This window comes from Rhinopithecus roxellana, chromosome 5, assembly GCF_007565055.1.
Source record: "Rhinopithecus roxellana isolate Shanxi Qingling chromosome 5, ASM756505v1, whole genome shotgun sequence".
Classification (NCBI taxonomy): domain Eukaryota; kingdom Metazoa; phylum Chordata; class Mammalia; order Primates; family Cercopithecidae; genus Rhinopithecus; species Rhinopithecus roxellana.
This window is the reverse complement of record NC_044553.1, coordinates 58,384,311-58,456,399: the sequence shown is the minus strand read 5'-3', so window position 1 is coordinate 58,456,399 and position 72,089 is coordinate 58,384,311. Positions and strand designations below refer to the sequence as shown.

At 38.8% G+C, this 72,089-nt stretch overlaps 1 pseudogene; it reads right to left on the bottom strand.

Moving 5' to 3' along the window:
• Positions 1-23,258: 23,258 nt before the first annotated feature.
• LOC104662711 lies at positions 23,259-70,225 on the bottom strand (annotated as a pseudogene).
• Positions 70,226-72,089: the final 1,864 nt, after the last annotated feature.

Below are 72,089 nucleotides of genomic sequence, written 5' to 3'. Positions count from 1 at the left end.
TATATCTATTGAAACCAAGCAAATGAAAATAAGTGAGCTAAAAGAGCAGTCAAAAGAGAGTATTAATACATGATAACACTAGTAACAAGCATTTTAGTGCTTACTGGCAGGTAGTGCTCTAAGCACTTTACTTTCTCCAGTGAATCTACGGGGTAAGTACTGTCCTATCCCCATTTATAGATGTGACACTGAGATATTGGAAGGTTAGGTTATGCAGCTAGTAAGTAATACAGCTGACATTTAGAACAGCAAGAAAGCTCTGATGGTTTTGAATTTTGGACACTGGAAGAAAAGCCTGGAATAGACGTTTATAGCTTCTTTGGACTAGGCCAGACTTGCTGCATCAGAATCACCCAGAAGTCTTTTTAGAAATACCAGTTCTCAAGCCTTATCCCTGGAGGCTGTAACCTAGAAGGTTTTGGTGGTTTCAGAAGTCAGCTTTTAGAAGGCTGCCAAGGTGATTCTGAAAAGCAGCTGCATTCAGGAGCCCCTGAGCTACATGGCTTTCTAAGCTAGTGTCCAGGTCCCTGATTCAACAACCTCCTTTATTCCCAGTTTGTAATTTAGAAAAGCAGGCTATGAGCTTGAGATTGGCTGAGATTGAAATAATAATTTATTTTAGCGCTGGTTAGTTTCCAGATTTAGAGCCTGCAGACTGCATTCTAGTGCTTTCAGTGGAGGCAGTGCAGTAGTGCCTGAGGATCTCACAGGCAGCAGGGCCACTGGCTGACCACTGGATGGCATCCCTGGCCTTCCTTTTCCTACGAGTTTCCTGCTTAGAATTCACAGCTCTTGTTAGAGTGCTCCTGTGGCCTCTTGCCAGTGTCTGTTCTTACAACAATGAAATACAATCAGTGGAGCCCACCAAGCCCCTTGACCAGGAGGGATGTGATTTCAGACCCAGGTAGGCCCTATGTGAATGTACAGAACAGGAACTTTTTAAGGTGAAGGAAGGTTTTTCGTTTACAAAAATAGCCTCCCCCTGTCTCATTCTGGGATATGTTTATAGGTTATGCTTTTAGTGATGGAGAATGACAATGCAAAAGGGAAGTCCAGGAGAGGTGATCAAATAAAGATTTTCAGCAATGAAAATCTCTGAACTTAAAATGTTCAAATCCTGTCTCCTATAGGAAAATAAAATTTGTTTATATCTGATTTTAGAAGCAATTGTGTTCAGTGAATAATGTTATTTATTTGTTTTTTATTTACTGCCCTCTAGTGGAAACACATTAGAAATTTAATTTACTTAAGATTTTGAAGATAGAGTAGGGCAGAATCCAGTAGGGGTATCTCTAAGAGTTCTGGCAAGTTAAATGAGTTTCTCATTAAAAAGATATTTTGAGACCAGGTCAATTGCTTTTTTCAGACAAACATTAAGCAGAATCTATCATTTAGTTTAAATTTTTTGCACCATTTGTATGATCATAGGTCATAAAAAAGCTTGACCATAGAAAGATTGGACATTGAAATGTGCTTTTTGGAAGCATGTATTCATGCTGTCCAGGCTTTTTCATTTTGTTTAAATAGGTACTTAGTGAATATGCAGGGGCTTTTTAAATTATGTTGTATTTCTGACCTTTGCTTTCCCCCCTTACTCTTCTCATATTTTATTAAATGTTTAGCTTTCTTACAAAGTCCAAAATACTCTTTCCCGGGCAGCTTTGCTTTACTGGAAGATACTATGCTCCTGCTGGTCTTTCTTTGAGTTTGTCATGCTGACAGGCTGTAATTCTTATTAGAGTCTTGTTAATGCACTAGAAGGAAGGCCAAACCTGATTCCTGGAATTGAACCTCAGTCTCACCATGGAGATACTTGGCTACATTCTGGATTCAGAGGAAATCTCAGCTCTCGGGACTGCTCCATATATTGGTGGGAACAGAGAGCTGGACAGCTCCCAGGTCTGCTGTCCATGCAACATTTTATAGTCTGCAGTTTCTTTAGTTGATGTTTTCAATTCCAGAATAGCAACAGAGAGAGCTCCTAGCAACTAAGGGGAAATATTTAATCACTCACCTTTTCTCTTCCTTCACAAATATTACATTTTCTTGCTTTACCTTTTCTCTCTCTTTCTCTTGCTGGGAAGTTTAGTTACTGCATTAGACTGCACACACATGCATACTATAAAAACTAATCTTATTTACTATCCCCTTAAAAATGTAATCAGCAACCCCTTTGCAATACCCAACACAATCAAATCACAATACAAACTATCCTATAGAGATCCTAGAGGATATAGTGTCATTGGTTGTGTGTCTATTTCCTGCCGTGTATTATTTTAAGCTCCTTGAAGCTGAACATAGTCTCATTTCCACCTTTGTGAAGGTACTAGCTTACCTCGTGTAACATCTAGATGTGGTCACTGTAGACATTTCTAGATTAGTGAATATGCAGGGGCTTTTAAATTATGTTGTATTTCTGACCTTTGCTTTTCCCCCTTACTCTTCTCATATTTTATTAAATTTTTAGCTTTCTCACAAAGTCCAAAATACTCTTTCCTAGGCATATTTGCTTTACTGGAAGGTAATATGCTCGTGCTGGTCTTTCTTTGAGTTTGCCATGCTGACAGGCCATAGCTCTTACTAGAGTTTTGTTAATGCACTAGAAGGAAGACCAAACCTGATTCTGTCAGATAGCTTTAGAAAAGCCACAACATTTTTTTTATTGTAATGGGTATCGTTCAAACATATTTGAAGTCTCAGAAACTTTGATACCAATTGAATAGAATGCTTGTTGAGGTTCTTGTGCCATGTAAGGTGTAACAGAGGAGAACTGTATAAGATAATTAACAAGAATTATTGAGTATTTGCTGTGAGCCAGACATTGTTCTTATTTAGTTCTCACCATCATCCTTTGAGGCAAGGATATTGAAAGAAGTTTTACCTCTATTGTGGTTCACGGAAGACATGTAATACAGAAAAGCAAGACTATCTTGCACAAGGAAGGACAATGAACCTCTTGGTTAGATGCCCGTGGGGTGCCAGACTGGCCCTCCAATCTGCAGGTCTCGACATTTTGAACAAGGAATATCTGAGAGTAGATCTGAAGGTGACTCACATTAGCCATATTTGGGTACAGTTTTATGTACATCTACACACAATGAATGTCAAGTAATGATTATCTGTTTCACTTCGGCTCGCCTGTCACCTTCCTTAAAACAAACTATGGGAAGCAGTGGTGCAGTGAGTCTGAAATCAGATCCGGAGGGAGTTTGATGATGCAGAAATGTTAGGGACACTTTGAGTTCCTTCATTCAGCAGGAAGTGAGTCTTACCAACTCTGTCTCTCTCAGACAGTGCTCGAATGAGAACTACAAATGTTTGTTCCTGCTACTCTTCTTTTAATTTCTGTCATACTTACAAGCCTCCTGCTGTTCGCATGATCTTTCTTCAATTGTGGTTTAATGGAATTGCTTAGTTTTGTGCTTAACTAAATTAGAATCTCATTTTAACTCACCTCACCTCCTTCTGATTCTCTCCAATCACTTAAGTTGAATTTTTGAATGTTCCCTGATTCATTGTCAGACATTTAGGCAATCTTTATATCTGTTCCCTGGATGACTGATCATAATCCTGATATGGGGATTTTACCATTATTTTTAAACTATCATTGGAAAACTATATTTTTATATTCTTAGGACGCAACTTGTGGTATATGCCACGTACAAACAAAAGGACTGTTATGCTATGCTATCTACTTTCTCATGTTCTTATTAAAAGATAATGACTCCTTTAAAAAAGAACAGGCTGTATTCAGAGCAGGTTAATACTGCTATGTTCCAGAAACCTGGCAGAATCATTAATAAGGAAACCAGTTGTGTGTAGCTTTAAATTAATCAGCAAGCATCTAGCAGCTAGTAACCTAAGGGGAGGGAAATCTTTTTCCTTGGAAAGAGAAAATATACTCCCTTCTCATTGAGAAAGCACACACAAGCACACGTGTGTGTGTGCACACACACATTTATGGAGAAACAGACATATGGTGTGACCATAATCTTTTCTCCTTCATGGTTTCTGTCTCACTATATGAAAGAAAAAATTTAATTCCTTAAAAGATGCACTGCACCCCCAGGAGAATGATTTCCTGAGGGATGGAGCAATCATGCTGGCTTATATTCACCATTGTGAAGAGAGTTATTTGGATGTCAACTCCAGTAGCAGAGGGAGCCACATTCAAGGTTCCACATCAATTTAGGTAAGAACAGAGGTGCAGAAATAGGAAAGAGAAAGCATGGAATAGGCTGCAGGAAAATTAGGGCTCTCCTATCACCAACACCATTGGCAAGGCCCTTTCTTGGAGTCTGGACCGATGATAGCTGAGATGAATTCTAACCCAGGAATTTTGTCTGTCTCTTTAATAGAGGCATATAAAAACCAAGGGCAATGAACAAATGGGAGTTTGACACTTGACAAAGTTGTTTAAGGCTGTAAATTTTGAGTAAATTTCATAAGAGCTAAAAGAGATTTAAAGTAAATTGGAAAGCTGTTTATTTTGAACTAAGCTATCACTGCTTGAGAATTGAGGCACCCAGTTTACCTCTTTACATTGTGATATATTATTTAACCATAGTACTGCTTGATATTAATGCTCAATTGTTAATATGCTCCTGTTTTTGTTTTGAAGGCATAATTTAGTTGAAAAACATGTGGATATCACTTTGGCATTAGCAATTTGATACTTATGGGAAAATTTTTTACATGAATCAGAAGGCCATCACACAGCGGATAAAACATTGAACCATGAACCAAGAGCCTGCATTCCAAAACCACCTCTACCCCTTACAAGAAAGTTTACTTTGGACAAATCTTCTTCCTCCTTGAGCCTCAGTTTATCATGAGTAAACCTAGTATAAGGAAAAAATCCTGTCCTATCTGAGTCATAAGGTGATTTTAATTATCAAATACAGTTAAATCAATTTAGAAGTGCTAGGGAAGTTAGAAATTACCATAAAAATTTAGCTTTGTATTTCAAAAAAAACTTTTTTTAAAGTGAATTCATAGCTCTGTTATCACCTCCGTGGTCTTGGAGAAGCTACTTCCATTCTAAGGACCTTAGTTCTTCCATCCATTAAATAAAAAGACAGGACATGGCAGCCATTTGGTGAGCTCTGGCCATGAAGCAAGAGCCTTGCTAGTTGTGATATTTACACTGTGCTCCATTGCACCCTAGTTCAGCGCTACCTGGAGAAAGATGTTGGTACCCAGTGTTCACTAGAATAGTTCCACCTTCATCTGATTTAATTGGTCTTCCAAATAAGCTTTTCTTTACTGAAATTCTTCTCCAGCTAGGCAGAAAAATAATGTTTAGAAACCATTGAATTAGATAATCTATTATTTTATTTCAGAAGTCCACAATTGTATTTCTATTATCATTTTTGCCATTGTTGTTGTTACAGCACAGTCATCATCCCCACTGGTGTTAGCACATCTGAAGAGTAGTCATAGAACTTGAAAGAAAATGTCAGATCTTGGAAAACTGGCTTGTTTTGCAAACCTAAATGAGCAGAATGGTAGAAAACATCCCAAGCCTTGATTTAGGTCTGTTGTACTAATCGTGGGCCACTACTTGAGTGAGAAGGTGTATAGATTAGCATGCCCTGACTACCCTGGGTCTGCTGGTGACATGATCACATTAAAGGAAATAATACTTTCATTAAGGTACAAGCTCCTTCCTTCCTCAGGTGTCAATGACACATTCTCTAACACTTGCTCCTTTCACTGACTCTGTATGATGCCAATGTCCTGATGCTCCCCCTTTTTAAACTAGCAAGACATCTGATCTCTTTTGAAGATATTGACTTACTGGCCAGGCACGGTGGCTCACACCTGTAATCTCAGCACTCTAGGAGGCCAAAGCGGGTGGATCACTTGAGGTCAGGAGTTTGAGACCAGCCTGACCAACATGGTGAAACCCCATCTCTACTAGAAGTACAAAAATTAGCCAGACGTGGTGGTGGGCACCTGTAATCCCACCTGAAGTATGAGAAGCTCTTGAGCCTGGGAGGTGGAGGTTGCAGTGAGCCAAGTTCGCACCACTGCACTCCAGCCTGGGCAACAGAGCCAGAGCCAGACTCAGGTTCTCTCTCAAAAAAAAAAAAAAAAGAAAAGAAAAGAAAAGAAAAGGAAAAAAAAAAAAGATACTGACTTATGTTTGTACAATTATAAAACAGAAAAGCTAATTTTTTTTTTTTTTTTTTTTTTTTTTTTTTTTTTTTGGAGACAGAGTCTCGCTCTGTCACCCAGGCTGGAGTGCAGTGGCCGGATCTCAGCTCACTGCAAGCTCCGCCTCCTGGGTTCATGCCATTCTCCTGCCTCAGCCTCCCGAGTAGCTGGGACTACAGGCGCCCACCACTTCGTCCAGCTAGTTTTTTATTTTTTGGTATTTTTTAGTAGAGACGGGGTTTCACCGTGTTAGCCAGGATGGTCTCGATCTCCTGACCTCGTGATCCACCCGTCTTGGCCTCCCAAAGTGCTGGGATTACAGGCTTGAGCCACCGTGCCCGGCCAGAAAAGCTAATTGTGAATAAAACATTCCACAAATAAATGACAAGTTGTTGGATAGAGCCTGGTGGTAAAAGTAGGTAGAAATGTGACAAAAGGAATATTTACATCAAGTCTTATGTGATATGTGGTTAATCTCATACCAATTTTCTTAACTAAAAAACGTGTGAGATAAGATCCTCAGGTTTTTAGGACCATACATAAACAAAACCTCACTTTATGTCTCTCTCTCTGTCTCTGTACCTATATACATATATATATATAGATAGAAAGGTAGATAGATATTGCTTGAGTTTAAATAATGCAAGGTTGTTGGGAATTGAATATATCTACCTATATAAATAAAAGGTAAAACAGTATAAGCTTAAAGAATAAAACTGAACATATTACTACTCATTTTGGCCATGTATCCTCAAACCATCAGCACCATTTCAGGTAGCATTAACTTTTTCAGGTTAATTTCAGATTAATTAAAAGATTCTTCAGATTCTTACAGAATCCTCCAAGAGATGTTCACCTTTCAGACAGAGTTCTCTTTTTCCCCTTTAAGGGGGAATTTACCTACATGTGATGTTCTTTGTGGCTTTTTTTCTACAGATTATTCTCCATCATGTTTACTGCTTCTGGTTCTCTAATTTCACAGTTTTCCTCAGGCTCTTGTAGACAAAAATGACAAGCCTGACACTAATCTTATCAGTAATGGTTTAGATATTGTGTTAATCTGAACCACAAAGAACATAAATCCTCTAAACATTTAAACTACATTCGATTTTTTAAAATATTACTATTCCATATAGTATAGCCCTGCCATACTATATTGAAGGTCTTTAATACAGTTTTAATGCAAAAAGACATTAAACACAAGTTAAAATAATGGCAAAACAGGTATTGCAATTTTCTAGTTTATTACGTCCTAATCACTCTTCTTCAGTCCAGTATAGCCTATGAGGTTGACATGGTAGTTATTTAAAATTACTTCTTAGTGGCTCTTGTCCTAGACTTGCAATATCTATTAAAAAATCTTAATGAGGGGATTAAAAACCTTTTTGGCAAAGATAAATAATACAGACTCTTTTATTAAAATGGATAAACTGAAATGAAATTTGAGGCTGGGATAACAACAGTGAGTAGGCTAGTGATTTAGTTCCTCTAAGAGATAAGCTTCCACTATTCCATCACGGAGTCTAGAAATTTGGCCCTAGACTATTTTTTAAAAAATGGGCCAATTTCATTGCATGGAGGGTTATTGACATATGTATCCCTTTAAAAAAATAACATCTCCTGTGTGCTTTATGATGAGATTTCACATTAAAATCTTGTTTCTTATATTGCTAAGGTTTTGAGACTTAATGTACTTGAAGTGCATATTTAAAAAGGTAATTAATGCTCAATAATTTTTATTTTCTTGTTGATTTTATATTTAAAAAAGATCTTAAACTGCATAGCATGAAAAACAAAGCAGATGCAAGAAAAGCTCTGAATGGAACCAGTTTGAATCAATATGTGTGTGTGAATACATATACAGTATACCCATATAAATAGTTTAATAAAAATAGAATATTTTATGTGTTGTTTTTAACTTTATTTTTATCAGAATTTTATAGATTCTTCACATGCCAATAAAAAGAATACCACATCATTTTTGCATTTTATGTATTAGATATCCAATACATATTTTAAAAATAAATTTATAGTGGTAGGATATATATTCAGTGGCCTGCATGATTTGACATTGTTATATTTTAAAAGAAAAATGGGAGTGTGTGTAGAATATGTGACCTCCAATATTCTAGAATACAGGTGTTAAAAATGGACATATGTATGTTATATATATATATGTGTGTATATATGTAATCACTGATATAAATAAAAACTGATATCTATCTACCTACTACCTACCTTCCAAAATAGTCATTAGTATGGAAGAATGCTGAAGGATGCTTCAAATATTTAGAAGGATCGTGTGCAATTATATAAAATATATATATATAAAGTTTTTATTAATCTTAATGATACATTTAGATTTTTTAAAATCTGATGTATAATATGATATAATATATATCAGGTATATATCTTATGATTTTTATGACATATGATTCATATAAAATGATAATATATTTATAACTCACATACAATGATTTATATGATGCATATAAAATGACAATAAATTTATAAATCACATAAAATGATTTACATAATTCATATAAAATCCTTCCAAATCTTTGTAGCATCCTTCAGCATTCTTCCATACTAGTGACTATTTTAGAATATATTCTTTTCTACACATCTGGTGGTTAGGTACTTTGGGGACTATCCGAAGATCCAAAATAGATTTCTTATGGTCTTTGTGGCAATTAGGTAATCAGCAAAGCAGGTTGCATGTGCATACCATCTTATTCTCAGCACTGATTAAGTATGGAAGAGGATATAGAAGATAAAAGACATGATGAGGACCCTTTTGGGTGATCTGTTTATGATAATCAATGTTACCCATTCTTCAGGGCTTAGCTCAGTCATATGTATTGATACCACTAATCCTACTTTTTCTTTGAAGACTTCAAACCAGCAGTTCTTCCCTCCTCTCCATGACTCCGTGATTTGACTTCTGCCTTATCATCCTCACACAACTTGTGTTTCAACTACATGAATCTATGTACAGTTTTCTAAAACACAATGTTTTCTGTAAGAATTTTTTTCCCTGGTTTTAATGACTTTCTAACTCTCCTCTCTTTCTGGTAAGCTCTTAATTATGCTTCAAAGGTCAGCTCAAATATCATCTCCTTTGGAAAGCCTTCTCAGGACCTCTCTTAGTAAAATTAATCATTTCTTCCTCTTTCCATATAACATAGTATAAGCCTCCTTTTTTTTTAATTAACACTTATCGCAGTGCTGTGATTATTATTTGTTAGTGTTTGTCTCCTCACGTAGAATTCATCTTTCCATTTGTAGCAGTGAGTATAGTTTCTGAAAAATAGGAAATACTAATACAACCAACATATGACCAGGCCTCCATGGAAAATCTTTGCTTTTGAAGTCAAGCTCTGCATTCATGAAATCTTCAGAAAACATATTTAACTTCAGAAAGCATTAGCAGTAATATAAATTTTATAAACGATTTTGGGGAGAAAAGAGGATTAAGACTTTATATCAAATGCCAAATCACTAACAACTTGATTAAAAACCTTTAGCTTTTTTCTCCCTATTTCTCTGTCAAGTTTCTCTTCTGCATCCTCCAAGGCGAGGGGCACATCAGAATCTGTGTGGGTATAATGGTGTTAGTGTTGGGGGCTGGTGCATGCAAGTTGTATGTCAAATGGATGCAGATTTAAAAAGAGTAAATGGTAAGTATCAAATCTGGTAATTATGCACAAGAATATGAGACCCTCTATGACCTAATTTCTCCAACTCTCCAGCCCCATCTTTTGCAATTCCCTTCTTCGCCTATTCTGTTTGTAGTCTGTGGTTCATAACAGGATACTTCGTGACAGAATGTCCTCCTCACTCATGCACTTTCCTTTTTTTTTTTTTTTTTTTTCTGAGATGGAGTCTCGCTCTCACCCAGGCTGGAGTGCAGTGGCGCGATATCGGCTCACTGCAAACTCACCTCCCAGTTTCATGCCATTCTCCTGCCTCAGCCTCCCGAGTAGCTGGGACTACAAGCGCCCTCCACCATGCCCGGCTAATTTTTTTTTTTTTTTTTTTTTTTTTTTTTTTTTTTTTTTTTTTTTTTTTGTATTTTTAGTAGAGTCGGTTTCACCGTGTTAGCCAGGATGGTCTTGATCTGCTGACCTCGTGATCTGCCTGCCTCGGCCTCCCAAAGTGCTGGGATTACAGGCGTGAGCCACCGTCCCTGCCGCACTTTCCTTTTTCAGTAGTGCAGTGTTTCACATCTTTGCCTGGATAATCTCAATTCACTCCTCAAATTCTCTAAGAATCCTTACCTGAAAATGTTGCAAGTCCTCCTTCTCTGTACACTAGCGGGAGAAACTGTTCTACAGAAAATGAGTAGCACATGAACAAGATATCAGCACGACAAAGAGTATGTTGTGTGCCACAAATCAGAAAGAAGATTTGCTGAAAAAGGAGGTGTAAATATGGATGTACTCTGTTTCATACTCCTGGTAGTCTACGAACTTCTCAAAGGTAGACAGTAAATTATGGGGTTTTGCCTGACATATAATAACCAATTAATAAGTGTGTTGAAATAAGCTATATTCTATCCCAAGTAGAATGTAAGCTTTTTCAGAGAGCATGGTTTCCATGTCTTTTAGCACATGCTGTACTGACCACAGGTTCATTATTTGACAAATTCATTTTACAATTTCTCATTGTTTTGCTACCAAAAATTACAAACCATACTTCTAGAGATAAATCTGTAAATTGAATTTCCGTAATGCAAAACTTATTGGAATAGTTCACAAGAAAGTTAATTGTGATGGGTCAATTCAAAATGTGTAGCTTGTTAATGACAATCTTTGCCCTTAGTCTGACCAACTCAAAATTGTTAGTCAGACTAAATTAACTTTGTCTTGATCTATTTTGGGATGATTATGTGGAGATCTGGCAGAGATTGGGATATTCAATTTGATGCAATTAGAAAGAAATTTTTATTTATTCTTATTTTTATTTTATTATTTTTTTCAGACAGTGTCTCGCTCTGTCACTCAGGCTGGAGTGCAGTGGCATGATCATAGCTCACTGCAGCCTCAACCTCCTGGGCTCAAATGACCCTCTGGCCTCGGCCTCTGAAGTAGCTGGGACTACAAGCATGTTCCACCATGCCTGGCTAAATTGTTCATTTTTAAACAATAGGAAAGCTGTTTATTCTGTTTGGCTGCAGTGAAATCCTTTAGTCACTTTGGCACTCTGTTGTATTATGTATGAAAATGGAGAATGTACAACTCTACCTATATGAACCATATGACTCACTTAGGCTCCATTTAATTTGATACAACCACCATGATTATCTACACTATGGGTTGGTAAATTACATCCAGTGAGATATTTTGGGCTACCACCTGTTTTTTCAAATAGAGTTTTATGAACACTGCCAACCTCATTCTTTACATATTATCTGTGGCTTCTTTATTTTTTCCAACTTATTTTAAGCTCAGGGTTACATGTGCAGGATGTACAGAGATTTGTTATATAGGTAAATGTGCCATGGTGGTTTACTGCACAGATCATCCTATGACATAAGTATTAAGCCAAGCATACATAAGCTATTCTTCCTGATACTCTCCTTCCTCCCACCCATCACTTTCCAACAGGCCCCAGTGTGTGTTGTTCCCCATCATGTGTCCGTGTGTTTTCATCATTCGGCTCCCGTTTATAAGCGAGAACACATGATATTTGGTTTTCTGTTCCTGCTGAGAACAGTGGCTTCCAACTCCATCCATGTCCCTGCAAAGGACATGATCTTGTTCCTTTTAATGGCTGCAAAGTATTCCATCCATGTTATCTATTTACCACATTTTCTTTGTCCAGTCTATCATTGACAGACATTTAGGTTGATTCCATGTCTTTGCTATCGTGCATAGTACTACAGTGAACATACATGTGCCTGTGTCTTTATAATAGAGTGATTTATATTCCTTTGGGTATATATCTAGTAATGGGATTGCTAGGTCAAACGGTATTCCTGCCTCTAGGTCTTTGAGGAATCACTACACTGTTTTCCATAATGGTTGAACTGATTTACACTTCTACAAACAGTATAAAATCATTTTTCTTCTCTGCAACCTCACCAGCATCTTTTTTTTTTCTTTTTAATAAAAACCATTATGAACGGGCGTGAGATGGTATCTCATTGTAGTTTCAATTTGCATTTATTTATTTATTTATTTATTTATTTATTTATTTATTTATTTATTTTGAGATGGAGTCTCGCTCTGTTACCTAGGCTGGAGTGCAGTGGTGTGATCTTGGCTCACTGCAGGCTCCACCTCCCGGGTTCATGTCATTCTCCTACCTCAAACTCCCAAGTAGCTGGGACTAGAGGCACCCACCACCATGCCTGGCTAATTTTTTTGTATTTTTAGTAGAGACAGGGTTTCACCATGTTAGCCAGGATGGTCTTGATCTCCTGACCTCGTGATCTGCCCACCTCGGCCTCCCAAAGTGCTGGGATTACAGGCTTGAGCCACCGTGCCCGGCCTGCATTTTTCTAATGATCAGTGATGTTGAGCTTTTATTCATACTTTTGTTGGCCACATGTGTGTCTTCTTATGAGAAGTGTCTGTTCATGTCCTTTGCCCACGTTGTAATGGGGCTGTTTTTATTTTCTTGTATATTTGTTTACGTTTCTTGTAGATGCTGAATCTTAGATCTTTGTTAAATAAATAGTTTGCAAAAATTTTCTTTCATTCTGTAGGTTGCCTGCTCACTCTGATGATAGTTTCTTTTGCTGTACAGAAAATCTTTAGTTTATTTAGATCCCATTTGTTAATTTTTGCTTTTGCTGCAATTGCTTTTGCAATTATATTATTATACTTTAAGTTCTGGGATACATGTGCAGAATGTGCAAGTTTGTTACACAGGTAAACATGTGCCATGGTGGTTTGCAGCACCTATCAACCCATCATCTACATTAGGTATTTCTCCTAATGCTATCCCTACCCTAGCCCCCCATACCCCAACAGACCCCAGTGTGTGATGTTCTCCTCCCTGTGTCCATGTGTTCTCATTATTCAACTCCCACTTATGAGTGAGAACATGCAGTCTTTGGTTTTCTGTTCCTGTGTTAGTTTGCTGAGAATTGTGGTTTCCAACTTCATCCATGTCCCTGCAAGGGACATGAACTCATCCTTTTTTATGGCTGCATAGTATTCCACGGTGTATATGTGCCACATTTTCTTTATTCAGTCTATCATTGATGGACATTTAGGTTGGTTCCAAGTCTTTGCTATTGTGAATACTGTTGCAATAAACATATGTGCACATGCATCTTTATAGTAGAATGATTTATAATCCTTTGGGTGTATACCCAGTAATGGAATTGCTGGGTCAAATTGTATTTCTGGTTCTAGATCCTTGATGAATCACCACACTGTTTTCCACAATGGGTTGAACTAGTTTACATTCCCACCAACAGTGTAAAAGCGTTCCTATTTTTCCACATCCTCTCCAGCACCTGTTGTTTCCTGACTTTTTAATGATCTCCATTCTAACTGGCATGAGATGGTATCTCATTGCGGTTTTGGTTTCCATTTCTCTAGTGGCCAAATAGACATCTACAGAATCTTCACCCCAAATCAACAAAATATACATTCTTCTCAGCACCAGATTGCACTTACTCTAAAATCAATCACATGATTTTAAGTAAAACATTCCTCAGCAAATGCAAAAGAACAGATATCATAACAGTCTCTCAGACCACATTGCAATCAAATTAGAACCCAGGATTAGAACTCAGGATTAAGAAACTTACTCAAAACCACACAGCTACATGGAAATTGAACAACTTCCTCCTGAATGACTACTGGGTAGAAAATGAAATTAAGGCAGAAATAAATAAGTTCATTGAAACCAATGAGAACAAAGACACAACGTACCAGAATCTCTGGGACACAGCTAAAGCAGTGTGTAGAGGAAAATTTATAGCACTAAATGTCCACAGAAGAAAGCAGGAAAGATCTAAATTTGACACCCTAACATCACAATTAAAAGAACTAGAGAAGCAAGAGCAAACACATTCAAAAGCTAGCAGAAGACAAGAAATAACTAAGATCAGGGCAGAACGGAAGGAGTTAGAGACACGGAAAACCCTTAAAAAAAAAAATCAGTGAATCCAGGAGCTGCTTAGTTGTTGTTGTTTTGTTTTTTTCTTGGTTTTTCATTTACCAGCCAGTTTTATTTACTCACAAAAAGAAATCCAAAGCCCAGTGCAGCAGCTCTGAGCTCAGACCTGCCCTGCCCTGTTTTGTGGGCCTGTACTTGGCATGTCCTTCATTCACCACAGCACTTTAATCCCCACAACAGCCCTGTGAAGTAGGAATTACCACCTTCCCCTGACTCATGTTACAGATGGGGAAACCGAGGCACACATTAAACAGAGTGCACATCACATGGGGAGTTCAGGGTTAACCTGGAGTATGGACACATGTGACTCTTGGTTCTCACCACGGCCCAGTCAGTGGCCCACTTGGCCTCTTCCCCTCCCTTTGGTGGCCCCATCAGCAGCAGCAGAAGAATCTAAAGAGAATTTTAGACCAATATCCCTGATGACCATTGAAGCAAAAATCCTCAATAAAATACTGGCAAACTGAATCTAGCAGCACATCAAAAACCTTATCCACCACGATCAAGTTGACTTCATCCCTGGGATGCAAAGCTGGTCCAACATACACAAATCAATGAATGTAATCCAGCATTTAAACAGAACCAAAGACAAAAACCCACAAAGATACAGAAAAGGCCTTTGACAAAATTCAACAGCCCTTCATGCTAAACACTCTCAATAAATTAGGTATTATGGGATGTATCTCAAAATAATAAGAGCTATTTATGACAAACCCACAGCCAATATCATACGGAATGGGCAAAAACTGGAAGCATTCCCTTTGAAAACTGGCACAAGACAGGGATGTCCTATCTCACCACTCCTATTCAACATAGTGTTGGAAGTTCTGGCCAGGGCAATCAGGCAGGAGAAAGAAATAAAGGGTATTCAATTAGTAGAACAGGAAGTCAAATTGTCCCTGTTTACAGATGACATGATTGTATACTTAGAAAACCCCATCATCTCATTCCAAAATCTCCTTAAGCTGATAAGCAACTTCAGCAAAGACTCAGGATACAAAATCAATGTGCAAAAATCACAAGCATTCTTATACACCAGTAACAGACAAACAGAGAGTTAAATCATGAGTGAACTCCCAGTCACAATTGCTTCAAAGAGAATAAAATACCTAGGAATCTAACTTACAAAGGATGTGAAGGACCTCTTCAAGGAGAACTACATACCACTGCTCAATGAAATAAAAGAGAACACAAACAAATGGAAGAACATTCCATGATCATGGATAGGAAGAATCAATATTGTGAAAATGACCATACCGCCCAAGGTAATTTATAGATTTCATGCCATCCCCATCAAGCTACCAATGACTTTCTTCACAGAAATTGGAAAAAACTACTTGAAAGTTCATATGGAACCAAAAAAGACCCTGCATTCCCAAGACAATCCTAAGCCAAAAGAACAAAGTTGGAGGTATCACGCTACCTGACTTCAAACAATACTACAAGGTTACAGTAACCAAAACATCATGGTACTGGTATCAAAACAGAGCTATAGACCAATGGAACAGAGCAAAGCCCTCAAAAATAATACCACACATCCACAACCACCTGATCTTTGACAAACCTGACAAAAACAAGAAATGGGGAAAGGATTCCCTATTTAATAAATGGTGCTGGGAAAACTAGCTAGCCATACATAGAAAGCTGAAACTGGATCTCTTCCTTACATCTTATACAAAAGTTAATTCAAGATAGATTAAAGACTTAAATGTTAGATCTAAAACCATAAAAACCATAGGACAAAACCTAGGCAATCCCATTCAGGACATAGGCATGAGCAAGGACTTCATGTCTAAAACAGCAAAAGCAATGGCAACAAAAGCCAAAACTGACAAATGGGATCTAATTAAACTAAAGAGCTTCTGCACAGCAAAAGAAACTACCATCAGAGTGAACAGGCAACCTACAGAATGGGAGAAAAATTTTGCAATCTATCCATCTGACAAAGGCTAATATCCAGAACCTACAAAGAACTCAAACAAATTTATAAGAAAAAAAAAAAAACCCTTCAAAAAGTGGGCAAAGGATATGAACAGACACTTCTCAAAAGAAGACATTTATGCAGCTAACAGACATGTGAAAAAATGCTCATCATCACTGGCCATCAGAGAAATGCAAATCAAAACCACAACCGTGAGATACCATCTCATGCCAGTTAGAAAGGGTGATCATTAAAAAGTCAGGAAACAACAGGTGCTGGAGAGGATGTGGAGAAATAGAAACACTTTTACACTGTTGGTGAGACTGTAAACTAGTTCAACCATTGTGGAAGACAGTGTGGTGATTCCTCAAGGATCTAGAACTAGAAATACCATTTGACCCAGCAATCCCATTACTGAGTATATACCCAATGGATTATAAATCATGCTGCTATAAAGACACATGCACACGTATGTTTATTGCAGCACTATTTACAATAGCAAAGACTTGGAATCAACCCACATGTCCATCAATAATAGACTGGATAAAGAAAATGTGGCACATATACACCATGGAATACTATGCAGCCATAAAAAAGGATGAGTTTGTGTCCTTTGTAGGGACATGGATGCAGTTGAAAACCATCATTTTCGGCAAACTATCACAAGAACAGAAAACCAAACACCGCATGTTTTCACTCGTAGGTGGGAATTGAACAACAAGAACACTTGGACACAGGAAGGGGAACATCACACACTGGGGCGTGTTGTGGGGAGGGGGTAGAGAGGAGGGATAACATTAGGAGATATACCTAATGTAAATGATGAGTTAATAGGTGCAGCACACCAAAGTGGCACATGTATACATATGTAACAAACCTGCACATTGTACACATGTACCCTAGAACTAAAAAAAAGAAAGAGAGAGAGAAAGAAAAGAACACCAGTGGTGAAATAATTCTCAGTTTGAATAAGTACGTTGAATAAATGCACTTAAGTGAAAAAAAAAAAAAAAAAAAGATTCTAACTCTTCGTTTTGCTGACAGCCCCTGCAGATGACAATTTCCTTCCTATCATGTCTGCAGAGCTCCAAGTCTAGAGACGATGCTGAGGCTGAAGCCAGCCACAGTGCCTCAGCTGTGCCTCTCCTCCAGAGTGGGTGGCTGCCCCAGCATGTCCCTGGCACATGGGCATGTGTAACAGACTCCTGTCCCATGCCCCAGCACATGAACATGGCCACATTTTCCCAACCACTGCAAAGCAGGCACAGATGGGGAGTTGACTTTAATGGCATTCCTCCTGTCACACCCATCTATGTTAAGAGACCACCAAACAGGCTTTGTGTGAGCAATAAAGCTTTTTAATCACCTGGGTGCAGGTGGGCTGAGTCCTAAAAGAGAGTCAGCAAAGGGAGATGGGGTGGGGTAGTTTTATAGGATTTGGGTAGGTTGTTCTCTTGCAGGCAGTGGTGAGGGTCACAAGGTGCTTGGCTAACTCCGGGGACTTATTGTCCAGAAGAAGGAATGTCACAAGGTAATGTCATCAGTTAAGGCAGAAACCAGCCATTTTCATTTCTTTTGAGGTTCTTCAGTTGCCTCAGGCCATCTGGATGTATACGTGCAGGCTTGGGCTCAGAGGCCTGACATTACTGTCTTCTTATATTAATAAGAAAAGCAAAACAAAATAGTGGTGAAGTGTTGGGGTGGCAAAAATTTTGGGGGGTGGTATGGAGTGATAATGGGTGATGTTTCTCAGGGCTGCTTCAAATGGGATTAGGGGTGGCTTGGGAACCTACAGTGGGAGAGATTAAACTGAATAAAGATTTTGGGGTAAAGGGTGATATTGTGGGGTTGTTAGAAGCAGCATTTGTCATATAGAATGATTGGTGATGGCCTGGATGCTGTTTTATTTGAATTGAGAAACTAAACAGAAAACACAAGGTCTGAATAAGAGAAGGAGAAAAACAGGTATTAAAGGACTAAGAATTGAGAGGACCTAGGACATTCAATTAGAGAGTGTCCAGGGGGTTCAGCGTAATTATTTGTTCTGTTGTCGAGTTTTTGGGCTCTATCCTTGAGTTTTTTTATGTTGTCATCTAGCAGGCCAGATTGATTTAGGTAAAAACAACCCTCTTCATTTAAAAATGTAGAGTCTTCCTTTTTCAGCAGTAAAGTCAAGGACTATTCCTATCTTTTTGTATTAATAATAACAAAACAAAACAAAATAGTGGTGAAGTGTTGGTGTCATGAGGGGAACAGGAAGCTGTTGGCCCTATTTGCAAATTGATTTTGGGAGGTTAGAAAAACTAGTGTACACGTGCCTGTCCAATTGATAGATAGACACATGTAGGTGGAGGAGTCACAGAGGAAGAAGAGACCTTTGTAAGGCAAAACTGGAAATGTAAAGTGAAAAGATGAGAGGGAGCACCCAAAGGGCTTGACTGAAGTAATGGGGGCTGTCCCTGAAGCCTTATAGCAGTACAGCCCTGGTTAAGTTGCTGAGACTGATGGGTGTCAGGGTCAGTCCAAGTGAAAGCAAAGAGAGGCTGGGATGAACGGTGTAAGGGAATAGTAAAGACAGCATCTTTGAAATCCTGCACTCAGACTCTTAGGGATTTAGCGAAGGCAGCAACCCTTAGAGGTTGTAATGGGGATTGATGGGGCAATTGGGTAGAGGGGAAGGTTCTATTTTTATGGTGTATGAGAAAGTGCATAGTGTCTATGAGTAACCTTTCACTGCTATTCATGGGGCTGGGTATAAGCAAGTAAGAGGAGAGGTTAGGAGAAGAGTCCGAAGAACAAGGGGAAGGTAGCCAAGGATGGAGTGATATGAAGGGCAGATGTCTTAAAGGAAATGAGAAGTTCTAAGAGGTGGGCTAGTAAGGCTTGTAACTTACAAGGAAGAGGTTATGAAAGGACGATAGAATGGGATGAGCCTGTGAGGATGGAAAGAATTTTTCTTGGTCCAAGAACCATTTGCCTTGTGTGGGAAGAGATTGATACATGGAAGTTTCAGTGGAAGAGTAGGTGGCCGTGATAGAGGAGAAATGAAAATACTGGCTGCTTCTTTAGCTGTCTTATTAGCATAATTTTTGCCTTGAGCAATGGGATCTGAGGCCCTTTGATGGCTTTGCAGTGAAAGACTCCAGCTTCCTTTGGAAGCAATGCAGCCTTGCAAAGAGCTTTTATTAAAGAGGCATTAATGATGGAGGACCTTGCATAGTGAGGAAACCTCTTTCAGCCCATATAACAGCACGGTGGTGCAGGATATGGAAAGCATATTTAGGGTCAGTATAAATATTGAGTTGAGAAAGGATTTAGGATCTATGGGGTCAGCTAGGTTTCCCTTTGTGAGTTTATGTAATGGTTTTGTTAGGATGGCAAAACCAGTATCCAAAGGCAAAAGTACCCAACCATGCCTAGGAAGGAAAGGAGTTGTTGCTTTGTAGAAGGGGTTGGGGTTTGGGAGATTAGTGGGACATGATCAACAGGGAGAGCACATGTGTCTTTCTGAAGAATTATGCTGAGAGAGGTAATGGATGAGGAAGAAATCTGGGCGTTGGAGGGGGATATGTGATATCTTTTTGAGAAAAATGTTGGAGGAGCAGGAGGGTGTCCTATCGGGAAGATTCATGGGGGGAGGGGGCTACAAAGTAGAAGATTGTTAAACTATCGAATAAGGTGAGAAGCACATGGATGGAAAGGAAGTAAATGATGAGAAAAGGCTTGACTGAAGTAATGGGGACTGTCCGCGAAGACTTGTGGCAGTACAGCCCAGGTTAAGTTGCTGAGACTGATGGTTGTCAGGGTCAGTCCAAGTGAAAGCAAAGAGAGGCTGGGATAAAGGGTATAAAGGAATAGTAAAGAAAGCATCTTTGAAATCCAGAATAGAATAATGGGTTGTGGAGGGAGGTATCGAGGATAGGATAGTATATGGGTTTGGCACCAGGGGGTGGATAGGCAAGATAATTTGGTTGATAAGGCGGAGATCCTGGACCAGCCTATAAGACTTGTCTGGTTTTTGGACAGGTAGGATAAAAGAGTTGTAAGGAGAGTTTATAGGCTTTAAGAGGCCATGTTGTAACGGATAGGTGATAACAGGGTTTAACCTTTTTAAAGCCTGCTATGCGATGGGATATTGGCATTGAGCAGGGTAAGGGTGATTAGGTTTTAATGGGATGATAAGGGGTGCATGATCGGTCACCAAGGAGGGAGTAGAGGTATCCCATACTTGTGGATTAAGGTAAGGAGATACAAGGGGAGGATGCGAAGGAAGCTTTGAACTGGGGAAAAGGGTGGCAATGAAGTGTGGCTGTAGCCCAGGAATAGTCAGGGAAGCAGATAATTTAGTTAAAATGCCTTGACCTAATAAGGGAGCTGGGCAGGTGGGGATAACTGAAAAGGAGTGCATAAAAGAATGTTGTCCAAGTTGGCACCAAAGTTGGGGAGTTTTAAGAGGTTTAGAAGTCTGGCTGTCAATACCCACAACATTTATGGAGGCAAGGGAAAAAGACCCTTGAAAAGAAAGTATTGTGGAGTGGGTAGCCTCCATATTGATTAAGAAGGGGACAGACTTACCCTCCACTGTAAGAGTTACCTGAAGCATCTGTGATGGTCCAGAGGCTTCCAAGGTGATCAGGCAGTGTCAGTCTTCAGCCACTAAGTGGGAAGGAGTCAGTCAGAGAGCCTTGGACCAGAGTTCCAGGGGCTCTGGGAGTGGCTGCCAGGTGAATTGGACAGTCTGATTTCCAGTGGGGTCTCACACAGATAGGACGCAGCTTAGGAGGAATCCTGGGCTGTGGGCATTCCTTGGCCCAGTGGCCAGATTTCCAGCACTTGAAGCAAAATTCTTTGGGAGGAGGTCCTGGACGAACATCTGGTCACTGCGGTTTAGGCATTTTGAAGTTCTGGTGTGCTGGAGATGTGGCTGGGGTTTCTCTCACAGCAGAGGCAAGTAATTGCAACTCAGAAATATGTAGCCACTTGGCTGCCTCTTTTCTTTTATTGTACACCTTGAAGACAAAGTTAATTGAGTCCTGTTGTAGGGTTTGAGGGCCGGAATCTAATGTTTGGAGCTTTTTCTAATGTCGGGAGTAGATAGGGTAATAAAATGCATATTGAGAATAAGACGGCCTTCTGGCCTCTCTGGGTCTAGGGCGGTAAAACATCTAAGAGTTGTTGCCAAATGGGCCATGTTGGGCTGGATTTTTATATTTGATGAAAAGCAGCCTAAATGCTAACTGATTTGGGATAGATCAGATAAAGAAAAAGGAACATTAATCTTGACTATGCCTTCAGCTCCAGCTACCTCTGTAAGAGAAGATTGTTGGGCAAGTGGGGGGAGGGCTAATCATGGAATGAAACTGTAAGCCAGACCGGGTGTGAGGAGGGGAGGTGATAGAAGGATTATAGGGTGGGGGAGTAGAGGCTGAGTAAGAATTGGGACCTGGCTCAGCTTGGTGAGGAGCAGCCTGGGGAGGAGGGGAGAGGTCAGATGGGTCCATAGAAAAGGAGGATTCAAAAGACTCAGAGCTTGGGGTGGAGACCAAAGGAACAGACAGGAGAGAAGAAAGATTTGGGATAAGTCGCATTGGGAGCAGAGACTAGGGAGGGACCGATGTGTAAAAGAATGGCTGGATGTCAGGCACCTCAGACCATTTGCCCATTTTTCAACAAAAATCATCCAGGTCTTGTAAGATGGAGGAATCAAAAGTGCCATTTTGTGGCCATGTGGAACCATTGTTGAGTTTGTACTGGGGCCTAGCGGTATTGCAGAAGAAAATAAAGCATTTAGGTTTTAGGTCAGGTGTGAGTTGAAGAGGTTTTAAGTTCTTGAGAACACAGGCTAAGGGAGAAGAAGGGGGAATGGAGGGTAGAAGGTTGCCCATAGTGAAGGAGGTAAGTTTAAAGAGAAAAGTAGAGACACGGAGAAGGGGGTGGTGAGCAGCCCTGGGCTGTAATGTGGGTGAGCAGTCACAGCAGGCATTCCCACAATTGACTTGCCACCTAGGAAATGTGGGTAAATGTGTCCTCGTGGTGTTCAGACACCAATGGAATGGGGGTGAATGATCAAGGCAGGCATCCCCGTGATGATCAAACACCAAGGGAAGACTGTCTTCCTGAGTCCGTGACCAGCACCGGAGTTTTGGGTCCAGATAAAATGTGTCTCCTTTGTCTCTACTAGAGATGAAAAAGAACTTGAATTGGAAGGACAGGGAGATTGAAGGATAGCTAGAGAGGCTGGAAAAGAGAGTGAAAAGACCACGTACCCGATTTGAAATTGGGGAGATGTTCCTTGGGCTGGTTGGTCTGAGCGCCTGAGGTCATAGGTGGATCTCTTCATAGAGTGAGGGCAAGGACAGGTCTCCTGTAGGAGTTCCCCTGTCCTGGGTCTTCAGCATCAAATATCACGGGTGTCCATATGAAGAGACCACCAAACAGGCTTTGTGTGAGCAGTAAAGCTTTTTAATCATCTGGGTGCAGGGGGACTGAGTCTGAAAAGAGAGTCAGCAAAGGGAGATAGGGGCGGGGCAGTTTTATAGGGTTCGGGTAGGGTAGTAGAAAATTACAGTTAAAGATGATTGTTCTCTTGCGGGCAGTGGTGGGGGTCACAAGGTGCTTGGTGGGGAGCTCCAGAGACTTATTGTCCAGGAGAAGGAATGTCACAAGGTAATGTCATGAGTTAAGGCAAGAACTAGCCATTTTCAACTTTTGTGGTTCTTCAGTAGCCCAGGCCATGTGGATGTATACGTGTAGGCTTGGACTCAGAGGCCTGACATCTCCAATGATTTATTGTAAAATAAATAAGGCATCTTATCCTGGGTTGCGACACCCAGCAGCATCCGTTCATACTACCAAGGGCAGGTAGCGCCGTGTGCATAGGGATCCCACTGCACTTGGTGAAATCCAGAGTCCTGGGATCCAGAGCAGCCCAGGGAGCCCTGGAGTCTGGAAAGGATGTAGCAGTGGAGGCAGTGGCAGCAACTCCAGCTCCTAGCTTGTGGTCACTCCTCACGGTGGCCCCAGCCAGCTCGAGGCAAGCTCATGAGCGGCTCCTGTCCTTGTGATTCCTCACAATCATCTTTCTGTATAGTTTCTGCTGCTCCTCCTTGAACATGTCCTTCACCTTCTCCCTCTTCAGGCCCCCATCCCACAGCAGGTCCACAAGTTCTCCCTGCCTGGCAATGGCGGATTTTACCCTATTTGCAAACTGGATGGCATCTTCATCTGCCCCTCTGGTCATGGGAGGCAGGTACCACACACTGCAGACAATGGCCCAGCTTGTCATTATTTGCCGCAGGTACATCACCATCCCTTATTTGCTGCTGTTCCAGAAGGCATCGCCGAATTGATGGTCATACTTGATAGCAAGAGGGTAAACTGTGGCTCCAATTTCAAAACTTCCCTTTTTGAACATCATCACCAATGTATTATTGATACATCCTTCTGGGTTCCTTCTGGGAAGATGAGGAGGTTCCTTCTGGGAAGATGAGGATAGGCTTTTATCTTGCACTTCTTCAGTCAGTCTCTTAGCCACCAGGTGGCGATCCTTCACTTCCAAGCGCTCAAACCTAATGTGTGCGTAAGTCTTCACCATGGCTCTCTGAATCAAACCTATGTGTCCCCATGAACTTGACCCACCGTGGCATAATAGCCATCGCTGACCAAGATGATCACATCGATTGGCGAGGTATAATGCAAGTATCCCACCACAGTCGTGCCCACCATTAGAAGGCTAATCCCTGTCAAGGCCAGCGTTATCCTGAGTGGCAGCAGGGAGCAGTACAAAATCAGTCCTCCTAACCCCCACAGGACCATAAGCTGAAGGGTGATGTACCTGAAGTTATAATGGTTTCTGCTCAGCAGGTTCCAGGACTCCAATTCCTCTGCTGAGGATCTCTTTGTCACTTCATCATCCATAATAGTCTCCATTCCTTTCCGGCAGAAGTAGAAAATGTCAGAGAGCTGGAACTGTGGAGTTTTGTCCAGAGCCTTACTACTGCTGCTTTGATGAATCTCTTTGATATCTTCTTCTAGTGAAGTGGGATCTTTTGTGATATTTCTGTTGGTGTAGGGCTTCTAAAGCTGGTGCTTCTTCTCCTTGGCTCCTTGCCAGGAGTTGGTTTTTTGAAAAGATTAACAAAAGAGATAGACCACTACCCAGAATAATAAAGAAGAAAATAGAGAAGAATCAAATAGATACAATAAAAAATGATAAAGAGGAGACCACCACTGATCCCACAGAAATACGAACTACCATCAGAGAATACTATAAACACCTCTATGCAAATAAACTAGAAAGTCCAGAAGAAATGGATAAATTCTTGAACACATACACCCTCCCAAGACTAGACCAGGAAGAAATTGAATCCTTGAATAGACCAATAACAAGTTCTGAAATTGAGGCAGTAATTAATAGCCTAGCAACCAAAACAAGCCCATGACCAGACAGATTCACAGTCGAATTCTACCAGAGGTACAAAGAAGAGCTGGTATCATTCCTTCTGAAACGATTCCAAGCAATACAAAAAGAGGGAATCCTCCATAACTTATTTTTATGAGGCCAGCATCATCCTGATACCAAAACCTGGCAGACACAACAAAAAAGGAAAATTTTAGGCCAATATCCCTGATGAACATAGATGTGAAAATCCTCAGTAAAATACTGGCAAGCGAACCTAGCAGCACATCAAAAAGCTTATCCACCGTGATCAAGTTGGCTGCATCCCTGGGATGCAAGACTGGTTCAACATATGCAAATCGATAAATGTAATCCATTACATAAATAGAATCAATGACAAAAACCACATGATTATCTCAATAGATGCAGAAAAGGCCTTCGACAAAATTCAACACCCCTTCATGCTAAAAACTCTCAATAAACTAGGTATTGATGGAAAGTATCTCAAAATAAGAGCTATTTATGATAAACCTATAGCCAATATCATACTAAATGGGCAAAAGCTTGAAGCATTCCCTTTTAAAACCAGTACAAGACAAGGTTGCCCTCTCTCACCACTCATATTTAACATAGTATCAGAAGTTCTGACCAGGACAATCAGCAAAAGAAAGAAATAAAGCATATTCAAATAGGAAGAGAGGAAGTCAAATTGTCTCTATTTGTAGATGGCATGATTGTATGTTTAAAAAGCCACATCATCTCAGCCCCAAATCTCCTTAAGCTGCTAACAACTTCAGCAAAATCTCAGGATACAAAATCAATGTGCAAAAATCACAAGCATTCCTAAACACCAATAACAGACATACAGAGAGCCAAATCATGAGTTAACTCCCATTTACAATTGCTACAAAGAGAATAAAATACCTAGGAATACAACTTACAAGGGATGTGAAAGACCTCTTCAAGGAGAACTACAAACCACTGCTCAAGGAAATAAGAGCGAACACAAGCAAATGGAAAAATATTCCATGCTCATGGCTAGGAAGAATCAATATTGTGAAAATGGCCATACTGCCCAAAGTAATTGATAGATTCAATGCTATCCCCATCAAGCTACCACTGACTTTCTTCACAGAATTAAAAAAAAAAAACTACTTTAAATTTCATATGGAACCAAGAAAGAGTCCATATAGCCAACACAATCCTAAGCAGAAATAGCAAAGCTGGAAGCATCATGCTACCTGACTTCAAACTATACTACAAGGCTACAGTAACCAAAACAGCATGGTACTGGTACCAAAACAGATACAGAGAACAATGGAACAGAACAGAGGCCTTAGAAATAACACCACACATCTACAACCATCTGGTCTTTGACAAACCTGATGAAAACAAACAATGAACAAGGATTCCCTATTTAATAAATGGTGTTGGGAAAACTGGCTAGCCATATGCAGAAAACTGAAACTGGACCCCTTCCTTACACCTTATACAAAAATGAATTAAACATGGATTAAAGACTTAAATGTAAGACCTAAAACCATAAAAACCCTGTAAGAAAACCTAGGCAATACTGTTCAAGACATACTTATAGGCAAAGACTTTATGACTAAAACACCAAAAGCAATGGCAACAAAAGTCAAAATTGACAAATGGGATCTAATTAAACTAAAGAGCTTCTGCACAGCAAAAGAAACTATCATCTGAGTGAGCAGGCAACCTACAGAATAGGAGAAAATTTTTGCAATATATCCATCTGACAAAGGGCTAATATCCAGAATCTACAAGGAACTTAACCAAATTCACAAGAAAAAAACAACCTCATCAAAAAGTGAGTGAAGGATATGAAGAGACACTTCTCAAAAGAAGACATTTATGTGGCCAACAAACATATGAAAAAAAGCCTTGATTCTCTTCTAGGGTTTTTATAGTTTTGGGTTTTATATTTAAATCTTTAATCCATCTTGAGTTGTACATGGCATAAGGAAGGGGTCCAGTTTCAATTTTGTGCATCTGCCTGGCCAGCTTTCACAACACCATTTATTTATTTATTTATTTAAAAAAATTTTTTTTTATTTTTTATTTTTTATTTTTTTATTTTTTTATTTTTTATTATTATACTTTAAGTTCTAGGGTACATGTGCATGACGTGCAGGTTTGTTACATATGTATACTTGTGCCATGTTGGTGTGCTGCACCCATCAACTCGTCAGCACCCATCAATTCATCATTTATATCAGGTATAACTCCCAATGCAATCCCTCCCCCCTCCGCCCTCCCCATGATAGGCCCCAGTTTGTGATGTTCCCCTTCCCGAGTCCAAGTGATCTCATTGTTCAGTTCCCACCTATGAGTGAGAACATGCGGTGTTTGGTTTTCTCTTCTTGTGATAGTTTGCTAAGAATGATGGTTTCCAGCTGCATCCATGTCCCTACAAAGGATGCAAACTCATCCTTTTTTATGGCTGCATAGTATTCCATGGTGTATATGTGCCACATTTTCTTAATCCAGTCTGTCACAGATGGACATTTGGGTTGATTCCAAGTCTTTGCTATTGTGAATAGTGCCGCAATAAACATACGTGTGCATGTGTCTTTATAGCAGCATGATTTATAATCCTTTGGGTATATACCCAGTAGTGGGATGGCAGGGTCATATGGTACATCTAGTTCTAGATCCTTGAGGAATTGCCATACTCTTTTCCATAATGGTTGAACTAGTTTACAATCCCACCAACAGTGTAAAAGTGTTCCTATTTCTGCACATCCTCTCCAGCACCTGTTGTTTCCTGACTTTTTAATGATTGCCATTCTAACTGCTGCTTTCACAGCACCATTTATTAAATAGAGAATCCTTTCTGCATAGCTTGGTTTTATCAAGTTTGTGAAAGATTAGATGATTGTGGGTGTGTGGTCTTATTTCTGGGTTCTCTATTTTTTTCCATTGGTCTATGTGCCTGTTTTCATGCCAGTACCATGCCGTTTTGGTTATTATTGCCTTGTGGTATAGTTTGAAACCAGGTAGCTTGATGCCTCCAGCTTTGTTCTTTTTGCTTAGGATTGTCTTGGCTATTTGGGCTTGGTTTTGGTTCCATATGAATTTTAAAACACTTTTTTTTTTCTAATTCTGTGAAGAATGCCAATGGTAATTTAATGGGAATAGCATCAAATCTATAAATTGCTTTGGGCAGTATGGCCATTTTCATGATGTTGATTCTTCTATGATGTGGAACTTCCTGAGCATGGAATATTTTCCATTTGTTCATGTCCTCTCTGATTTCCTTGAGCAGTGATTTGTAGTTCTCTTTGAAGAGGTCCTTCACTTGCCCTGTTAGCTGTATTCCCTAGGTATTTTATTATTTTTGTGGAAATTGTAAATGGAACATCATTCACAAGGCACAAGAAACAGGCTTTCTTTTTGCCTGTTGTTGGTGTATATGAATGCTATAGATTTTGTATCTTGAGACTTTGCTGAAGTTGCTTATCAGCTTAGGAAAGTTTTGGGCTGAAAGGATGGGGTTTTCTAGATGTAGCATCATGTCATCTGCAAATAAAGATAGTTTGACTTCTTCTCTTTTTATTTAAATACCATTTGTTTCTTTTTCTTGCCTGACTGCCCTGGCCAGAACTTCCAATACTATGTTGAATAGGAGTGGTGAAAGAGGGCATCCTTGTCTCGTGCCAGTTTTCAAGGGCTATGCTTCCAGCTTTTGCCTTTTCTGTATAATATTGGCTGTGGGTTTGTCATATATGGCTCTTATTAGTTTGAAGAATGTTCCTTCAACACCTAGCTTATTTAGAGTTTTTAACATGAAGGGATGTTGAATTTTATAGAAGGCCTTTTCTGCATCTATTCAGATAATCATGTGGTTTTTATCTTTAGTCCAATTTAAGTTATGAATCACATTTATTTATTTGCATGTGTTGAACCAACCTTAGGGATGAAGCCCACTTGATCATAGTGGTTAAGCTTTTTGCTGTCTGGTGGATTCGGTTTGCCAGTATTTTATTGTGGATGTTCGCATTGATGTTCATCAGGGTATTGGCCTGAAGTTTTCTTTTTTTGTTGTATCTTTGCCAGGGTTTGGCCAGGATGATGCTGGTTTCATTGAATGAGTTAGGAAGGTACCTCCTTTTTAATTTTTTGGAATAGTTTCAGTAGAAATGGTACCAACTTTTTATACCTCTGGTAGAATTTAGCTGTGAATCTGTCTTGTCCTGGAGTTTTTTTGTTCGGTAGGCTATTTATTAGTGAATGGCTGCTTTCAATAGCAGAGTCGAGTAGTTGCAACAGAGATGCAAAGACAGTATGGCTCACAAAGCCTAAAATATTTATTTTCTGGCCTCTGATCACATTCTATTTTATTCATGTATAGTGATCAAATACAAAGAATAGGTGTCAAATATTTGCTTGAAGTTTTATAAGGTTTTCCTCTGGTCCACAATGGAAACTAAATATAATAAAGCAAAATAAAATTAATTTTAAAAGCAAAATGTTTGATTTGTATAATATTAAATAAGACAAAATTTTTGGATGATTTTATTTTTATTTCTATCTGGACACTCATGCACCAACAACTCTGGGATGCCATGTGACTTGATGTGAACTTTGAAGATTCAATAACAATGTTCCTTATCATTAATAATGAACATAGTCTCTCCTCTTATGCACGGGAGCCATTACTTTACAATATTTTTGATTCCTCTTATATTCTCAGTTGCTTTAACCTTAAACGCATGTATGATCTTATAGGTAAACCAACAAAACTGAGAGATCCTTTTGCATGTTGGATTGTAAATTAGATACAGAACATATCAATTGTGCCTCTTATCCAAATTAAAATAAGCATGAAGAATACAGAGGAAACAATTAAAAAATTGAATGCTGAGAAAATACTTGATATTTATACCTCCAATCAATGACATCATTCAACTAAAATTATAAATCCACAGTCACACAACAAATGTCTGCTATGAGTTATCTCCTTTGGCAGAAGCATTATAGAGTTATTTAAGAACTTCACTCAGATGCATAATTTTTGTATCTTTGAAAAAGTGTGGTATTTATTTTCATTGTATTATGACAGCCTACCCATATGATTATGCGTTACGATTATTCTCCTTTCTGGAGACTTCTCACACTTTACAAAATTAATGTGGTGTATCCTTCATCACCATTTTCTGAAAATGGAGTATTGTCTATCATTAATGGACCTAGCCAAACAAATAGCCTTATATTCTTTGACATTTTTTAAATCATGGCAGAATCGAGTGCTTTATTTTTTTCTTTTGATTTAAATAAACAAAACAGAAAAAAAAGAAAAAGAAAACAAAAAAAACCACCTGTCAACAAAGTGATTAGGATGTCAAAAATAAAAGCTTTATTCATAATCATTACAGAAATGCTGAGGGGTATTTAATTTAGAAGTCAGATATTTTGAAATGAAAAATCTTAGCGTTTTGTGGAAATTCATACTTGCCTTGTGATTTTCCATTTATCTCCTCCCCTCTTGTATTTGAGTCATAGAAGAACTATATGAGCTATCGGGCATTTCTTTCCGAGGCTTGTTTTTTTTTTTTTTTTTTTTTTTTTTTTTTTTTTTTTTAATTGATTTGCTCTTTTTTTGGGTAAATAGGTCTAGAAATGAAAGGATCTAAGAAAAGAAACATTAGATTCAAGAAAAATACTGTTAAAAACTGAGTTAATATTTGAAATGTATTGCAAGTACAATTTGGAATTGGTCTTAATCCTCCAGTTGTTGCCTCCTGTTCAGCCTGCCTGGGCAGGCTGGCCTTCATTTGTTTAGAGACTGGCATGATGGATGAGCTGGTACTAGGTCAATGTATTTAAGTAAAACCTGGGAGTTCCTGGGTTAGCGGAACACAATTCATGTAAAGCCTTGGGAACATCCAGCAGCTGTATTGCTATTTGCCTTATCAAAGGGACTGATTGACCCAAATGACATCCAATTTTTATTTTTGAAAGAGGAAAAGAAATAATTTGAGGGCATTCTCCCAAACTTTGAACTTGATTCTCATTCAAACAGAAAACTTTGAATTTCTTTCTAGAAAATAGCAACAGAAACACATGGAGAATTTATGATGAGGAGTACTCTAGGCTCCAAACTCGTTATAGACTTTCCCATCTGGCCAGAAATGACAAATAGAATTACCTACATTTCACAGGCAAGAAAATAGAAGTAAGAACAGAATAAATGATTTGGGCAAATTGGAAAGGAAGGAAATTGAGCTTCAGTTTTCTGGCATTCTTTGTTCTGCCCTAGAATAGTAAACTTCCAATTGTTTGAAGATGTTGTTTCGTTTTTGTTTACACAGTCCAGATGCTACAGAATACATAAATTTTACAACATCCTCACATGGACGTCTAGTCAATGGTTAAAAACCTGTAGTGGGGTAACCCATTTAATTTTGGTAAGCTTTTGACTATAAGAAGATTCCTTTTCAGATTAACTATAATTTCCCTCTTTTATCTTCCATTCACTTGTTCTAATAGTTCTATTCTTTGGAGTTATGTGGAACAAATCTAACATCTGTGTTACATCCAAGCCATTCAAATATTTGAAGATAGTGATCATATTATCTTTGGATTAAAATGTCTTATGTCCTTTGAGGTTTCTTCAACAAGTGTGATTTTAAGGCCCATCCTTACTCTGATCTATCTTCTAGGTTTAGTTTTTTTCTTTTAACTAAAATCCGTTAAAGAAAATGCAAAACCTAAAACAAAAATGCAATAATTTAGCTATTATTTGATCATGAAAGGGTTGACACAAATTCCTTCATTCTAGATTGTGTGCTTCTGTGAATTTAGCCTAGGCTCACTTTTTTTGAAGCATCACATTACTTAAACTCAGCTTATTGTAAATTAAAATCCTTAATACCTTATATATAATGTTGCTGTTTGATATATTACCTCATCTTTTCAGGTAAGGTTGCTTTTCCAGTCTGAAATGCATATACACTTAACTCTGTTAAATTTAATCTTATTAAACCGAATGTTTTGATTCAGTCTAACAGACATTTTGGAAGCTATTTTGTTTTTATATTTTAGAGACAAGGTCACACTACATTGCTCAGGCTGGAGTGCAGTGGCCATGCAGATGTGCAGCCATAGAGCACTGTAGCCTTGCACTCCTGGGCTCAAGGGATCCTCCTGCTATGGTTTGGATATTTGGCCCCTCTATATATCATGCTGAAATTTGGTCTCCAGTGTTAAAGGTGGGGCTGAATGGGGAATGTTTGGGTCATAGGGGTAGATCCCACATAGATAGATTAATGCCCTCCCTGGGGAAGGGGGAGTGACTGGATCTATTAGTTCCCACTAGATTTCCCTTGAGAATTGGTTGTTGAAAAGCGCCTAACCCTCTTTCTTTCTCTCTTGCCATGTGATCTGTATATACCAGCTCTCCTTCTCCCTCTGTGACAAGTGGAAGCAGCCTTAGGCTCTCACCAGAATGAAATGCTGGTTTCATGCTTCTTGTACAGTCAGCAGAACCATGAGTCAAATGAACCTCTTTCCTTTTTAAATCATCCAACCTCAGGTACTCCTTTATAGCAACACAAACAGGCTAAAATGCTCCCATTTTAGCCTTCTGGGTAGTTTGGACCACAGGCCTGTGCCATCCCACCCAGCTAAATTTTGCAGTTTGATTACAATATCGAGCATGCACTTTATCCATTTTGAATCTTGTGTTATCTGCGAATGTGGTGACCATGCCCTCTATGTCACCATCCAAGACTTTGGAAATCATTTTGCATGGTAGATGACTAAGGGAAAATGCTCTCCTTCTTAATCTGTATCCATTGCTTGGTACCATTTTAGTCTGGATATTTAAAAATTGTAATTCTCCATCTAAAATGCCTTATTTCCAAGTCCAAATCTCTTAATCTTTTGTTAAGGCCATTGTTAGTGACCTCATTAAATCCCTTGCTAAAGTCCAGGCATATCATGCTTATGTTTGCTATGCTTTCTGCATCCTAAGGTTATTCAATCTAATAATTCTTTTTAAGAAATAAATTAGATGCATCAGCCATAACTTGTTGATAATGAACCTAAATTGAGTCTGGTAGTCCTAACTCTAGTGAAACTTTATGGAGAGTGAAATGTAGTAAAGACTCAGTGAAATGCATTAGTCATGGCTCAAATATGACCCGAAGCTTTGAGCTTTCATGGATTATTCAACCAACTACTAAAATATTTTATTTTATATGCTTTGAATCAGGAGAAAATTAAGCTAATAATACAAGTATTTTAAAATAATTTCAGTGAGGAGCTCAAAAATTTTCTGGGTATTGAAATGCTGTATTCCAATTATCTAGAAATATAATATCAACATCTGGATCAGAATTTCTTTATACTGCAGAGCCACACATCTATTAAGAAAGAACAGACTGATGAAATCTAGGAAATCTCTCTCACCAACAAGAAATTTATAGAATAATTTTTTGAAAAGAATAAGAGGAAACATATGAATTAGCCAGAAAAGGATTGCTATTGTGTCTGGAGTTGGTTCCTTCTGGCAGGTTCACGGTCTTGCTGACTTCAGGAATGGAGCCACAGACCTTCGCAGTGAGTGTTACAGCTCTTAAAAATGGCACGGACCCAAAGAGTGAGCAGCAGCAAGATTTATTGTGGAGAGCGAAAGAACAAAGCTTCCACAGCGTGGAAGGGGACCCGACCGGCTGGCGCTGCTGGCTGGGGAGGCCAGCTTTTAGTCCCTTGTTTGTCCCTGCCCAAGTCCTGCTGATTGGTCCATTTAACAGGGTCCTGATTTGTCCATTTTACAATCTCTAGCTAGCCACAGAGTGCCAATTGGTGCATTTTTACAGAGTGCTGATTGGTGCATTTTACAAACCTCTAGCTAGCCACAGAGCACAGATAGGTGCGTTTTATAACCCTAGCTACAGAGTGCTGATTGGTGCATTTTGCAATGCTCTTGTAAGGCAGAAAAGTTCTCCAAGTCCACACCCGACCCAGAAGTCCAGCTGGCTTCATCTCTCACTATTATCAGCCTTTACATTTCCAAAGGTATGGGGGGATTATTGTCTTTATTTATTTAGTTTTTATTTGCTTATTTTCCTCTGACTCAGCAGATGATTGCTCTGTTCTAGCAAACATGTGCATCTTGAACTATCAACGAAAAACAAAGAGCATATGAATTTTGGAAGAATTCTTAGATGTCATAAAGTTCAATTTTCATCTAGGTGGCATCTTTCTCTATGATATTCCTGACAGATGGCCAGTCTTTACCCAAATGCCTGATTGATATAGTTTGGATGTGTGTCCCCACCCACATCTCATATTGAAATGTAATCCCCAATGTTGGAGGCGGGGTCTGATGGAAGGTTATTGGATCATGGGGGCAGATTTCTCATGAGTGGTTTAGCACCATCCCCCTTGGTACTGTCCTTGCGATGGTAAGTTCTCTTGAGATCTAATTGTTTAAAAGTGTGTAGCACTTCCTTCACACTCTTTTATTCCTGCTCTGGTCATGTAATGTGTCTGCTCCTTCTGCCATGATTGAGTGTTTTCTGAGGCCCCCCCCTCCCCCCGCCGCCAGAAGTTGAGCAGATGCCAGCATCATGCTTCCTGTGCAGACTGCAGAACTGTGAGTCAATTAAACCTCTTTTACTTATAAATTACCCCATCTCAGGTATTTCTTTATTGCAATGTAAGAATAGACTGATACCCTCATGTAACAGGGAACTCATTATCAATAAAGAAACTACTCTAAACATTAAAAAGTTTAAAAGTTTTAAGTATTAAAAAGTTTTTAAAAATAATATTTAGAAAACATACCTTCCTGTGGCTTTCAGCTTTTACTCTTGGTCTTGTCTTTTGTGTGAAAATAGGATAAGTATAGTCTTTCCTCTACCTGGCAACTCTTCAGATTTTAAAGGTGACTATCTCATTTAAAAAATTGTTTGATATTCCGATATGAACTATAGATCTCTTCCCTTTGCCTAGGCCAAGGAAAAGGGAGAAGCGGTGGTATGAAACTCCCACAGGAAGGCGTAGTCATAAGATGGTTGAATTAGAAATCAAAGGACTTGCAATCTACTCTAAGTTCTTCATTTAAATATGATTTGAGAGTCTCTCATATCTATGCCTCAGCTTCACCATCTGTAAAATGAGACTCATGGTATTTTTCCTAAATATAGAATAATGCTATTGAGATGTAATGAGAGAATAAATGTTAAAGATCTCTATAAAGATCACATATTTTGTAAATATAAACACTTAAGACTTTAGAGGAAAAAATAAGCAACAGAAGAAGCTATAGCTGCACCTCTGGTCAGTCATCAGCATTCTCTGTCTCCACTTTTTTTGCTTTCTCAATGCCTGGTACAAAGGATTTGTTTCCTCTGAATCCCTCTTTCCTAACTACGACTCCTCCCTTATTATTTTCGTCGATGAGTCTCCTTCACTCAGTTTTTCTTTGACTCTCGGCCCAGATCCTGAAAGTCCTTCTTTTAATTGCTCTGCTCTTCATCCCCTTATCCCTAACAAACTGTCACATTTTTATCAGGAAAATAATTTTAAAAATTTCAAATCCTAACTACTATTCTGTCTAGTTCTATTCTGCTTCATTAAGATTTCAGTGTTCACAAATACATTAAATCCCTAATTAAAATGAAATAAAATACAAGCTTATTTTGGGTTTGCCATATATCACCTTATTCTTTCTTCTCTTCAAACCGCTCACTCCTGCTTTATAATCCTTGCTCCAAATCCCCCTTTTATATTACAAAAAAAGAAAAAAATCAAATACCTAGGCCTCCTCCTGCTAAGACCTTATTTCTAGATTTTTAGCCTCTGTAACTCCTCAATACGTAGTTCCATTTCCAATTTAAATCAGTCTTTCTATAAGAATAATTCTGCATTCATCTTTTAATTTGCATACTATGAATACAACCAAAGGGGTTTAAAAAATAAAAACCAAAATGCTTTTAGGATTGGTGGAGAGAAGTGACTGTATGTTGGGGACTCTGAATCTTTTTGTTTAAGAAGTGCCAAATCTGGGCACCTGGGTGTAACATTTGGGATGACCCCAAGTTATCCAGGTCTTAGTTACTATAGTCACTTCAAAGGAAGAAATAAAGGCCAAGGCAAAAAGGAAAAAAGTGTGTGTCCTAGCAGACAATATGTTTTTCCTCCCATAATATCATTACTTGTGATGGTAATCACATTGCTCCGAAAAGAAAACAGATTTCCATTTTATTTTATGGTCCTAATGAATAGATCTCCATTTATGCTGCCACAAAGTCGTTTCAGGGTATGGGCTTTTCTTTTTCAGAGTAGTTAAAATAATGGATGATCTTTTCTGCAATTACTTGGGTGTAATTAAATCTGTGGATTTTGCTGACTATTCTAACAGTTGAGCACTGAAGCTTATTCCTGGAGGTTTATTATATCAATTGAATGGCAACTCTCCTGCCTAGCTATGCCCCTATAGATGGGTTTATGAATTTATGGTTCATAGTACCCTTTTCAGAACATACTGTGTACAGCTGAGATGAATTAGGAAGGAAAGAGGAAGCGTATTTCTACAGAGATGTACTCTAGTTGTACTTTTCTTATGTCTGGGTAAGGCAAAGACCTGAAGAGGTTTTATGTAAGATGAATCTGCTTAGATAGGCTGAAAACAGGTGTCCCTCTAAGGGGAAATAGAACATCTGGCTGACCAAAAGCTACGTGATGTAGAAACTTTGTCCTATTCATTTTTGTATAACTGATACCTAGCATGGAGATTGGCATTTAGAAGGTTCTCAATAAGCAATGATTGACCTGAGTATGGGCTGGGATAAATCACACTGAAACAGAATCTTGATCCTTAAGAAATCTAGAGCTAAGGCCAACAAGAATATTTCCCTTCTGACTTTGTCCTGGTGTCTATTTTAACAACCAGATGATCAGCACATTGATGAACACTATACAAATATTAATTTGCATAAATCTATTGTTCAATTTCTATTTTCCTAGCATCATAGGATTAGAAGATTTCATGACCCTCTCTATTTGGGTATGAGTGTTCCTACATGATATAGATGAAGTTTTCTATTGCAGCCTTGAAAAGCTTCCTTGCACTGGTACCCTCAGTAGCAGAAAATATTTTTAATAATTGTACAATTACTCTAAATACCTAACTCAAATCTTTTAATATGCATCAATGCCACTCTTTCTTGTTTCTTCTTCCCTGAGTAGAAAAGCTTTGTCTTCATATAGAATACCTGCAAATATTTTTTGCTAGAAATTGGACTATTGTGTAAAAGTCTTGTCACTTCTCTCCCCAGCTTCTTGGAGATCAACAACAATCCAAAGGCAGAAGGGAAGATAATTAGAAATTGAGAATAGGAAAGAGGAAGAGAGAAGCAATAATGACTTTCAGAGGACTTTCTCTCCCTTAGAGGAAAATGAAAAAGAACACCTAAAATACTCAGCATGTGGTACTTTTATCTCTGCTTTCTTACCTTGGGCCCTGTGATTCTTATTAAGAATAGTGATTGTCCTATATGTCCAACTTCCTCTATTTATGAGGTAACAGAATATTAATTTCTTCCTCAAGTCCCATTACTGGCATTTCTTTCTTCTTGATGAAAGCTGAGTTCTGTACCAATGCTGAGTCTTCTCATTTTGTAAAATATTTATGGTCATACTCCACAGTCACATAGGATAGTGGTCCTATAAGATAATACTATATTTTGACTATACCTTTTCTATGTTTAGTTTTGTTTAGATACACAAATACTTACCATTTATTACTGTTGCCTACGGTATTCAGGACAGTAGCATGTCATGCAGGTTTGTAGCCTGGGAGCAATAGGCTACACTATATAGCCTAGGTGAATTGTAGGCTATACTGTCTAGGTTTGTGTAAATGTATTCTTTGATGTTGCCTCAATGATGACATCACCTAACAGTGCATTTATCAGAAGTGCCCCCATCAATACACATGACTGTATTTGGTCTTCTTCCTAATTTCCTGATATTTGACTACTAAAACCTTAAAATCTCCTAAGTTATAAGAGTGTCTTTTTTATGGTAATTATATGACTGGTGGCTGGTGACCCCTAGATAGCTTCAGGATGGGGACTGGTCACCAGAAAGACCAAGGGGCAATCAGAGAGAGTTGGGGCTTTCAATTTCACCTCTCCAACGTTCAGGGAGAGGAGGGAGGCTATAGGTCACATTGATCACCAATGGCAAATAATTTGATCAATCATGTCTACATAAAGAAACCTCCTTAAAAACTCAAAAGAAGAGAGCTCAAAGAGCTTCCATATAGCTGTACAATGGAGGTTCCTGGAGGGTAGTGCACCAGGAGAGGATGTGGAAACTCTGCACTCTTTCTCCCATGCCTTACCCTAGGAACCTCTTTCATCTAGCAATTAATCTGTATCCTTTGTAATATGCTTTATAATAAATGGAGAAACATAAGTAAGTGTTTCTCTGAGTTCTGTGAGCTGCTCTCACAAATTAATTGAGCCCAAGGAGGGGGTTATGGGAACTCCAATTTCTAGCCAGTCAGTCGGAAGCACAGGCCATGACCTGTGCTTGCAATGCTTGCAATTGGCATCAGAAGTTGGGGGCAGTGGTGTGGGACCGAGCTCTCAATCTGTGGGATCTGATGCTATATCCAGGTAAATAGTGTCAGAATTGAATTAAATTACAGGATCCTAGCTGGTGTGCACTGTATAATTGTTTGCTTGGTGTTTGGAGAAAAAATCCCCACACATTTAGTCACAGAAGCATTCTGTGTTGAAAGAGTGTAGTAGGAGAAACTTTTTTCCACTCATAACTAAATAGTCTAAAATAGGACAGAGAACTAGAAGTGTACTTCCACATTACTACAATATATACGTCTTGACAACTGGCTTATCTCCAGTTGTTATCTTGCCAATTTCCAATCGCTTACTGATTTTCTATTACTGAGTAGAACTCAGTAGACAAAACTGACTATTCTTCAATCTGATTCATTTTTAAGGATTAAATTTTAACTCCTTTCCACGTTTTTGCATGGTGATCTAAGAATCTGACAAAATTTAGAAATAGCACTTGCTTGCTCCAATAATGAGTTCTCAGGAGAGAGCCAACTTGTTTTTTCTTGGCTGGGCTTAATATCTATTCCTAGGTTACTTATGATAGAGGAACAAAAGTAAGAACGATGGATGAGATATTTTATTGGCTATTCTCAGGTTTCATTTTGAGGTAAGTACGTAGAAATCTACTAAGGCAAATAATAGAGAAAATCTGAGCTTTGTGCCAGTAGAGACTTCTTTCTTAGTACCAATTAGCTGCATTTTCTTTTTTCATTCCTTCTAGAAGGTATGAGTTTAAGTAGGTGTCTGACAAGCCTCTTTGGTAAGATCCTTTTTTTAGTTCAAAATTTATAGAAGTAATCATAATGTATTGTCCCTACATTACAGCGGGAATATGAGAAAGGTCCAGAAAAGTAGTGCTATTGAAAGAACCATGATATAGCAAAGTGAGGACATGGTAGACCAAAGTGAGGCTATTTACAGATGGTACTATGGGTGCAAATGTTATTGGTGACCAAGTGTAGTCTCCAGGCTTCTCAAAGCATGGTGCTTGGATCAGCAGCATTAGCAACTCCACGGAGATTAGTCAAAATACAAATCCCTTTTCTTATCCTAGAAATACTGTCCCAGTAACTCTGAGGGTAAGGTAATTCTGATGTAAGCTTAAGTTTGAGAACCACTGGTCTGGTGCAAGAGTTTTTGTATCATGTAGATTTAAATAACATCTTCATCACTTGCAGTCTACACAAGCTTGAGTAGATAACAAGACCTCTGGATCCTCAGTTTCCTTACCAATGAAAGGAGATAATAACACCTCCCTTTTAGAGTTGTTATGATGGTTATAGAGCTAGGTATAGATAACATTTTGTTTAGTACTTCTTGTATACCAAACATTGTTGAAAGGATTTTATGCAGAATGACTTTTATTCTTCAAAACAACCTGATGAGACAGTGCATTTTACAGATGAGGAAATGGAGACAGAGAGGCTAAATAGCTTGCCCAAGCTCACACAGCTAGTGAGTGGCAGAACCAGATGTGAACAAATTAGAATTACAGCTTTTGCTCATGACCACCTGCCATTTATAAGGTGCCTGACACATAGTAGGAAATGTTAATTCTCTTTCCTACTTTATTATCTTGGGATGTCATGATATGATCTATGGAAAATTATTACTTACTGGTTCAGTCTAGTTATACTAATAGGAAAAATTAACTGTACTACAAATTGAAAATCAAACCAATGGAGATTCAAATTAAGGCTTACAATATGAGTAATTCCCGGGCATTTGAGAAGCCAGTATTAGTCTTAGTATTAGTCTTGCAATCTTGACCATTTCTTTCTCTTTCCCTCTTTCTCCTTCATGAGTTTAACATAGAAAAATTGGTTAGCAAGCTAAGCCACTGGTTGTCAAACTTTTTGGCTCAAGGTCCCCTTTACGCTCTTACAAATTATTGAAAATCCAAAGAATTTTGCTTATATGGGTTGTATCAATCAATATTTACAGTACTAGAAATTACAATGAAAATTGTTAAAATGCTTAATTTATTTAAAAATAAATTACATGCTAATATAAATAACATTTTTATGAAAAAAAATCATATTTCTAAAACAAAACCATTACCAGTGAGAAGTGTGATATTTTTCTAATTATTAAAAATATGTTGAAAGCCTGGCTTAATAGAAGACAACTGGATTCTCACAGTTCTGGATTCTATCTGTTGCAATATCATGCCAGGTAGCCTCTGGAAAACTCCTCTATACACTCACAAGAAAAGGTTAGTGAATGGAAAATGATTTCTTGGTATTACTATAAAAATAGTTTTGACTTCACAGACCCTCTGAAGGGACCAGGGGTCATTGGGTCATATTCTGAGAACTCTGTGGGCTAGCTGATAGTTGAATAGAGGTCACAGTTAATCCAGAATACACATGCTCTAAGGCTTTCTCTTTCCTCTTAATAACAATTTTTTGGATACTGATGTATCAACCAAGAATTAATCAAAGTGAATTCATTTATATGGAACCATGCCAGAAGCCTCAAAGAGTAAGATATATAATAATGTATGTAGCACAACAATTGGAAAATGAACTTTATTTCTATTAACTTATTATTAACTTTGACAGCGAGTAAAACCATTTTTAGCATCAATGGAAATAGAGCAGAAATAAGAGAGTAGGAAAGTGGATAGGTGAGCTTCCATGACAAGAAACAGAACTTTATTTGTGTGTATTTATTGCTCACAAATGGTTTAGAATGCCTGAAAAACTGTGTCTGCAGCATCTACCTGTGTTAGGAGATATGTGAAAGTTTAGTGTTCCTCTCTCTTATTTAACAATGTGTGCCTGAAATTGAATTTAAGGAATATCTGAAGTTTGCTAGTAGTAAAATAGATCTACTACAAAGAGTAATTATTTCAATGTCAATCTTTTGATAAATAGGCAGCATCCTTTAAGTTTCTGGGGAGTTTATTTTTAGTCAACAGGGATAGTGTGGAGTAAGGATGACATGATAAAGTGAAAGAAACATTTAGTAACATTTATTTTATATCAAGGCAGTTAACAATTATTCTTTTACTTATTGCTTCAAATAACCAGGAATTGCACTGCTAAAAAATTTTTTAAAATCAACGCACCATAGGATCTCTGCTCTTTTATTTGCTGAGTTCCTTAAACTTCATGCTTTACATATGAATGTGACATGCTTATCAACCTCAGTTTTGATGTTCTTAAGAAAGATAGAATACGCCGGGTATGGTGGCTTATGCCAGCACTTTGGGAGGCCAAGGCAGGTGAATCACCTGAGGTTAGGAGTTTGAGACCAGTCTGGTCAACATGGTAAAACCCTGTCTCTACCAAAAATACAAAAATTAACTGGGTGTGGTGGCACACACCTTTAATCTCTGCTACTCAGGAGGCTGAGTGAGGCAGGAGAATCTCTTGAACCTGGGAGGCGGAGGTTGCAATGAGTTGAGATCACACTGTACTCCAACTTGGTGACAGAGTGAGACTCTGTCTCAAAAAGAAAAGAAAAATGATAGACTACAGTTTTCTATATAAGGACAGAGAAAGTTCAAATACTCTGTACTATAAATATGTATATACATGATATTCTAATTCAGTTTCAGTGGCACTATAGAATGTGGTAAAATTACAATAGGTTAAATAGGATGACTCATGCTATAATAATGCATAGTTTAGCCAGAAGGGGCACATAAAATATATACAATAAACACAATAAACATAATGTTCACTATACTATAGATTATATTTGGCATGTTTGCTAGGTATTTTAAAAGCGTATCTGAAATTTTATATCATCTCCAACAGATGGGAAATAAACAGTAACAGGAGTTGTTAATTTTTTTTATTATGCATTGGGAGAAAAAGAGTAATAATACTAGGAAAAACATATTGAGGCTAAAAAACTAAATAAAATGTTTTTAAAACCCATTTTAAAATCTTGGGAGGGGGAAAGGAATAAAAAGTAAGTTGAAATGCTTCAACATCTGTTTTCAGTAATGGCAGCCCTAAAAGTCAGTTTCTGTTAGGTAAGAAAAGTACTTTTTGGTTAAAAGATAGCCAGCTGTCCTTTGATATATGGAGGACAGGTATTTGTGAAGTTGATGAATTAAAACAGAAGGAAACTATAAAACTCAAATGTGAGGCAAATTAGAACAAAGTTGAAGACTCATTTAAATATTAGTTTAGATCTGAAAACAAAGGGTAATGCACACACAGATGAAGATACACACATACATATTACCTTTTGTCAGCAGGGCATTTTGAGACAGATTTGGTGCTGCTTTAGGTCCTGACTAAATCATGTGAGGAATACTTTTATCTTGTCATCTTTGCTTATGAATATAGTTCAAGCTTTCACCCTCTCTCCCTGATTTTTGCTTCCTCCTAACTGGTATAACAGAAGTACGTCTTTTCCAAGTGTGCATAACCCTCCATATTTCCTCCACGATAATTCTCTTAAAAATATATATGGTTGGCTGGGCGTGGTGGCTCACGCCTGTAATCCCAGCACTGTGGGAGGCCAAGGTGGTTGGATCACCTGAGGTACGGAGTTTGAGACCAACCTGGCCAATATGGCAAAACCCTGTCTCTACTAAAAATATAAAAATTAGCTGGGCATGGTGGAGCACCTGTAATCCCAGCTACATGGGAGACTGAGGTAGGAGAATCACTTGAACCTGGGAGGTGGCGGTTGCAGTTAGCCAAGATTGAACCACTGCACTCCAGTCTGGGAGACGGAGTGAGACTTCATCTGAAAAAAAAAAAAAAGATATAGTCATGCTCATGTCATCCCCAAGCTTATAAGCCTTTGTTGGCCCTGGTTGCTCACAATCTACACTCAAGCATGTCATGTATGGATCTTCAATTCTCTGACCCAACATATTTCTCCAGCCTTCTCAACCACCCTCGCTGCATCGGCCTATAACCTCTAGGCTATAGTCACCATGCCTTCTACTCTTTTCCACACACTGAGCACTTTTCGATTGTTCTGTATTATGTACATGCTCTTCCTCCAGCCTGGAAAGATGTGCTCCTCTTGAACTTTTCTATTTATGGAGGTCCTGTTCATCCCATAGTTATCGATCCAATATTTCATCCCTTGAAAATTCTCTCCAGGCTGCTTAGGAAGAGCTCTTCTACCTCAATCTGTATCTTAACAAAAACAGTCTATTCACAAGTTTATGGAGGTGTTTATTACATAGGGTACTTATTACCTGTTTACAGTTGTCCCTGGGTTGTGGGCTCCTTCTAGAAAGAACCTCATATTTTCATCACTATAGCCCTAAGAAGGATATTTTATTGGTGATTGGGAAATACTGATTGATCGTAAGATTAGCTGGTGAGATTTCTGAAATACCTTTAACAGTCATGGAAGTTTGCTTACCATTCCACAAATGGAAATGAAGTTTGGAATGTTAATCTCCATGATGTAGAATAACTCAGGTGGTAGTAGTGGTTGTCAGATTAAATTGAAAGCAAAGGCCAAATAGTCTTCTTCTGAAAACTTCAAGAAGAAAGAGAGAAGCAAGCATACCTGGGAGAAAGAGCAGCAGCAGAGTGGGGAAATTCTACAGAAAAGGGAGGCTGAGGACAAGCAAAGAATAAGGACCTCTTGGTTCACACTACATTTCCTTCTTCCCTGAAGGACAATCTGATAGAAACTTTAGAATTGGAGGGGAAGTATTTCATTTGTAAATTGTGCTTCAAATTGTTAAGTGCTTTGTTTTTACAAAAGATGATAGACCTGGCAAAGAGTTAATGCCATTTTAGAGAAAGGCGATAAGAATAGATAACTCCAATCTCATGTTTCATCAGTGAATACAAAACCCAGGGAGGGTTACTGAAGGCAGATAGGGGAGACTTTTGTTTGCAGGGTTCTTCTCTGGGTTTGGCCAGTGACTCCTGCTTGGCCCATGTTGCCTTCTGTGGGACCACAGAAAGCAAAGAGCCTGACCTGTAGTCTTAGGATTTGAAAAAGCCTCACCACCTCCCACTTTCAGGGATTGGATGATGAAATTATGGGTTAAAGACTGCAGTGTCTTTAATCCCCTCCAGGCTTTCTAGCCCACCCTTAGTCTTCAAGATCCCACCTTCATTGTTCTCTCTTCCGCCAAGGTTAGAAGGTCTAGCTTTACCTGCACTTGACCAAGCTAATCAATTAAGATATTAGAGACCCAGTATGCTAAATCTCAAATCAGTTAATCTTTCTCAATCCAGATGCATTGGGAAGGAAACTGTGAGCAGAGAGGAATAAAGTACTCATAATGGGCTTTTAAGCATTAATTGGAGGAATAATTTGCCCTTCAATTATGCCATGTGGGTAGTGGCTTATGCCGTCTGTGTAAAGATAATGTTGCCCAGTATCTTTACATTGTCTTGGTGTATAGTTCACATGAGTACTGAAAATAATAAAGAACATGTTTACATGTGGAAAAGTACTGAATGGAACAAGCTGAGGTAAAATGTAATCCAGTCTTATACATCTAGGCTAATGGGATTCTACTTAACTAGGGTGAAAAGGGGTAGCATGTGGATGACTCTGTCAACACAACGGGGACAGAAGTTGGCTGACCTTGGCATATACGAGAGCCTCCTGAGCAGCCAGGGGGATAGAGCAGGGGCTTCTGCCCGCAGCCCTCTTTTCACCGAGGCCTTAATGAAGCTCAGAGCTGCTCAGCTCTGCACAACCAGTTGAGCTGTGCCTCTCCCACTAATTCCTAAGAATCTAGGAAAGGTAGCTGGGGAAGCAATTAAAGAAGAAGAAAAAAATTCAGAGTCTTGTGCTTTTTGTACAAAATCAGGGTTTGTTGTTTCTGTTGTTTTTCTGGCACAGACCAAAGGAAATAAAACAGTTCAAGACTTTTACATCAAATTGTTGCTTTCAAATTGCCAGAGGAGAAAATGAAGCATAGATAAAAAAAGCATGCACACACATACCCTGGACATATATATTTCAAATTATAGATTTGCTTACCTATTCCTTTTGTTTTCTATCATGTCAGATTAATTCATTTTAATGAATATTGACCATCTTTTATGTGCAAAACACTAAGTTGAGTTGTAGGTATAAAAAGAAAAGAAATTAGGCTTACATTTCAAAACATCAGCATCTAATAGGAGAAAGAGCCATAGATAAGAATCTCAGATACATAGATTTAGCATTTATCATAATAATAATTATGATAAGACAGTAATTATCACATGTTTTGAGCTCATCTTATATTTTCTTGGCCCCACCTCTTCCCAGCCACTTTTGCAGGGACTCGTTCTGTACTGGTTTTAGTCTGCTTTGCACAGGGTCAATCTGATGGTGCCTCATTTTGGCCTCTGCTTCTTGCTTCATGTCCAGAGTCTTATCTGAAGCAATTGTGTAAAACACCTGCAGGAAGCCACTCAACTCATGCTTTAGCAATCTGGAAATATGGGGGAATTTAGTTGATACAGTAGAAGGCATTGCATATTTTTGATCATTCAAGAATATGAGCTAATGGATAAATGTTTCCTCTTGTTATCACCTGGAACACCATTCTAAGGCAGATCCCATAATGTTTTCCTGAAGGTCTCCTGCAAAGCATCCCCAGTCACTCGCAGTGGCAAAGAATCCTAGTACTGGCTTTCTATCCTCTCTGTATTCCTGCTTCCTAGGATTACCTCCCAAATAATTTACTTGCACATGGGTGGGCCTTTGCTTCAGGCTGTCCTTTCAGGTGAACCCAGACCAATAAAAATAATAGTAATTAGTATTTTTTAGTATTTACAATGCATCAAATATTACATTGAGCACTCTATATGTAATATCTCAATTGGTTCTTCCCAGATATCTGTTAAAGTAGAAGGAGGTATTACTTTTCTCATTTTACAAATGAACAGTTTAAAAAACTTCAGTAACCTGCTCAAGGTCATATTGTTGGTGATAGTGCCAAAATTTAAGTGTAGGTTTGTTTAACATTAAGTTCCAAACTCCCCCAGCAACCACACAAAGCTTAAAGGTGTATGGTTGGTGTGGTGGCCATTGCGTGCTCCAACATCTCTTCCATTTCTCTGTGTACAGCCATGCGGGAGTTGGCCTTGCCTTCCTTCCCCCACAGCTTCAGAGGTGACCCTTGGTTGGTCTAAACCTGATTAATGTTTAGTGATTGTGTTAAATATGTCCAGGCCTCTACCCATTTAGAACATGGCATTTCCCAGGCCACAGTGACTGGTTCATGTGGGAGCATATGACTCAAGATACTTGCATTAGAGGTGGTTAACTGCTTAACACTAGAGTTCTCAGAGGTCAGTCTTTGGATCTCTTCTGTATCTATACTCATTCACTTGGTGACCTCATGCAGTCTCATGGCTTTAAATACCATTTATATATCATAGTCTCCAAAGGTTTATGTCCAGTGCAGACCTCTTCTTGGGACTCTATACTTAAAAGTATAGTTATTCATCACATAGCAATGGGGATACATTCTGAGAAATGCATCATTAGGTAATTTTGTCATGGTACAAACATCACAGAGGGTACTTACACAAACCTAGATGGTATAGCCACTACACACCTAGGCCAGATGGTATAGCCTATTGCTCCAAGGCTTGCATGTTACTGTACTGACACTGTAGGCCATTGTAATATAATAGTAAGTATCTGCACATCTAAACATAGAAAAAGTACTATAAAAATAGAGTATTGTAATCTTATGGGACCACTTTCCTATATTTTGTCTATCGTTGACCAAAACATTATGCAGCTTGTGACTGTGTATGAATTACCTCTTAGATGCTTCCACTTGCATATCTAATAGATGTATAAAATTTAACACATCTAAAAGTGAACTCTGGATCTCCTTTTATCTCATCTCAGTTAATGCTAATTCCAACCTTCCAGTAGCTCAGGCAGAAACTTCGGAGACATCCTTTACTTTGTCCTTTTGCTCACACCTACTGTTGTTCATTCACAAATGATTCGCTCTGCCTTTAAAGTGTTGGCAGAATCTGACCATGCGGGTACTTTACGGCCTCCAGGCATTCAGGCCAGCACACCTTAAGCCTGGATTCTTGCACCTGGCTTTTCTACACTCCCATGACCTCCCTCTCCCCTACTCCTAATTTAGCACTTACCTGCTTTAACACTTTTTTTTTTTTTTTCACCTTTGGAAAATGCTTCCATTACTCACAGAGAATTAGGTGGTTATAAATTCAAGGCTGATGGCTATGAACCTCCATGATCAGCATTTCAATTAGGCCTCTGGGGCAATGTAGTTTTTGGTGATTGTTAAAATGCTTTGGAGGCTTACAGAGCAATATATTAAATAACATCTGTGACAGGAAAAGGGGGGTGCTGTTACTTTCTTGAATTAACTCATATCTGGAGAGGTCAAGTCATTTCTTGGGACAATTTTTATGTATTCACCTGTAACTTGGGCACCTTAATACAGGGAAAGGGCTTCAGGCCAGTAGTCAGGAGAGCTGGTATTAGTTCTGTCTAATTAACTTTTTCCCTTAGGTAAGCCACTTACGTTTTTTGAGTTAAAAGCCCCTCATGTATAAAATGGGATAGATAATACCTGCTTACCTACCTCACAAGGTTATACATCATTTTATATCAGTTTAAAATAATATACTTTATCAATGATAGGTTTTTAACATTTCCTGTGAAATCCTGTTAAAAGATGTATGTGAATTCCCATCTCTCATCTACCCTGAATTTTATGTAAAATTGTGTTTGTGTATGTATATAATGCATTGTTTCTTTTTTCTGAAAATAAGGTCTATAGCTTTCATCACCTTCCCAAAGGGATCATGACCTAAGAAAGATCAAAGTATTTTGGTAGAGGTGCTTTGTAAAGTACTATTCAATAAAAAGACCATCTATTGGACTAATTCTTACCCTCAAATGTCCCAAATGACTTAATTATATTTAGAGACAGGAATTCTTTAGTAAAAAATGGTGACCTTGACCTTTAGAAATCAGTGATGAATCAACAAGCTTTGTGTCCATAACTCCTTAGCAAGATTGGTAAACATGGCTGTACATACAATTGTCTAGCATATAGAGTTCAGCAATCTTGATACTGCTGTAATCGAGACCTGACTATGCAATTTTGATGGAGGATGAGGTAGCTACCACTAAAATATCTGAATAGCTCTCACTGCAATTCTCCAGACACAATAGGTTACTACATTGAAAATTTCCTTCCAATATACCCCCTCCCTCCATTTCGTCCGTCCTTCCCCCTGATATGGTTTGGAATTTTGTCCCTGCCCAAATCTCAAATTGTAATCCAGTGTTGGAGATGGGGCTTCGTGAAAGTTGACTGGATCATGGGGGTAGATTTTCCCCTTTGGTGCTGTTCTCATGATAGAGTTCTTACATGATCTGGTTGTTTAAAAGTGTGTCTGGCACTTTCCGTTTCTTCCTCCTGCTCCAGCCATGTGAAGTACTGGCCCCCCCTTCACCTTCTGCCATAATTGTAAGTTTCCCGAGACCTCCCCAGAAGCTTAGCAGATGCCTCCATGTCTCCTATACAGCCTGTGGAACTGTGAGCCAATTAAACCTCTTTTCTTTATAAGTTATCCAGTCTCAGGTATTTCTTTATAGCCATGTGATAATAGACTAACACACTTCCTCTCTCCCTCCTTCTCTCCTTCCCATTTCTCCCTCCCTCCCTCCCTCCTTCCCTTCCTTTCCTTTCCTTCCTTCCTTCCTTCCTCCCTTCCTCCCTCCCTCCCTCCCTCCCTCCCTTCCTTCCTCACTTCCTCCCTTCCTTCTCCCTTCCTTCCTTTCCTTCCCAGGCATTTATTGAATACTCAGAAAGACTTGAACAGCACTGTGCTGGCATTAGTTCCTTCAAGTGACTTGTCCTGTGAGTTTGGAAAGGGAACACCCTTGTCCTAGGAAATAAGTGCAGGACTAGGAGTCTGAAGCCTGTCTGGGAGCCCAGGTCTGCTATTAAAATCACTTTGTGACCCTCTGTCGGTCACTTAACCTGCTGTGCTGCTATTTGCTCATCTGTAAAATTGCTCTCCCTCTTGGGCTCATTGTGAGGATAAAAGAAAATAATAGGTGCCAAAGTGCACTGAATGGTAAGAGTCTAATACTAAATCAAAGTATTATCATTTTAGAAGTTTATCCCTGAGTAGTGCTGACACTGACATATGGAAGTTAAAGCTGCAATTAGGGGCCTGCTTCATCTTTAATCCACCAATAATAAAGCATTCTCCAAACAATGACCCAATTTCAAGTGCCCTATGGTTATTTGCAACTTTTTCTTCTTATTTTTGGTATAAGTACAGTAGCTCAACATTTTTGAGGACAAATCCAATATCAACTAGTCTGCAGTCTTGCTTCTTTAAGTATGCATTCAAAAAATGTACCAATAAAGCTATTAGGAGCCTGATTACTGGGTTTAGGTCTGTGTGATGGTTTTGTTTAGTTCAACAAATCTTTACTAAGGCCTGCTGTGTGACAGATGCTGGAGATACAGAGACGGATAAAGCGTATCCTAAACCTGAAGGAGCTAACCGCCTGGTAAGAAGAGACAATTGAGAAAATGTGTTCTAAGCAATGGGGGGATATAATTAAAGCATCTCTCCTTTAGTAAACATATATTCATGCTAGGCACAGTGCTAGAACTTTTCATGTTATTATACATTCCAATAAAATAATGAGGTAGGTAATTTTACATTCATTTTCAAACGAGGCCTTTGAAACCTCAGAAACGTTAAGTAACTTGGTCAAGATCACACAGCTAACTGGTTTAGGCAAGGATACAATTTGGTCCCTCTGACTTATAGATGCACAAGGAAACACAGGGAAACCCCCAAGGAGGGCCAGAAAAGTAACTAAAGGACTGCACTGAAGTTTAAATTGAATAGCACTTGTCTAGTGCTGAGGGTCGGGATAGGTTTTCTTTAATAGATGCAGTGGTATTACATCTTGATTTTGGAAAACAAACTAAATATTGATAAAAAAAAAAAAAGCTCTATCATCATCTGGATATTTCTAAGATACAAGAGGTTATAAGTAACTCTAAAGTTTTCATAAACAAAATCTCAGATACTTAAAATAAAAAATAAAATGACTTTTTAAATGAAAACCATACATTTGGTAAACCAAACTAATCAAGCATTCACTGAATGAGTAGGCACCTATTATATATTCTATTCCGACGATAAAATTAACAAAGACCAGTTCAGGCTAGGGCTTTCATTTGTGCATTTCTTACATTTACAATATTCTTTACTAACAACTTTGAGATTTGGGTAAATCAGAGATGTTTCCTTAGTCTCCTGAAAATTACATATTCCCAAAGCTCCACAGTGAGAAGTGAGAACTTCATTCCTTTACCTGGGATCTTTAGACTTTATTGTCATAAATGCACTTTGAAAACAATAAGCTTTTAAATCAGGAATTAGCAAACAATGACTCATGGGTGAAGTTTGGACTGTAACTTATTTTTGTATGACCTGCTAGAGCTAAGGGTTGTTTTTATATGTTTAAAAGATTTTTTTTTTTTTTTTTTTAAAGAGAACGCATAACAGAGACCATATGTAACCCACCAAACCTAAACTATTTACTCTATGTCCCTTTAAGAAGTTTGTTGACCTTGCTTTAAGTTATAATAAGCAGTTATTTTCTCAGGGAAGGGCAAGTTTTCAAGCAGAAGAGAGAAAGGCTTTTGAACCCTGGGTATATATGTTTCTCGCCCACTGAGTGTAAGGCTCTCCCGGGGCCTGAAAGCTTAAGGAGATGAATAACTCCTCCCTTCTCAGGCCCAGTCCCAAGGCTCAAGGCCACTTGCATCAGCAGCGTGCGTCAGCAGTGTGCGCCAGCAACATAGCAGGAGCAGGAAAAGAGCTGGCCGGAAGAAACGTACCTCTGGAGATTGAGAAAGAGGCCATCTGCGTACAACATAGCAGTTACGTCAGACGAAGACACTTTCTAGTTACAGGAGACTATAAAACCTTTGTCCCGTCCTCACTTGGTGCTGATACCATTTTAGGTCTCAGCCCGCCTGCACCCAGGGGCTCATTAAAACAGCATGTAGCTCCACACCACCTCATGTCGTCTGTTGGCGCACTCTCGGGATTCAAACTGATACAAGAAGCTTACACTGAGGGACAGTGGGAACCAGAAAGGTGCGCCACTCAGCTCTCCCTCCAGAAGAGAACTTGCCTTTACACGGAGAGCAGTCTCTACCTGGGACTCTTCCAAGATCTGCCCTGGCTTTTAGGCTGAGGCCATGCTCTTCCTGGGCAGCCTCAATGTCTGACATGACAGTGTCAGATGGGTTATCCTAGGATAAACAGCTTTACTCACAATTTAACATGAGACTAGACATAGAGATGAGCAAGAAAAGAAATAAGATCTTAAGATAATTTGGAGAGAGTGAAGTACAGTTGTTTCTCAGTGATATACTAAGGGTTTGGTTTCAGGACTTCTCCCATACTCAAATCCATGCATCCTCAAGTCCCTCAGTCAGCCCTGAGGAAATTGTCTTTGTGAAAAGTATGGAGTTGCCTATCTTATGAAAACTGTATTTTTCAATATGCGTTTGGTTGAAAAAAATCTACATATAAGTGAACCCATACAGTTCAAATCCATTTTGTTCAAGGGTCAACTGTGTAATTTTACTTGAACATTGTATGACAGTCAATTGCATAAACTAAGCCAGGTTTGCCAGATTTAGGAAATAAAAATATGGGAAACCCAGTTAAATTTGAATTTCAGATAAACAAATCTTTTAGTATATGTATATTTCTTAGCATAAACATTTCTCAAAGGGGAGTGCTGAGTATATATGGCCTGTAAGAGGAGTTCTGTACTGATTAAAAAATATATTTGTATAAGTATGTCCCAAATAGTGCATGAGACATTCTTATACTGAAAAATTATTCACTCTTTACATGACACTTAAATCTAACTACATAAGTCCTATATTTTGTCTGGCAAAATCTAGTTGTAGTGTTATCTGCTTAATACTATTAAAATCATTAAAACATGGATCATATCTTAATTCATCAGAAAAACTATGCTTTTAAAGCTGAATGGGAATTTGATATTCTTTTGTCTAACACATTTATTTTTAGATGAGGGAACTCAGGCCTGGAGTAGGTGTCTTGTTCTGCATAATAGAGCAAGTTAACCTCAGCACTGTGTTTAAATCCAGTGTGCTCTTGTTACCAGAAAGGGGTCCTGATCCAGACCACAAGAGAGGGTTCTTGGATCTTGCACAGGAAAGAATTTGGGGCAAGTCCACAGAGTAAAGTGAAAGCAAGTTTATTAGAGAAGTAAAGAAACAAAAGAATGGCTTCTCCATAGAGCAGGGCGTTCCTGAACACCCCACCTTAGGCACAATGCTTATTTATACATAAGATAACAAAGCCAAAAAAAAAAAAAAAAAAAAAAAAATCATGGGGGAAGTGTGCTCTATTACAAGGGCTAGTGACAAAGGATTCTTAAACTTTGTGTAACTACTACTGACTTTCACAAGAATCTCTATTATTATCTTTTTTTCTTTTTTTTTTTTTGAGACGGAGTCTTGCTCTGTCGCCTGGGCTGGAGTGCGGTGGCGGATCTCAGCTCACTGCAAGCTCCGCCTCCCGGTTTTACGCCGTTCTCCTGCCTCAGCCTCCCCAGTAGCTGGGACTACAGGCGCCCGCCACCTCGCCCGGCTAGTTTTTTGTATTTTTTAGTAGAGACAGGGTTTCACCATGTTAGCCAGGATGGTCTCGATCTGCTGACCTCGTGATCCGCCCGTCTCGGCCTCCCAAAGTGCTGGGATTACAGGCCTGAGCCACCGCTCCCGGCTATTATTATCTTTAAAGCAAAACTTAAACTACGAGTACTTTTGTCCTTAAGATATTGGAACATCAGGACATTTCCTGGATCTGTGAAGTCTTGAGTGTGTTTAATAAACATTATTAATCTGTTAACTTTAAAATAAATATCTTGTGACTAAGAATGCCTAACCTTCTGGGAATGAAGCCCAGCAGGTCTCAGCTTCATTTTCTGCAGCCCTTATTCAAGATGGAGCCACTCCAGTTTGAATGCCTCTGACATTCTGACTTCTGGTTCAGAGTTCTTTCTACTCCATTATCAGCCCCCTTCCAAAAGGACATATTTTGGGCACCTGTGATTCTTTTGAGGGTCATTTTTTTCCTTTTATTTCTATCCTCTTTCTTATCAAATAGGTCTTTATCATAAGGTGGCTTTTTTGTTTTTGTTTACACATAGAATATGAATAGTTAGTAAATTTCACAAAATATTATACCTGTCTGCTTGGATCTGTATATCTATATTTATATCTATATCCATATCTACATTTCTATTTTCAATATTAAAATGGTTGTTGTAAAAAGTTCAGAAAACATAAAACAGTACAAAGAAGAAAATACAAACTACTTATAATTTCCATGTTTGCAGATAGCTAATGCAAGTATTTTGGTGGGATTTTTTTGTTTTGTATTAAAAAGAATATTGACATAACGTTCTCTCTATATAAATATAACCTATATATACACATATAGTTATATAAAATATGCATTACATATTATATATATATGTAATGTTATATTTATTTTAATATATTTTATGTAAACCAAAAATAAAATTCTAAGCCCCAAAACCTTCTGAATGGACCCTTCCTCTCAGCCAAGGGCATTGCAGAGTTAACCTAAAAAACTAGTTCAGGCCTTGATAGAAGAGGGGATCTCCTACATGCCTCATTATAACCTCTACCATTGACATCTACAGAGACCTTAAGTCTGATAAGAAACATTTACAATCTGTTCTTTCTGAAGCCTGCTACTTGGAGGCTTCATCTGCATAACAAAACCTTGGTCTCCACACCCCCTTATCTTCCCTTTCTACTGATAATAACTCTTTTAACCAATTGCCAATCGGGAAATTTTTAAATCTACCCATGACTTGGAAGTTTCCCGCTCACCATTTTCAATTCAAAATTGTCCTGCCCTTCAAGATTGAACCAATATAAATCTTGGGGGTGACTGAAAATATGATAATGAGGTTCCTAGGCTTCCTGTTCCTAACCTGATACTAGTTGTGACTCCAAGGGCTACTCATAAGGGAATAAACTGTATTGCTCTTTTTGGGTAGTTACGTAATATAGCAGGGACAGGGAGTTCTTGGTTTGGAGGGACAAGGTTAATTTGGGGGTAAGGCAGACCAGGGTGCAAGTGCCTATCCAGTTGGTAGGGAGACAGAAATAGGTTGTGGATCTGCAGAGGATGAAGATGCCTGAGGTGTTAATGCAAACAGACAAGTGGATTGAGAATAGGTGTTGGAGGTCTTCACTGGAGGGTCTCGGTTCAGCCTTGGCAACCCAGAGTGAGGAGGAAAGAGGGAGTCCTTCATAAGGGGGGTACAGGTTAGTTTAGTAACCTTCCAATCGTCACTAGATGAAATCACAGACTCCATCATATCATGCGCATCCGTGTGAAGAGACCACCAAACAGGCTCTGTGTGAACAATAACGCTTTTTAATCACCTGGGTGCAGGCAGGCTGAGTCCCAAAAGAGAGTCAGCAAAGGGAGATAAGGGTGGGGCCATTTTATAGGATTTGGGTAGGTAAAGGAAAATTACAGTCAAAGGAGGGTTGTTCTCTGGTGGGCAGGAGTGGGGGTCACAAGGTGCTCAGTGGGGGAGCTTTTTGAGCCAGGATGAGCCAGGAAAAGGACTTTCACAAGGTAATGTCATCACTGGCCATCAGAGAAATGCCAATCAAAACCACATTGAGATACCATCTCACACCAGTTAGAATGGTAATCATTAAAAAGTCAGAAAACAACAGGTGCTGGAGAGGATGTGGAGAAACAGGAACACTTTTACACTGTTGGTGGGATTGTAAACTAGTTCAACCATTATGGAAAACAGTATGGTGATTCCTGAAGGATCTAGAACTAGAAGTACCATATGACCCAGCCATCGCATTACTGGGTATATACCCAAAGGATTATAAATCATGCTGCTATAAAGACACATGCACACGTATGTTCATTGCGGCACTATTCACAATAGCAAAGAGTTGGAATCAACCCAAATGTCCATCAGTGACAGACTGGATTAAGAAAATGTGGCACATATACACCATGGAATACTATGCAGCCATAAAACAGGATGAGTTTGTGTCCTTTGTAGGGACATGAATGCAGCTGGAAACCATCATTCTCAGCAAACTATCACAAGAAGAGAAAACCAAACACCGCATGTTCTCACTCATAGGTGGGAATTGAACAATGAGATCACTTGGATATGGAAGGCGAACATCACACACCGGGGCCTATTATGGGGAGGGAGGAGAAGGGAGGGATTGCATTGGGAGTTATACCTGATGTAAATGACGAGTTGATGGGTGCTGATGAGTTGATGGGTGCAGCACACCAACATGGCACAAGTATGCATATGTAACAAACCTGCATGTTATGCACATGTACCCTAGAACTTAAAGTATAATAATAATAATAATCCATCATAAAAAAAAAAAAAAAGTCAAGGACTGGCCATTTTCACTTCTTTTGTGGTGGAATGTCATCAGTTAAGGCAGGGCAGGGCATTTTCACTTTTTTTGTGATTCTTCAGTTACTTCAGGCCATTTGGGCGTGTACGTGCAAGTCACAGTGGATGCGATGGCTTGGCTTGGGCTCAGAGGCCTGACACATCACTCACCTCCAAAACCAACTAGACTCCTTAGCAGCAGTCACCCTACCAAAACTCAGAGGCCTTGACCTCCTTACCTCCAAAAAAGAAGGCCTATGCCTCTTTCTCAGTGAACAATGTTGTTTCTACCCAACCAATCTGGGTAAGTACGAGATGCTGTCAAAAAGCTCAAAGATCGAGCACAAAAACTTAAAGATAGTCACCCCTAGCTGGCCCCAGTGGTTCTGTGACTCCTGGGCACCCTGGCTACTGCCCCTCCTAGGTCCTGCCATAATCCTCTTCCTCCTTTTAGCATTTGGCCCTTGTTTCTTACGTCTCCTCACCCAGTTTTTACAGGACTGTATCAGAGCCTTCACTCATGGAACAGTACATGATATGAGCTGCTCCAAGAATACCGGCAGCTTCAGGAACGGCAGTCCCTATGACCCAGTCTCTCCCGCAAACCGTCACCCCTATCTAACAAGAAGCAGCCAGATGACAATGGTGCTCCTCTTCTATTACCTATCAAAAGGCTGGAATGCTAGGGACAAGCTGCCCCAGGGCCCCCCTGCCCTCAATGCAGCTGACCCTTACTCTGAATACTCTACAGCTGCATTCCTGAACCCTTATCTAGGCACCACAGCAAAGTCACCAGACTTGCAGAGTAAAACCCTGATTACAGCCCCCTCCAGGCGGTACAGGGGAGGTCATGAGAAACGTGGATAAACCTCAGTTACACCCTCTTGTACATTCCTGTATTGTAAGCCAGTCACGAGATGATATGTGGGAAACTTAACTGACAAACAACCCCAGGGTCTCTCTCCCCCATATAAACCCCTCATTTTGTAAGCTCAGAGCTGCTTCCTCCGACTATGGTAAAGCAGCCCTGCAGGTTAATAAACTTACTCGCCTGACCTTGGGTCTCTCTCTCTCGTCCTTTCTCTCAGCTAAACTTACAGTATTGATAGATGTATTATGTCCCCCTAAAATGTATAAAACCAAGCTGTACACTGACCAATTTGGGCATATATCATCAGGACCTCCTGAGGCTGTGTCACTGGTGTGTCCACAACCTTGGATAAATAAACTTTCTAAATTGACTGAGACCTGTTTCAGATACTTTTGACTTCACATTATATTATGTATAATAATCAGATACATATTTATAAGATATATATTTACCTATTTCTAATATATATAAAACATATCTATATATCTTACAACCTGTTCATATGAATTAACAGCTATATGTATTTTTTCTTTGTTATCAAATATTTTCTACCACAAGACAATTAATAGCTAGATAGGGCCTCTATTACACGAATATGCCATGTTTTATTCAACTACTTTTCTACTGAAATACATAAATACATTGAGTTTCTTTTTTTTCCCCTCATGGTGATTGATGCTCTGATAAACAGTATTATAGATAAAACTTTGTACACTTTACTGACAATTTCCACGTTTAAAGGGTAGACATACATTTCTGAGTTATAGAGGGAGTTTGTTTTGAAAGCTATTGATTTATATTATCAACACATTTTACTGAAAGTTTGGGCCAGTAAACAGCTGACAAGTAATGTAGAGTTGGCCTCTTTTCTGTACCTTTGTCAAGCATGGTTATGGCAATTAAAAAAAAATGTTCTTAAGAAAATTAAAGCAATTACATAGATTATTTAATTTTTCATTTTGTTGTTTCCAAAAGACAGGTAGAATTTTTTCATATGTTTTTAGGCCATCTGTACTTTTTCTATAGTGAATTGCTGACTTTTCTTTTTTGTTTGTGTGTGTGTGTGTGTGTATGTGTTTGTGGGTATGTATGTATGCATATATATTTTTTTATTAGAAAGTCAATTTTCTTACTAACTGAAATTTTCAAAATATATATTAAGGTTATTAATAATTTGTTTTATCGTACGCCAGAAATATTTTCCTCTTATCAATAATCTCAATTTTATTTGTGAGTATTTTTATTATGCAGAAATTCTGAGTTTGTATGTAATCAAGTATCAATTTTTCTTTGAAGTTATACTGAAAAAAGTCTTGCTGGGAAAGTTACACCCTCCTTCATTCGCAAAATATACTCATCAGTATTTTTCTTCATTTTTTAAATAAACAAATTGAAGTGTTTGCACTTAACTCTCTGACCCAGCCCAAATTTATTTTGGTGTGTAGTTTTCTTCTTGATTTTTCTGATGTGAGCATTTTAAGTGCAATTAAAGAAAAAAAGTCTGTAATAAAAAAGAGTTTTTTCACATACAGTCATTTTCTCCATTCCTGCACAGAAGTACATATGCAAAGAATGTGTAAATGTTATGACCCACAGGGAGATCTCAGGAGAGAACACTTCTTTAATGTCTTAATGCTTCAAAGGACCTGTGAACAAAGAAGGCTTTTCTTTTTCTATTGACCTATTATATTTGCATAATCTTTTCTGATGTCACAGAGAAGAAGAGAGAAGACTTGTTCAGGCATCAGAAGGCAGAACTAGGACAGATGGGTGAAAGTTACACAGAGACAGAGTTCAGCTCAAAATAGGGAAGACAGACAATGCTGCCTGGAAATCATTGTTCTTTTTACCTTCTCCAGTGCAGATCTTCATTCAGAGGCTTGGTCTGGCATTCAGAGAGATACGGTTATTAAGGATGCTTTGTGATGTGAGTTAATGGATAGGTATTCTACCATCAAGAATCTGGGGTGGTAACAATGTCTTTTAGTTAAATATTTTAAATCTTCTTGTTACTGCTGCTACTTATTATCCCAAAAGTAGAAACTTAAAACAAGCATTTTACTTTGCTCACAACTTTGTGAGTCAGGAAGTGAGGGTAATTTTGGCTTGGGAGCTTTTGTGAAATTGCAGCAAGTTTTTGGCTGTTGCAGTTAGTGGTTAGTGGTTATGCAGTCATCTGAAGGCTCAAGTGGGCTGGATGTTTCAGAAGGTTCACTCATGACTGGCAGTGGATGCTGGCTGTTGTCTGGGAGCAGAGCAGAGGCTGTTGACCTGAGCTCCTGCATGTGGTCTCTCAAGCATATTGGTCTCAGAGTAGCTGTACTTCTTACTTGGCACCTGGCCTCCCCCAGAGCAGGTATTCCAAGAGAATCAGGTGGAAGCTAAATGGACTTGTCTGATTTAGCCTTGGAATTCACATAGGATAACTTCTATCATACTCTGCTTGTCAGAACAGTCACAAACCTGCCCAGATTCAAGAAGAGAGAACGTACACTTCATCTCTTATTGGGAAGAATGTTTTTTTATTTTATTTTATTTTATTTTATTTTATTTTATTTTATTTTATTTTATTTTATTTTATTATACTTTAAGTTCTAGGGTACATGTGCATAACGTGCAGGTTTGTTACATATGTATACTTATGCCATGTTGGTGTGCTGCACCCATCAACTCGTCAGCACCCATCAATTCATCATTTATATCATGTATAACTCCCCAGTGCAATCCCTCCCTCCTCCCCCCTCCCCATGATAGGCCCCAGTGCATGATGTTCCCCTTCCCGAGTCCAAGTGATCTCATTGTTCAGTTCCCACCTATGAGTGAGAACATGCGGTGTTTGGTTGTCTCTTCTTGTGATAGTTTGCTAAGAATGATGGTTTCCAGCTGCATCCATGTCCCTACAAAGGACGCAAACTCATCCTTTTTTATGGCTGCATAGTATTCCATGGTGTATATGTGCCACATTTTCTTAATCCAGTCTGTCACAGATGGACATTTGGGTTGATTCCAACTCTTTGCTATTGTGAATAGTGCCGCAATAAACATACGTGTGCATGTGTCTTTGTAGTAGAATAATTTATAATCCTTTGGGTATATACCCAGTAGTGGGATGGCTGGGTCATATGGTACATCTAGTTCTAGATCCTTGAGGAATTGCCATACTGTTTTCCATAATGGTTGAACTAGTTTACAATCCCACCAACAGTGTAAAAGTGTTCCTATTTCTCCACATCCTCTCCAACAACTGTTGTTTCCTGACTTCTTAATGATTGCCATTCTAACTGGTGTGAGATGGTATCTCATTGTGGTTTTGATTTGCATTTCTCTGATGGCGAGTGATGATGAGCATTTTTTTCATGTGTCTGTTGGCTGTATGAATGTCTTCTTTTGAGAAATGTCTGTTCATATCCTTTGCCCACTTTTTGATGGGGTTGTTTGTTTTTTTCTTGTAGATTTGTTTGAGTTCTTTGTAGATTCTGGATATTAGCCCTTTGTCAGATGAGTAGATTCCAAAAATTTTCTCCCATTCTGTAGGTTGCCTGTTCACTCTGATGGGAGTTTCTTTTGCTGTGCAAAAGCTCTTTAGTTTAATTAGATCCCATTTGTCAATTTTGGCTTTTGCTGCCGTTGCTTTTGGTGTTTTAGACATGAAGTCCTTGCCCATGCCTATGTCCTGAATGGTACTACCTAGATTTTCTTCTAGGGTTTTTATGGTATTAGGTCTAACATTTAAGTCTCTAATCCATCTTGAATTAATCTTCGTATAAGGGGTAAGGAAAGGATCCAGTTTCAGCTTTCTACTTATGGCTAGCCAATTTTCCCAGAACCATTTATTAAATAGGGAATCCTTTCCCCATTTCTTGTTTCTCTCAGGTTTGTCAAAGACCAGATGGTTGTAGATGTGTGGTATTATTTCTGAGGACTCTGTTCTGTTCCATTGGTCTATAGCTCTGTTTTGGTACCAGTACCATGCTGTTTTTGTTACTGTAGCCTTGTAGTATAGTTTGAAGTCAGGTAGCGTGACGCCTCCAGCTTTGTCCTTTTGACTTAGGATTGTCTTGGCAATGCGGGCTCTTTTTTGGTTCCATATGAACTTTAAAGCAGTTTTTTCCAATTCTGTGAAGAAACTCATTGGTAGCTTAATGGGGATGGCACTGAATCTATAAATAACCTTGGGCAGTATGGCCATTTTCACGATATTGATTCTTCCTATCCATGAGCATGGTATGTTCTTCCAGGCAAACTGGATAAAGAGTCAAGACCCATCAGTCTGCTGTATTCAGGAGACCCATCTCACATGCAGAGACATACATAGGCTCAAAATAAAGGGATGGAGGAAGATCTACCAAGCAAATGGAGAACAAAAAAAAGCAGGGGTTGCAATCCTAGTCTCTGATAAAACAGACTTTAAACCATCAAAGATCAAAAGAGACAAAGAAGGCCATTACATAATGGTAAAGGGATCAATTCAACAGGAAGAGCTAACCCTCCTAAATATATATGCACCCAATACAGGAGCACCCAGATTCATAAAGCAAGTCCTTAGAGACTTACAAAGAGACTTAGACTCCCATACAATAATAATGGGAGACTTCAACACTCCACTGTCAACATTAGACAGATCAACGAGACAGAAAGTTAACAAGGATATCCAGGAATTGAACTCATCTCTGCACCAAGCGGACCTAATAGACATCTATAGAACTCTCCACCCCAAAACAACAGAATATACATTCTTCTCAGCACCACATCGCACTTATTCCAAAATTGACCACATAATTGGAAGTAAAGCACTCCTCAGCAAATGTAAAAGAACAGAAATTATAACAAACTGTCTCTCAGACCACAGTGCAATCAAACTAGAACTCAGGACTAAGAAACGCAATCAAAACCGCTCAACTACATGGAAACTGAACAACCTGCTCCTGAATGACTACTGGGTACATAACGAAATGAAAGCAGAAATAAAGATATTCTTTGAAACCAATGAGAACAAAGATACAACATACCAGAATCTCTGGGACACATTTAAAGCAGTGTGTAGAGGGAAATTTATAGCACTAAATGCCCACAAGAGAAAGCTGGAAAGATCTAAAATTGACACTCTACCATCACAATTAAAAGAACTAGAGAGGCAAGAGCAAACACATTCAAAAGTTAGCAGAAGGCAAGAAATAACTAAGATCAGAGCAGAACTGAAGGAAATAGAGACACAAAAAACCCTCCAAAAAATCAATGAATCCAGGAGTTGGTTTTTTGAAAAGATCAACAAAATTGACAGACCGCTAGCAAGACTAATAAAGAAGAAAAGAGAGAGGAATCAAATAGACGCAATAAAAAATGATAAAGGGTATATCACCACCGACCCCACAGAAATACAAACAACCATCAGAGAATACTATAAACGCCTTTACGCAAATCAACTAGAAAATCTAGAAGAAATGGATAATTTCCTGGACACTTAACACTCGCCCAAGACTAAACCAGGAAGAAGTTGAATCCCTGAATAGACCAATAGCAGACTCTGAAATTGAGGCAATAATTAATAGCCTACCCACCAAGAAAAGTCCAGGACCAGATGGATTCACAGCTGAATTCTACCAGAGGTACAAGGAGGAGCTGGTACTATTCCTTCTGAAACTATTCCAATCAATAGAAAAAGAGGGAATCCTCCCTAACTCATTCTATGAGGCCAACATCATCCTGATACCAAAGCCTGGCAGAGACACAACAAAAAAAGAGAATTTTAGACCAATATCCTTGATGAACATCGATGCAAAAATTCTCAATAAAATACTGGCAAACCGGATTCAGCAGCACATCAAAAAGCTTATCCACCATGATCAAGTGGGCTTCATCCCTGGGATGCAAGGCTGGTTCAACATTTGCAAATCAATAAACGTAATCCAGCATATAAACAGAACCAAAGTCAAGAACCACATGATTATCTCAATAGATGCAGAAAAGGCTTCTGACAAAATTCAACAGCCCTTCATGCTAAAAACGCTCAATAAATTCGGTATTGATGGTACGTACCTCAAAATAATAAGAGCTATTTATGACAAACCCACAGCTAATATCATTCTGAATGGGCAAAAACTGGAAAAATTCCCTTTGAAAACTGGCACAAGACAGGGATGCCCTCTCTCACCACTCCTATTCAACATAGTCTTGGAAGTTCTGGCTAGGGCAATCAGGCAAGAGAAAGAAATCAAAGGTATCCAGTTAGGAAAAGAAGAAGTCAAATTGTCCCTGTTTGCAGATGACATGATTGTATATTTAGAAAACCCCATTGTCTCAGCCCAAAATCTCCTTAAGCTGATAAGCAACTTCAGCAAAGTCTCAGGATACAAAATTAATGTGCAAAAATCACAAGCATTCTTATACACCAGTAACAGACAAGCAGAGAGCCAAATCATGAATGAACTTCCATTCACAATTGCTTCAAAGAGAATAAAATACCTAGGAATCCAGCTTACAAGGGATGTAAAGGACCTCTTCAAGGAGAACTACAAACCACTGCTCAGTGAAATAAAAGAGGACACAAACAAAGGGAAGAATGTTAAACAAATGTGAGAACATTTATTTTTAAACTGCCACAGATATTTACACACATTTTTACCCTGCCTCTTCTTCATCCATGGTTCCTGTTTTGTGGCTCTTCATCTGTATGACTCTACCAGCTTTGTTCCAATGCAGAAATACAGTTGGGGGATGGGAATTAGCCAAAAGCAAACATACAATTTTTGTCCACAGGGCATTTCAAGCAAACCATTTAAAGAATTTTTTATCTTACTTTTGCATTGAGTTACTATCTTTTTTGGATAGATTTGTTAGACATCAAAAACATAATTGCATACTAATTTTGTTATATATTCATTTATTTCCAGACAAAAGCTAATTTGTCTAGGAAGAGAGAGAGCAAATACTTCACATTGCATCAGGCTCTATTTACCTTCTCTATGCCAGGGTTCTAAAATTAACCCTGGTTGCTGGCCCATAACTTTCTGGAATGACCTGCTGAATCTACTGCCCCTCTGTGGATTTCTGGGATTGACCTTCTGTGACCACAGGCTTGGTTTGGCTGCCTTTGTTCAACATCCCTAGTGGGCAGGCTATATAAGGAATGCTATAAGAGATTCCTTTCTTGGATGGGAGAATTAACTAAATGCCTTCTAAGACTTGATATTCCTTGTATACATACCTTTTAGAGGTTAGATGGTACACTTATTTAAAATGGAGAACACTGAGTTGTGGATGAGTTTATGTAATTCACATAAGCATTGCCATAATCTGGGAGCTGAGGAAATCAGGCAGGCAGCCCCCTCATTTGCTGTCTGGCTGCGTCTGCAGAGCTGTGTGTCTGCTTTAATTAGGACACGTTTCCAGTTCCAGAAGGGTATGAATGCAGCATCTATTTGTTGGTTTATGTCCCAATAACATCACAATGGCCTAGGGTTTATTTGCATCAACTGCTCTGGGGAGCAGATGACTTTTTGATTGTTACCTTGCTCAGTTCAGCTTGTCAGGGACCTACAGCAGTGGAAAGGGGAAGGAGTGAAGTTGTGTAACACAGCTGCAGTGCTGCTCTGTGCTGCAGCCTCTAAGGGGGTGGCAGCCAACACCATGGGATTTGGCCTAATGAGACAGTGAAAACTAGATACATATGGTGAGTTAAATCTCCCTTTTTTGACCTGCTTTAAAGGTCTTCCTGCTGTTCAAGTTAAAAAAGAAAAAAAAAAGAATTAATGGATTGGGTAGAAAACTCTAGCTATGATACATACATTGTAGGTTTAATATTCCATTTGAAAGATCCATTTCTTTCAAATAAAACATGTTTGCCATTCTTTTTTTTTTTTTTCTCTGTGATATGCGGTCGTCTTCTAGGGATCAGGATTTGCCTTTGTAAGCATGAATCCTTGTATTTACTCTTTGCTTCCTAATCTAGCCGTTTGTTCTCATGCACTGTCATACTGGTGCTCCCATGCTTCCCAAACTAGGAGATTGGTTCTTGCCCTAAACAGAGAAGATATTAAAGCTCTCTGGCATTAGCCAATAATCCTTCTCCTGAGGACCTCTCACAACGTTCTGAGTCACAGTTACCCAAACTACCTCTTAGTTTTGCTGTTGATTCTGCACTGGCACTTGAAGCATGCCTAAATCCTCCTGCCTTTGCCCTTCTTTCCTTGAATTCATGACTTACTGCCTCTTAAGTCTCACTGTGACACCCAGACGTGCAGCCATTTAACACTGTTTGGCTGACAGAGGATTTTTTTTTTTTTTTTTTTTTTTAGCATAGCAACATTCAGGAATATTTTCCTACCAAAGTAATGAATAGCGGAGTCCAGCATATTTCTTCACAGAAGTCAGGAGTTGGGGGTAAGATTGTGTTTTATATCCTGTTGAGGTCTACAGTTCATTAATTAGTTCAACACACGTATTTATTGAGTGCTTAATGTGTGCAAGGTGCTGGGACATAGCAAGAAAATTTCACATCATGAAAAGTGCCATGAAGAATATTTATGCAAGACAATGTGACAGAGAGTGATTGCAGCCACACAATTTATGTGGCCAGGGGTTGAGAAACAATTATAAATTCTGTGGCCAGGAAGGACTTTTCTAAGAGAGGAGAGACCTGTATAGCAAGTAAGATTAGCCAGGGAGAGATGTGGGGGAAAGAAAATTCCAGGTAGATGGGGTATGTAAAGGTCCTAAGGAGAGAAGGATCCTAACAAGGGCAAATGGCCAGAGGTGAAGTGAAACAAGGCAGAGAGTTTGCAGGAAGATCTTTTAAGGCCTTGTAGGCTGGGTAAGAATTTCAGAGTGTATCCTTAATGGTTATGCTAAGCCATTGGAGGTTTTTGAGCAGGTAAATGGTACTGTGTGAATTTATGTTGGGGCCAAGACTGGAAGCACAGAGGCCAACTAAAAGCCTACAAGAGATTTTTTGGGTAAGAGATAATGGTGAAATTCATGACAGTATAGTATCCCCATTAGAAAGGAGTGGTTAAAGAATGGATGGGACTTGATGGATTTGGATGGTGAATGGTAAGAGAAAAAGCAGCATCAAGGATGGGTTCTAGGTTTTCAGTTTGAGCAATTGAATAAGGTGGTGCCATTTACAGAGATGGGTGAGCCTGGTGCAGAAGCAAATCTGGAGAAAGTAAATACTGGCATTTAGAGTCTAGAGGAAAGGCCAGATTTGAAACTTTGCCATTATATATGGTATTTAAATCCATGAGATTATATGCAAAGGGTTCTGCAATTGAAGTGTTAGAAGGAAAAGACCAAGAGACAAGTAAAGAAATGATTCTTAACTTAAAAAAAGAGGAGTCTGAGAACTGGAAGAGCAAGAAAGAAAGGACTTCACCTGAAGCAGAAGGGATTATTGGAGCTACACAGACACTTGAACCAAACTGAACACCGGAGTGAAAACTGAAACAAACCTTATAAAGATCTTTTAAAATTACATGTAAATAAAAAGCTGAGTGCACATATCATGTGTGCAGCTCACTGGATTTTCACAATATGAAAATATTTGGCATACTAAAAAAAAATTCTGATTTGGAGGCCACTAGACTAGGGTGGCTCTGACACTTTAAATTCCTAGCATTTGAAATTTGGTCTAGTGTGACTATACCAAAGTCCAATGTAAACAGTAAATTGAAACTGAAAACTGAAATTGAAATCAGAAACCACCAAATAACCTCTAACTAGGAACTTTTCATTCTAAACAATCATAATTATTCTCTTTATTTGGCTTCTACAACCACTTTATAAAAGTTCCCTATCTTGCCTCTTCTGTTAAAGTGCTAGCCACTTGAGGTCTGATGATACAATGAATCCTCACATAAGTTCTTTTTTTTTTTTTTTTTTTTTTTTTTTTTTTTTTTTTTTTTTTTTTTTTTTGAGACGGAGTCTCGCTCTGTCACCCAAGCTGGAGTGCACTGGCCAGATCTCAGCTCACTGCAAGCTCCGCCTCCCGGGTTCACGCCATTCTCCTGCCTCAGCCTCCCGAGTAGCTGGGACTACAGGCGCCCGCCACCTCGCCCGGCTAGTTTTTTGTATTTTTTAGTAGAGACGGGGTTTCACCGTGTTAGCCAGGATGGTCTCGATCTCCTGACCTTGTGATCCGCCCGCCTCGGCCTCCCAAAGTGCTGGGATTACAGGCTTGAGCCACCGCGCCCGGCCTTTATAATTTAAATATGCTGAAGCTTTTCGTTTATCACTGATCAATACTCAGATCAGAAAAATTTACCAGCATCATAGAAGTAACTTATGTTCCTCACTATTTAAAAAGTGACCTCTAATAGCATAGATTAATATGATGTCTTTTTAAATTTTATATGAACAGAATGATATAGTACATACTATTTGGTGTCTTTCTATTCACTCAACATCCGGTTTGTGAGATTTATTCATATTGTTGCATGTTCATTCTCACTGATGAGTAATATCTTATTGTCTCTTACCTATCTACTGTTGATGGGAATTCAGGGAGTTTCTATTTTCTGATCACTATGAATAATACTCATATGAACATTCTAGTGCATGTTTTGCTGAGCATCTGTGCATATTTCTGCTGGGTATATAGCTAGGAGTGGAAATGTTCATTTGTAGTGTATACCTGTGTTCAGCTTTAGTAGATGTTGTTGAATATTCTCTAAGTGGTTGCAGCAATTTTTCCTTGCATTAGCAATGTATGAGCATTAAAGTGTTTCAGAGCATCACTAACACTTGATATTGTTGATCTTTTTAACCATTTTAACTAAATTGTTGATTTTAACCACTTTGATGGGTACCTAGGTGGTGTCACATTATAGTTTTAATTTGCATTTATCTGATGACTGATTAATTTGAGCACTTTGAAATGTGCATTCATTTCCCACTGAAGTAGAATGTTGCTTTTGTCCAAAGTTAGGTGACTCTAGGGGCCAGGCATGGTGGCTTACACCTGTAATCCCAGCACTTTGGGAGGTTGAGGTGGGAGGATCAGTTGATGCCAGAAGTTCAAGACCAGCCTGGGCAACAAAGCAAGATCCTATCTATACAAAAACAAACCAAAGAAAACAAAACAACCAGGTCATTCTAAATATGTGAGTTTATAAAGGCTTTCAACATTGAACCCAAGTCTCTCCTTTCCTCCACCAAAGAGTAACTGTAAGAAACAGATATTTAAAGCCAAAATATAACAAATATCTTTTAGTGCAGTGGTGCTTGAAGTGTGACCCCAGACCAGCAATAACAGCATTACACAGGACCTTATCAGAAAGGCAAGTTCTATGGCCCTACCTAGACCTACTGAATTAGACACTCTTAAGAGTGGAGCCCAGAGTCTGCATTTCAACAAACCCACCAGGTGCTTCTGATACATATTCAAGTTGAAGAAAAATTATTCTAACTTATCTCCTATTTACAGATGAAGGTACTGAGAGCAAAACTAGTTAGAATTAATGATGCAAATATATTCATTTTACTAATACGGAGCAAATTGAGGAACTTCAAAATACTTGACATTTCTAACCTGAACAAAATAATTGTTTTGTTTAGTTTGCTATGAATTTCTTGTGAGCAGAGATTTTTAGAGGAATGAATAACTGAAGGGGTTTAGAATCTCTTTCTGTGAGACTCCCCTAATGCCACTGCATGCCTTCAAGTACTGTTTGGGGAATCAAGAGAAATATCCCAAGGCAGAAAAGTGATGGATTGGGAAAACTCTCCAGGATATTTCAAGCTTTTGTTTATAAAATTCACTTATCTCTTTTGACTTCATTATTCTTCTCGACTTATCTGAATATTAAATGAGTGCAGCTCCTACTTTTAGAACCACAAAGATGGAAGCAGCTCCTCTGTGCCAGGCTCTGTGAATTGTTTGTCCGTCCTAAGCAAACCCTTGGTGAATTCTGTATTGAGAGCTCCTGCTCTGGCTTGTCACCTGGATGATCACTACTGTGGTTTGAATGTGTCCTCTATTTTCATGTGTTGGAAACTTAATCCCCAAATTCAAATGTGGATGACATTTGGAGATGGGGTTTTTGGAAGGTAACTGGGATTAGATAAGGTCATCATGGTGGGGCCCCATGATGGGACTAGTGGTTTTGTGAGAAGAGGAAGAGAGACCTGAACTGAGACGCTCTTGCTCTCTCACCATGTGATGCACTTCACCATGTTATGAGGCGGTAAGAAGCCCCTGCCAGATGCCAGCACCATGCTCTTGGACTTACCAGCCTCCAGAATTGTGAGAAATAAATATATCTTCTCTATAAGTTACCCAGTCTCAGGTGTTCAGTTATGGCAACAGAGAATGAACTAAGGCAGTTACGTTCTTCAGCTCCTGAAATGAGCCATCATCTCAGAGGTGCTTCCTAATTAGAAGAGGAGATTTAGCAGATAACCTAGAAAGGTCATATGAATTGTTGTCCATTACTCCTTCCTTTCTTGGAGTCACATGGTGAAATATGTGCCTGCTGCATAGAGGCTACTTTCTGGAATGTAGATAAGATGATCTGGGTACTGTCTCTAAAGTACTTCTACATTTCTTTTCATTAGCATAAGCAGAGAAAAGAAAAGAACAGAGAGAGGCACTCAAGGCTGTTCAAACTGAACTCAACTTCAATTCTTCTGTTTGCTATTCAAATGGTATTTTGCCACTCTTTTGCCTCACTCTCAAGGAAGGCAAACTAGGAAATATGAAAATCAATTACAAAGTGCTGGAATTTCTCTTCCTTCTGTTCTGAGAGTCTGGGGCAAGCATTCAAATTAGACAAGATTGTAACTATTTCTTTACATTCAGCTTTGTGGGACTTTCTAATGACAAATGAGTCAATATTTCCAAGATTGAAAATAAAAAGATCTTAAGCCATCAGGTATTGTTAGTATTGTTGTTATTAAATTTTATCTTCTTTTGGAAATTGCCCTTTCCTTGTTTGCTTTTGTTTTAATATGTTAGCTTTTCATGACCTTCACATTATTTGTTTGCAGGGTAAGTAGAGTTAATGCTTCATACTTAACATAAAACTTTTCATCTTCAAAGAACTCTTTAAATAAGCTATTTGAAAGCAAACTAACAGAGGAATACAAAGTTAACATTAAAGAGAGCTCTAAATGTGAACCTGAAAAGATAATGGCAAAAAGCAAATCATTCAAAAACATCCTTGTGAGAATGAATCAAACAGATCTGGAGGAAAAAGCAAGCAGTCTGGAAGTCTGGATGGAGGATCAGTGCTACTAAGGGCCTGCATGCATGCCTCTGTGTGTGTGTGTGTGTGTACTATCTTGTTACTTATAAAAGTTAGGCTGTACAAACTTTAAAGAAATTCTACCTGTGCTACTTATTCTAAATTCTAAGACGAACCTATTGTCACTTTTTCACCCACCCTCATGGTAATTGTAGTCACAATTGGGTAAATGGAAATTCATTTTAAGCTTAGCGGTAGGTGCTTGAAGAATTTTCAGACACAACTTCCACATACAGTTAGGGCTCCATTTGCATGAACAACTGGCCTGGCTTTTGTAATCATACTTAGCCTTTTTGATTTTCTAGTTTGATTCTGGTGAGACTATGCGTAGGTACCTTTCAGCTCATGATGAAGGAGATAGCATGTTTGAGTCCGAGAGCTCCAAGGATCTGTAGGTAATGTGAGGCCAGATACCATTATTGCTCTATCCCAGTCTAGCACAGTGCTCAAATACATTCAACTAATATTTTCAGTGTGATTAAATAAATTAACAATCGCACTTTCTTCTTCTCTGGAATAGGCATTCATATAATACCCATTTCCTGGGACTACTGTGAGCACTGAGTTACCAGGAAAATTTATCATATTCCCTTCTACATAGTAAGTGCTCAGTAAATGTTAGCTATTGTTTTATTACAAAATACAGTTTGTAAAACTTTTAAATGGTTAGTGTGAGAGGTCACCCTTGCTTACTTGTCTGTCTCTTTTTATGTGTCTTTTAGAAAATATAACCCAATCAGCAGCTAGCTTGCTTTCTTTGTAACATAACAATTGAGTATTATGAATAATAACTGTAGTTCATCCAAATTCTCCATCACTTGAAACTCTCTGACATATATGTGCCATTTGAGCTATGGAGAAGATTTGCATATAACCTCGGTTATTTATTTTGCAACAGAAAACAAAAATCACCAAACAAGATTACAAAGTGCAAGTGTGCTGCTAACTCCATATGAAATATTGATTTTTCATAGAGGTCTCTTCTCTACCTCTAAGCCACAAAATTGGCCATAATACCTCATATGAGGAAAATAGCATCTTGTTATTAATAAATCCTAGACTCTCAATGGTTGATAATGGAAGACAATGCAAAAGGTCTTCTAAGCTCTAATTCTTCTCTCTTAAATTTCCCTTGACTCCTGGAGATCTCAGGTTCATTTTCCTGCTCCCTCCATGCTAGCATTCTATATATTTCTAAGTAACCTCCTGGCCTAATGTCAATGCTTGATTCCTTATTATTCCATAACAGAACAGAGACAAAGCCAACAGGGAAGAGTTGGTTTTCTTTAGTCCAATAAATCAAGTAGTTAAAAGTGTTTCTGTTGTCAGAAAGACTTAAGTTACTGTTCTGCCCATTTTTGGTTGTCTGACTTTAGGCAGGTCATTTTACTCCTGAGTCTCACTTTCTTCTTCTCTGGAATAGGGATTCATATAATACCCATTTCCTGGGACTACTGTGAGCATTGAGTTACCAGGAAAATTTAGCATATTCCCTTCTACATAGTAAGTGCTCAGTAAATGTTAGCTATTGTTTTATTACAAAATACAGTTGACCTTTGAACAACATGGGTTTGAACTATGCAAGTAGACTCACACATGGATTTTCTCCTGCCTCTGCCTCCCCTGAGACAGCAAGTCCAACCCTTTGTTTTTCTCCCCCTCCTCAGCCTACTCAATATGAAGACAGCAAGGATGAAGACCTTTATCCCAATTCACTTCCTCTTCATGAATAGTAAATATATCTTATCCTCTTTATGTTTTTCTGAACATTTTCTTTACTCTAGCTTATTGTATTGTAAGAATATAATATATTATACATATAACATGCAAAATATGTGTTAATTAACTTTGTTACCCCTGAAGCTTCTGGTCGACTGTAGGCTATTAGTAGTCAAGGTTTTGAGAAGTCAGAAGTTATACACAGATTTTCAACTGGTGGAGGGAGTCAGTGCTTGCAACCCTCACATTGTTCAAGGGTCAACTGTATACCAGGAAGTGGTAAAAAAGAGATAAACACAAAAAAGAACACAGACCCAGATAATTGGATTTTAAGAAAAAAATGGACTTTCTGGGCTTACAGGATTCAACTCACTCCAACTCCTAGTATGTTTCTGAGAGGGGGACAATATCCTGGCACACAGAGCCTAAGAACCTGGGCCTGACCCAAGGGGTAAGGCCAGAGCACGGCAGGACTTTCTTCTCTTCCCAGTTTTGTTTTCCTCACTGAGAAACTGCCTCTGTTAAGGTAATGGGAACTAGAACTGACTTGGTTTCTGAGAGA